At 36.0% G+C, this 62,747-nt stretch overlaps 2 protein-coding genes and 1 non-coding gene across 3 annotated transcripts; all 3 read right to left on the minus strand.

Moving 5' to 3' along the window:
- Positions 1-3,399: 3,399 nt before the first annotated feature.
- On the minus strand, positions 3,400-28,915 carry LOC132634893 (lysine-specific demethylase JMJ17). Its single transcript, XM_060351035.1, has 34 exons — positions 28,690-28,915; positions 27,186-28,570; positions 21,962-22,019; positions 21,050-21,172; positions 19,373-19,430; positions 19,105-19,241; positions 18,154-18,312; positions 17,977-18,063; positions 17,345-17,521; positions 16,281-16,433; positions 15,996-16,187; positions 15,834-15,905; positions 15,391-15,486; positions 13,533-13,616; positions 13,296-13,412; positions 13,008-13,215; positions 12,852-12,916; positions 12,333-12,391; positions 12,116-12,247; positions 11,856-12,012; positions 11,451-11,783; positions 10,086-10,265; positions 9,869-9,930; positions 9,150-9,228; positions 8,171-8,317; positions 7,933-8,066; positions 6,997-7,117; positions 6,840-6,913; positions 5,714-5,858; positions 5,304-5,453; positions 4,706-4,801; positions 4,532-4,627; positions 4,239-4,441; positions 3,400-3,694 (listed from the first exon to the last, which is right to left on the minus strand). The coding sequence occupies exons 2-34, from the start codon at positions 28,520-28,522 to the stop codon at positions 3,460-3,462; spliced, it is 5,526 nt and encodes a 1,841-aa protein (XP_060207018.1). The 5' UTR covers positions 28,523-28,570; positions 28,690-28,915; the 3' UTR covers positions 3,400-3,459.
- Positions 28,916-32,099: 3,184 nt separating this feature from the next.
- LOC132634894 (glutamate--cysteine ligase, chloroplastic) lies at positions 32,100-43,256 on the minus strand. Its single transcript, XM_060351036.1, has 16 exons — positions 42,991-43,256; positions 41,418-41,740; positions 40,422-40,572; positions 40,156-40,263; positions 39,040-39,132; positions 37,510-37,593; positions 37,220-37,288; positions 37,072-37,142; positions 36,920-36,988; positions 36,076-36,169; positions 35,915-36,004; positions 35,743-35,823; positions 35,292-35,384; positions 33,021-33,101; positions 32,864-32,933; positions 32,100-32,490 (listed from the first exon to the last, which is right to left on the minus strand). Exons 2-16 carry the CDS (start codon positions 41,729-41,731, stop codon positions 32,402-32,404), a joined length of 1,557 nt encoding a protein of 518 aa, XP_060207019.1. The 5' UTR covers positions 41,732-41,740; positions 42,991-43,256; the 3' UTR covers positions 32,100-32,401.
- Positions 38,578-38,704, minus strand: LOC132639026 (small nucleolar RNA snoR111). Its single transcript, XR_009582073.1, has one exon. It is a non-coding gene; the product is annotated as a small nucleolar RNA snoR111 (small nucleolar RNA).
- Positions 43,257-62,747: the final 19,491 nt, after the last annotated feature.

A 62,747-nucleotide genomic window follows, 5' to 3' on the forward strand; every position in this document is an offset into this window, starting at 1 on the left:
CACACAATATTACCATTCTCATTTAGCAATTTTCCAGCTTTAACTTACAACGATAACAACACGTTTAACAACATTACCTTTACAATTCTTGGAACTGTTTTAGCATCATTTTCATTCTTACAACAGCCCACAGACCATTTCAATTTCAACTTGAATCATTAAACTTCACTTTCACTATACGTTAGTAACAACATTCAACATTCAAAACGCACAAATTTACTCCTATCATCAAAACAGTCCCAAATACAACATAAAAGATGCCCGAAATTCTAACGAACACCTACAATACACCAAGCAGCCCACATACTCTTCTCATACATTATTTCATGCAATCTTTTCAGCAAATTTCAGTAAAATACGACCAGCAGTCACACGATAAATATATCACCAAATTCGTATGCAAATAGCTACATTGTCGACACTATAACCTTACAACAACCTATAAACAATTTTAGTTCCAACTCTAACCATTAATTACCTTAATTCCCATCATAAAATTCATGAAAACAACCATCAAAATACCAAATAAAATCAGTTCACTATCTTCCACAAAAACAGTCCACTACACGGCCATAATTCAACAAAACAACAACATGTTCGTATCAACACAACTTCACCTTTAACCTTCCAATTCTTTTCATTCTTTTTGCCATGCAATCTAGGATAGCCATAACCATGATTACTAAATAAAATCAGTCCATTATCCCACACCAAACAGTCCCCTACGGCTTCTACAAGGCCTCAACATCAACACACACACAATTTCATACATGCAATTCACATTTACACATGCACAACATATCCAAATCACCTCTAAAACAGCCCCTTAGGCTATAACCATATTTCAACACCAACATTCATAATTTCATACATGCAATGTACTTTTACATATTCACAACACCTCAAAATTCATCCTAAAACAGTCCACACGGTTCAACTTCATCATCAAACACATACAAAATGATCAACTCTTACCTTAACAAGTTGGCTTCTTAACTTTGCTAGAATTTTGTGAAATGAACTAATACTTGTTCTTGTTGCTCCAATGGATACTCCACGTTGCTATGCACCTTCTCAAGGGTTGAAACACCTTGGAAAATAATTTTTTTGAATCAAAAATGGAGAGCTCAAATCTGGCCGTGAGCTTATAAGAGCTTGTATGGCATGTTTATGGTTTCTCCTTCACTTGAAACTTAATGGTGAATGTGTAGAACACTTTGGGGGTTTAATGGTAAGAAAAATAGAAGGGCTGGCCGTGCAATGGTGGTGGAAATGCCATGGCTGGCCGTGGCTCTCTCTCTCCCTTCACTTGGTGAAGATGAGAGCCTCTCTCTCTAAGTTCACTTGGTGGGATTGGGAAATGAGTTGTGGCATGCAACTTTGGTCAACAAGGAGACCATTTTGCTGCCCAAGAAGGTCTCACACGTTACCCCAACTAAGCATGGGCAAAAATCTGATTTTGTCATGTGTTTGTGGGGCCCACACGGCCACTAGTGAAAAATTTGTGAACATTTAAGTCTTAATACACAGTTCAACTTGCATCGTCCATATCTCCTTACCCCGATATCATTTTGACGAGCGGTTTGTTGCGTTGCAAACTAGACTCGATGAACTTAATTTTAGGCTTTTGAAACACCTTAAAACTCATTATATACTAGGAGATATTCCTCCTACAATATAGGCTAAAATCGGGTCCGAGATTTTTCTGAGGTTGTTCCGATTCATTTCGTTTAACTTCTAATCCTCTTCCAACCTCATGTAACCTCTTATACATACGTATACACACTCATATACATCCATAAAAATTCATATACGCGTCTCGAAGGGTCCGGAGAATCACAATAACCTTAAACATAACTAGAGAACTCACAAAGCTTCGACGAAACTCCAATCGCAAAAGTATATTCATATCTTTTGTCCATCCTCTATATCATTACTAATACTCTCAAATACTTTTAAAAGGTCACTCGCATTACCTCATATACATACTCATAGCGTGATTTCAAATCCTTTAGGTAACCGTATCACCTTGGGATACTTAAGGAAACCATATATATAACGACATTCTTACTAACTCGATTAACTTTCCTTGAACCTTCTTAACTCATTCTTTCTTTAATACAAGTAGCACGGATTATTATGGAGTGTAACACTCTGCATGTGGTAATAGCCAAAAGAGCAACACATTGTTCTTCAAAAAAATAGGATAATATTCCCATGATGCAGAAATACATGATAGAACTTTAGTTGAGCCTAAATACCAAGAAACTACTACAATCTTGTAAAGATTTCAGCTTTTTGATGTTTCACTGAAGAAACAAGAGACCTAAGTTGACAATTTGTGTTACACAGCTACCACAAAATGTAAATATCCTCTTGAAGAAACTCAAAAAAACATGCATGCAAAGGAAATGTGATTTTTATTTTGTTTCAAGTTTTGGTCCCTTTTTAGTGAAATTTTTGCTACATTTCAACAATCCTTAATGCAACAATATATTAGAAGGAAAATACTCACGGCAAATCACACAGATTTTTTTGTACTTCCTTTTTTTCTGACATGAGTGCCACCCATGGAGTGTTGAAGATGAGATAGCTGGTTGTTATGTTGAAGCTAAGCTTGACCTCCTTGTTGCTACCATGTTTCAAACTTGTGCTATTTTCAATGGAGTTTGAATATTTGGTCTTCAAGAATTCAAAAGCCAGAAAGAAAAACTCACTGAGACAACTGAAATAAAGCAGTAGGCTAAATGGAGAAAAGGGTCTCTTTTTTTTGCAAATTAAGGCAGGATTTTGTTCAGAGTGTTTTTTTTATAGAATCAAGAAATGATAACACACAATTTGGGTTTTTTTTGTACTATTCTTTCAGAATAATAACTTTTGAATTACTAAGGATATTTATTACTCCAACATCCGTTTTAATGCATTATTAGAAGTGCAGATAAGAAAAGGGACAATGAAAACGAAAAGGAAAATGGCAAATTTTTGGTAATAAGATTCTTCAACAATTTCGGCATGAACTGATGAATATAGATAAAAGAAAATACTCATGTACTCATCAATTTATTGTAAATATAATGTTCCTGGCCTCGCAAGTTGGGAACATGGTGTTTGAATATTTTTTTTAAAAAAAAAGCAGTTTATGCACTTGAATTCAGTGTAAAATATTTCTGCATTTAAGTGTGTCAAACACTTGAAAGTAATTGAATACGGTGGTGATATTTATTTCTTGATAAATTATTTTCACTATATAAACTTAGTTAACTTGCAAATATATGTGCAGACACAAAATATTTTAAGAAATTGCGAAATGATACTACAGGGATTTACATTCATATTGAGCCAATAACTTTGTCACCCATTCATGATCAGAAAGGAAGTGATCAAAAAATGGCAAAAAGCTCAAAAAATGAGGATCGATTGAATAAATAATTAGAAGGCAAAAGCGTATTTACACATTGATCAACTATTTTGCATAAAAATAAAAGGGGACAAGCTCTGAAAATGTTGTCGTCTATGAGCTACTCGTCTATAAGGTTTCCTATTTTTCCAGAACAAATGTTCAATATTACTAGTACTTCTTGATACATCACCAGCAGCATCCACTATCTCCCATTTGGGTTTTCTTGATTTCCTTTTTGATTCTCTGTGTCGCGGAGAAGGCGTTTGAGGTACCTCGTGTTTGCCACCGACGACCCTGCAGTACAAATGAGCAGTCAAAAACATATATCGCGACAAATCTTAGCATTAGTATTCGTTGACCATATAAGAACTGCTCATCCGGATGACCAATACTTTTTATGTATGTCTATATTTATTCTATAGTTGGTGCAACAGGCGGAGCCAAGATTTTTTAGTATGGGATACAAAAATATAAAGAAGTAAACACACAAAGGAGCTAAGAAGATTAAACATCTATTATATATGCATACAAAACAATTTGGACCTTGTATGTATAGTGTAATTTTCTGGTGAAGGGGTTCAAATGTACCCCCTTGCGCACCCCTAGCTCCGCCCCTGGCTGGATGCACACGGGTAGTCCTAACCCCTATAGTTTAGAAATATGTGGAAAATTTTGAAGTATGTTGAGAATATTAACTTTTGATTCAACAAACTCAAAACCGTGAACTACGAAGTTTAAATTTTAGATCCGCCTTGGGGTGAACGAATTTCTTTAGCTTTCCAAGACCACCGGTGAAAGTAATTACTAGTTGGCAGCGGGAAAAAGAGAGAATGCTCACTTCTCTTCGCCGCTTGTCGACATCGATGCAAAATCCTCTCCTTCCATGCAGCAACATGCAGGGCAGATATAGATTTTTGGCAGTGAGGATAACTTGATGCAATCAAAATGATACCATTCATCACATTTATCACAAGCAATCATCGCTCTCTTATCATAAGGTCTCCGACAAATGCAATAAAGCATACTCCGATCCCTTAGTAACTGCATGTTCCAAAAAATGTGGCCTAATTAGATGTGACACGACTACACTTAACTTTCATCTCGACAAGAGAAGTTTTCTTGACATTTTACCTTAAGCTCCTTTTCACATGACACGGGCAAATTTTCACCCTCCGTGATGAGCTCAAAGACCTTATCCAATCCAAGTGCGCCGCCATCTGTTGAAACCTGTTACAAGGAAGATGTTTAAGGTTAATATCACATATCAAGAACATAACCATTGAGATGAACATGTACACTTTTTACCTTCTTTGCCATATCAGCCCACTGCAACCCAATGTTTTTCACTTCTGTCAGCCTCTGTCTAAAATAATCTTCAGAAGGAATGCCGACAGCTAGTCCCTGAAGTAACAATCAACATATTAAGCTATAATTCGTTAGATTGCAAGCCATTTCTAATCACAACCACAAACCAATGGTAAGCCAAAAAATTATCAAGAAATGATCTACTAAGGTCAGTATGCTTTTGTCATAGCCAAAAGGGCAAGAAATGTATTCTATTAAGGTCAGCATACTCATGAACTACATTCCTGATTCACAAAAAGCGCCATATGAGAACGAGAGTTTCAGTAGTGGTGACAAGCTGCCGAGAGTGGAGCCCGCTCATTTCAACAGTGAACCTGATAAGAAGACTCAAAGAGCCGAAGGCTTTTGAAGTTCACAATTACTTTCTTAAGTTCATGTAGAAACTTTATCATGCTGTTCTCCATTTTTAATTTGAAAAGAAAAAGGAGAAAAATTGAATATCATTATACAAGCATATGAAAAGTGCCCTGGAGCACCCCAAGAGAAATAAATAGATCAATCAATATACAAATAAAGGGCATGGGAAAGTGCAGCATACCTCTTTTAAATGCCGTTGAAGCACTTGAATTGAGGGTTTATGTGAACCGTCTAATAATCTCTGAGCCCTAATTTTCCAAGAAGTTCTTGCTAATGCCAACTCGAGTTTGCTGTTTGCCTCGCAATCATATGCACCAACAATATGTACAGCCTATGCAGTCAACAGAAAGCAAAAATAAGTTCCAAGTGGCGAGTTTACGGCTAATATTCTGGGATGTTCACAGAAAACTCAGAATTGATCGATTCCCAAATCAAGTTAAATGCCCACAAAAGAAAACCATATGCCCATAAAAATGAAAACACCAACAAAGACACACATCGGCAGGAGAAAAGATAAACATAGCAGTAACTCAAACAGATCACTACACTGATATTGTCATTGAAACTGAATGTTGAACAGACATTTGGTACCTTCAAAGCAGCACAGAATTTTTTAGCAATAACGCTAAGGTCTTTATCTGGATAAGTTAAAACAAACTTGACAATCTCTTCGATGCGAGCTTTGATATTGAGAGCTTTTTGAACAATTTGATGAAGTACAGTTCTTTCCTGAATCCTGCCAGGAGAATGCCAATGGTTAAGTGAAACACTTTACAGAAAGTGAGGCGCTGGTGTAGACACACATAATCTACAAGAGCAAAGTTATACACAGTAGCAGAACCATAAATTTCAAAGAAGCAAAAAGAACCCCACCACCCGGGAACAAATGAAGAAAAAGATGGAAGGTGATTCATGTTTTTGGGACGGGAGTGGGCAGAGAATGTTATTCACCTCATATGTAGGAGAGACACTGAAGACAGTTTTCACTCTAGATTCTATTTTTTAGATTTGGAAAAGATTTCACTCTATTGATTGAATTTGTAACCGATTAATTCAGATTTCCACAATTTTATTCTCGATCCCATAATGTACTACAGAGGTTCACATGTAGATAAGCACCTTAACAAGTCCTAATGATGCGTTTCAGATATTTTCTTTAGTGTTACTTTCACAAACGGAATACACTTGGAACACACTTTTTTGAGAAAGGTAAGAGTATTATAAAAAACGAGCACCAAAAAGGTGTTGTTCAAAAGTATTTACAGAGAGTCCGCTGCAGAAATTCCATTAATCCATTTAAAATTAATTGGATATTCTATTAAACACTTGAACACGTCAAGAAACTACTCGGTAGTCGGTACTCCTTTCATCTACCTTATACTTTGGTCGAAATAGTACAGGAGGAAACAAATTCAGAAACTCATATATACAAACTCCTACATGTATGGTAATTATTCTCGTTTTCCAGAATTTCTACATATAATTCTAAAACAGAGCTACACACAACTAGTACAAGGAGCCAAAAGCTGGCTAAAGTAACATCCACCCACTGCTAGAACTCCCCCCTACCCACATTGTCCAACCAAAATGAGAAGTAAAAGAAAAAGAGAAGAAGACAATTGGTATCCTAGCATCCTATTCAGATTTGTAAAAGCAGTTCTGAGTCTTCTGACAACAGAATTTCAACTAAAACAGGCTATTAGTCATTAGTCATTACCATAAACATAGATCTTCAGCATCTGATAAGAGCTCAACGAGCTTGTGCAACTTGAGACTCTTCCTTCCAATATTCTGCAATAAGTAAAACCAGAAATCAGATGTTACTGCAAATGTTAAGTGCAAGGTCACTCAGATAGCTACATGGTCAAGCATACCAGAGGATCACTTCCATTTCTTGATATCTTTCCACTGTTCATGAAATGACAATAAGGACAAATAAATTCTTTTGAATCATTGGCATCTCCTGGTGAACATCCAATGCACTGCAAGTGGAAGCTGTATAAAAGCATCACATTTTTTGTAAGTGATAACGAAAGCAATCTTCATATGAAGATAAAGATTAAATAGTTGTCCAAAGTAAAATGAGTCCAATTTTCCCTTAGTCGAAGGAAATTAATAGCCCGTTTGGCCATGCTTCTTGGAAGATAAAAGCACTTCTTTTTTAGATTCAAGGTGTATAGGCAAAAAGGAAAGGTGTTTTTGAGCAGTAGCAGAAGCAGATTTTCTGTTGTGGGGAAGAAGCAATATTTTTTTGCTTCTTCCGAGAAATAGAAACAGAAGAAGAAAATTATATTTTCTCCAGACAAACATATCCTTGCCCAAAACTTATATTCACCAAACTATTATTCGTCATCAACTTAACCCATTTGTCTCTCAAATAAACCTTATTCTCCTTTTCCTATTTCGTTCTACCTTTTCTTCTCCTTATTCCATAATACATACTTAAATCATTTCTCCATTTTAATAATACTAAATTGAAAAATGAACCTTGATACCGTCTTCTGTTGACACTCAAAAGCACTTTGTGGAGATTCTCTCCAAACACCAAAAATATCAGGAAAAACACTTCTCAAATGAATTGGCCAAACAGAAAGTGCTACTCTCCTACAGTACTCTGAAAAGCTATCTTGATAAACGTGTTTTCGAAAATAAGAAGCTTTGGAAGCTTGGCCAAAAAGGCTCAAAGTATTATATCACACTCTGGATAACTGGTAATAACAAATAGTCATTCAAACTCCCCTCTCCCAAAAATCTATCTGAGACCTTTTTAAGAGACACAAACTAACAAGTTAATTAGCCAGATAAAGTACCAGTCGTTGCAAGTAGAACATGTCAAAAGCTTCTGGTCCACACCATCAAGCGAGCAGCATATACATAAAGCGCTGGAATTGGTCCGGTTAGATGTCTCACAGATGCTGATTGATCTCTCAACTGCATTTTCAGTCTGCATAATTACATTAGATTGTATCACACATCTACCATATAATAGCTATAACCAGGTCAACAAGCTGAAAGGGAATAAAATAAAAGGAGAAAACAACTTCAAACCTGTAAAAGAGCAGTAAGCAGGTGAGCATCTCTAACTGAAGGGTGTAAGACCTCCTCACACTGGCGCTTCCACTCTTCTATCTTATGAACCTCAGAGAAAACCATGTCCAGTTCTGAGCAACTGAAGGCATCATTATTCCCTTTTTCCTGAAGGTGTTCGAATCACTAGACATTAAGTAACCATAAAAATCAATGTATATCACATGTAAATACCACGAGATGGTAATGAGAATGTGTTTAAAGCTTCAAAGTATAAAAACCACAGAGTTGACTCAACATTAATTACTTAGGCAGGTGGAGAGTAATTTTTGGATCATTTCAATGAATAAAAGTTCAGAATTGTGGACAAAAAGCCAGTTAATAACCAATTAGTCACATCCACGAGGAACTTTCTTAATCAATTCTAATTAACTTTCTTCCTCAATTTCTACACATCGTAGTAGGACGCAAATTTCCAAACAAGCTGTCCTGCCGAGTCAATCTCCATACGGTTAATTGACAGCACAAATCTGAATCAAAAGTGAGAAAACAATAGGTCCAGTTCAAATGGGTTGTGAGACAGAGGAGGAGAATTTAGACTGTCGTTATATCATGAGCCGCGTGAGGAAGGATTACTTAGGAAAAGGCAAAATATAGTGAAGACGAATCACATTGGTTACCCCCTCTTTTTAAAGAACAATGCCTTGTATGCTCTCATTCGGTGGAAAGATTCAAATACCCAAATTTAACAATCTATCGAAAAGTCACCAAGAGAACAGAGTCGAAAGATGAGACATTAAACTACATTTCCAACTTCCAGCATAATAAAAACTCATAAATTGGAAATCCAAAGTAACAAAAATACCCCAATAACAACATTGCCAAAAGAAATAAAAGCTATGACTTGTAGGAGGAAAAAGAAACGTAGTTCAAACATAAACTAAAAAATTAATGTTGACCTAGAAGAAGGAAGAAAACAGAGCACACGAAGATATGTTACCTTAAGCTGCAGCAACAGATCCCATGATCGATCCCTAAAGTCAGGGGGGAAAAATAAATGCACCTGATCCAGCCATGAGCTGCAAAAATTCCAATTGTAAGTAATAAAATCATAAACTAATAAATAAATAAAAACTTGGCGAAAAGCAAACAAGATGAAAAAGATAGATATGGCAGTGTATCTGCTAGAAGTTTTCTGATGTCTATATGACAAAATATTCCCTAACTAGATAGTTTCTTTAGCAGGCAGGGTAGAAAGGGATTGTACAGGGATGGAAATGTAGTAGGTTCATGCCAAATTGTACCAACAGACTGGTCCAAACTGGAGTCCTAACCCAACCTTTCAGTAGAAGCAAGAGACCAAAAAAAAACTCCATTCTCAAATAAAAGTAACAACTATAAAATTCAAAAAATAGTGAAATTTTGGGAAGAATGTAGAGAGTAGCATGGGACTACACAGCCTCTCAGATAGCAATAGGTTCTCAAAAGAGCTAACCTGACACTTGCATGCATTCACCAGAAGAATCCAAAAAAAGAAAACTGAAGAAGCACATGATGTTTTACCTATAGTATGAGATATTATTTCTAAATAACATGAACAAAATATAGGTCTCTCCAATGCCACACTTGATGGTAGCTGAAGAAGTTATTTTTCAACATCATGAAAATGTGATAAGCAGATATACACCACACATGAAATATGTATAAGTGGGCACTTACTTGTGTTTCTCAATAGCCTTTTGAAGCCGACTAATCATTGCAGGAGATGAGACACGAATGTTCTGCAGCACGAACGCACCATACACAAAATATAAAATTTTCTCACATAACGACGATAAGTAGAATATAAGTTCAAATAGTAGTAACATCAAAATTCCAAACATAAACGAGGAGGGAATAAATCCTCAGAAAGGCTACAGAATGGATGAAAAGGTACCTGATACTGTCTGAGAATTTCTTCAGCATCACTTATGTTGGATCTTCCAAGAGTAGAATGAATGGAGACTTCCAAAGCTCTATGAAGCCAATTTACCCAATCAATTAAGGAAATACATAAACTGCAAGTTGCATACATGATAGGAAGGTGGCTTGCAATCTCCAAATTCGTCTCGACTTCCTACAGCAATGTTAGCAAATAAACTTAAGCACATCCACCATCACTTTGACAGGGATAGATGAAGCGTAAGAAAAAGACTTAAACCAGGTGGCAGAATAAAAACAGCAAAGCCATTACAAAGGGAGGTAAGACAAACTATAGAAATTAAAAGGCTTACACGAGAAAAAGACCGATGTGCCAAATTAGGGGTTAAAGAAGAAAAGCCAAGCAAGGGTCCTAAGCTTCTACCAACACGGTAGTTGGCAAGCATATGAAGGAAGGAGAAATGGGCGAAGGGCCTAGAGTATCATAAGAGGTCATACTAGTGATACTCTCGAATGAGAGGTTGCTTCACTAAGTGACCTACTATCTTCAGTTCAGCAACATGGCATAATGTTTATGACTTACGTTCAGCCAACATAACAAAGGGATAGGGGAAGAACCAGGAATGGCGCTCCAAATATACCACACCACCTGTAGTTTCCAAACTTAGTTGGACTTACATGAACCGAAAAGATATACCAAGTAACTTTGCAAACCAGCAAAAAGAGAATTGTGCTCCAAATAAATAATCATCAATAACTAAATTAACAACTTATAAACTTTTCAAATCCATCGTGACGATAGACTAAAAGGTATTTAGAGCTATTGATCCTTGAATATGGGCGATACCAGAGGCAGAATATAGGACCAGGAAAATTAAGGCACTGGATACCAAAAGAAGCCAAATAAAACTAGTAACAACAACAACCCAGTAAAACCCCATCAGGTGGGGTTTGGGAAGGGTAGAGTGTACGCAGACCTTACCTCTACCTTGTGACAGGTAGAGAGGCTGTTTCCGATAGACCCCCGTCTCAAGGAGAGAAGAAAAAGAGATGAAAAAGCATCAGTAATAATAAGCAATAATAAGAGCCAAATAATAAGATGATAAGAGTGAAAGAAACAATCAGATAGTACTAGGGATCTAACAATAATCAGACAAAACAAAGATACTACTACTCCTAGTACGGGAGAATATAGGACCAGGGAAAAAAATTAAGGCACTGGATACCAAAAGAAGCCAAATAAAACTAGTAAAGTCACATATATTAACCCAATAATAAAGAGTGCATGCATAGCCATATCAAGAAGAGCCAAAACCACAAATCAATGTCCAGATCTATCTCTCTTTATGTAGAACAAAAATCTGATGAGCAAATTAATTACCTCAAGTGTTGGAATTGCAGTAGCAAAAGATAAAGCCCTAAAGCACCAACGAAGAGTAGAACAAGCATCTTGAAGTTTTGGAACCATATCAAACTTGAAACCAAGACCTTGACCTGCTTCTACAACTGAGTCTATGGCTTGAATTTGCTTTTCAATTTTACCAAGTATGCTCAATATTTCATCATCTATATTTTCGACATTCAACAGCCACTCTGTATCATGCAACACAGAGCAGGCATCCTGCTCCCACCCGGTGCAAGTATCAAGCAATGTTTGCATCATCAGTTGTTCTCTCAGAGATAGCTTCAGAAGCTTAGATTCTGATACCAATTCCTGCACAAATTACAAAAAAGGATGTAACAGCTGTTTTATATCTCACAAAGGCAGAGTTTGCAAGAGATTAACCTTCAAAGTCACAACTTCAAGAGGAGGACTTGAACCAAGTGCCATAGAATCACGTGATAAAAAGGGCTGTGACCTAGACAGCCAAGACTTAGCCATCGATACCGCATCCTTGACTTCATCAATAGAAGGAAGAATCACAAATATCTCCTCTGAAGCCCTAATTATTTCACAAAATATAAATACTAGACAGAAGTAGAACGAATACGCGAGCACACACAAGAGATATGAAGCAATAACTAAATTAGGGAAATAGGCAACACCTTACAACATCCTCAAATTCAGATATTTCTTCCTTGTTTTTAAGGACGCGTCTGGCTCTTTCCTCTAAAGATACAGCAATTGCTTTTACCTCGGAAACATCAGCAAACAACTTCTCTTTCTCAATCTGCAATCTGGAGATATATTCACATATCAAATAGGATGAATAATAGGTTTTCAAGACAACCATTATTAGTAAAGTGAAAATTGTAATACTACATGCTAGCCTCCATCAAAAGCTGCTCAATATAATCCATGGACATTTTGCAACGACGTGCCTGTACGAAAGAAGGATTTCAGAAAATTCAGATAGAGGAACGAACAAGAGATTTACGAGACCAAAATATAGCAATGAATGATGAATTACTTTAGTAGCGTAAGTGATTAGATGTCAAAGCGGTCGTGAACCATCAAAAAAAACAAAAGGGCAGCTCGGTGCACTAAGCTCTCGATATGCGCAGGTCTAGGGAAGGGCCAGACCACAAGGGTCTATTGTCCGCAGCCTTACCCTGCATTTCTGCAAGAGGCTGTTTCCACGGCTCGAACCTGTGACCTCCTAGTCACATGGCAGCAACGTTACCCGTTACGCCAAGGCTCCCCTTCCAGTTATGAACCATAAAAAGAATTAATTAGACTAGAAAGAAAAAGGGAAAAGAAGAATAGGACATGATAAGAATGCTGAAAATGTAACTCAATGATCCACAGAAAGTGTAGGAAAAGAATGACCACTCTAGTTACCTTCAGAGCTTTCACCCTACAACGAGCCTTTTTTAGCTCAATATCCACACAAGGCAGCTCCTCAACTATGTCAGAAGCATGAAAAATATTATAGATGTTTGCATTAGATTACAACAATACAACTAGTAAACAAAAGATCGACTGAGAATTCCAAACCTTTGACTCTAAGCAATGACGCATCCTTTTGAATGCAAGTTAACTCAAGAGCTACAGCTTCTTGATCCTCCCTTTCACTGATTCTCAATAGAATATCACCAGCACGCGCTATCCAAGACACGGCATCTTTATGATACTTTCTCAGAAGTTCAAGCTCTGGAATGTTAACCATAAAACCATCCCATTTGTTGAGAAGCAATTCAAGTTCCTGTACAACATAAAATGTGGCATTTATGCAATGTTCTACTTCCATCAACACTTTCCAAACTATGATAAGGTAGGAACTACCTTGACACTGAGAGAACCTTTCAACATCTCACAGCACTGAGATTGACAACATTCAACTTGACTAATTAAATCTAGGAGCATTTCATGCTCAGGAAGTTGCACTTGAAGGCTTAAATTCTGGAAACAACAAAAAGTAACAGAAAAATCACAAAACAAATAACCCCAAAAGAAAGACAGCATCACAGAAAGCAAAGATAAACAAGACAGCATCACAGAAAGCAAAGATAAACAGATCACCTCCTTCTCTAGCTCGTAGAGAATATCTGCCTCAACTCTAGCAGAAGTCTCAGACACACATTTCCTTACTCTTTTAGCCCAAGCCTGAAAAAGCTCAATATATGAGACTATAAAGCAGAACCCATTCTATTTCTGAAGATTGAGGCAGCAAATGACAATTTACCACAAGCGAATAATCACATCATACAGAGCAACCCTTTGAATTAACTTTCAATCCTACCAGCAAGAATGCAAGACACAAAGTTGATCGACATTCAAAACAGCAAAAGATGATTCAGATAGCAGTTGCCATACATCCAAAACATCTCAAGTGAGTGTGTGTCATTTCCAGTTACATGTGTAAATATAGAGCATTATTAGAGGTAATTTTAAATTGAATTTAAAATGTGTCCTAAAATAGAATTCAATTTTGCTAAAGTGAATCAATGTGAAACCATGCCAAAAGGATACTTCACTTTTATTTTCTTTTGGCAGGCGAAAAGCATAATGTACTTATCAATTTATAGACATTTTAAGGTAAATCTTTTGCATATTTAATCCACTGAATCAAGATATCACTCATCATTTTTTTAAGGCTGAATCAACTCATCAGATATTCTTACATAGTCCAGTAAGTATGTACAGGAGTCTATTCTCAGGAAAAAAATACTAAAGTATCGTAATAGCTACCAATGGAAAGGATGAGTTGGTCTGGTTTGCACAGGTGAAGGGGATTGGATACTCAGAGAGGCCTTAGATTGATTGTTTATTGTTTATAGAGGGAGCACACCTGTATGATCTTTCTATAACAGGCCAATCCTGGTCAAATTCATCATCTTTTGCTGATATCATCCTTGAAGGAGGAGAACATAAAAAGGGAAAAAAGAGAACCCTAAAAGCTGTATTGACTGACCCCAGGTGGGTTTTATTCTCATTGCTTTTACAATTTGGATAAGTAAACAAGTCTTTGCAGGAAAGAAAATATTTGCTGGTTCTTATGCCAACATGGTCAATATAAAAGATATTCTCAAACTTTATCGTGTTTTTTTTTTTTTAAATTTCTCCATATCACTAAAGCATTCATCTTTCTAATTGGGGCTTCAACTTCTTGTATCTCATTCACAGTAAAAGCCAGCATTATACTATGAGAGAAACTTTAGCAAGCTTGTATATGCACTGAAATGGTATGACTCCCAGTTCTTTGACAACAATATTTTTTCCCCCTCCCTAGGAGGAGCTCCCCCCCTCTTTGCTCCCTTGGTGACTCAAACCCACAACCTTAGGGTTGGAGGTGGAGGGTGCTTACCACCTGCGCAACCCCCTCTTGTCCTCACAATGATACTATTATCTTCAAGAATGACCATTAACAGTACCAGTATCTTCACTGACAGCCATTTATCATCTTTTTCACCTCATAAGATCTAATAACTTCTCCAGCAGTAATTTCCAATTTTTGCACAAAGAACACAAAAGGCCAGAAGTCAAAGAAAACGCGGCACCTGAAAGTGCCAGCAGTAATCTGAGGAACAGTAACAATTAATCAGTTGGAACACAAAGGAAAATCATAACTATGCTGATCCTCTTTTTATTTGTTTTGACATAAGAACCAAACTTCAGGGATTTTGTCTTCTATTTTATGCATCATTATTTCTGTATGCAAAAGATTTTGTTGACAAAAAAGGGTTGTGTCTTCTATATTTCATCTTTTCTCCCAATCTTCTTTAAGTCCTTTAATTTGACTAGATGCTTTTTTCTCTAGGACAAAATAAGGAGGCGTTACATGTGTCAATGTCACTAAAACATATAAATTGGCCACGCCTGCCTGGTACCTTTATCAACATTATAAAAGACGTAAATCTTACAAAATAAGGAGGTATACCTTAGCTGAAGACAGCTTGTGCAACAATTCCTCACTTCCTTTGATGTGGATGGGGCAATCAACAGTCTTAGAGCACAAGGTCTCCAAATCAGATACCTGAAAAGGCAATGAAGCAATAATTTACAAAGATAAGAGAACACAATTAGCAACACTTCCAAACCTCAAGGGAAAGAAGAAGAAACATTTCCAAACGATCCAAAAAATGTAAAAATATGAAATGACCAGATGCCAAAGGCAGATAAAAGGTTCAGAAATTAGACAACCTTTTATTGTGTTTTTTTTTTTTTGGGGGGGGGGGGGGGGGGGGGGGTTGTGGATAATATTATATTAGCCACAAATGTATAACAAAAGCCTGAATTAGCTCCTGTCATATTCTATTCGCTGATGCAGCAACAACAAACCATACTTAGAGAACTATCAACAAGGTGAATGAACTGGCTTACAAGAATATTTGAGCATGATGAGAGAACAGAATCAATCTCCAGAGTCAGCTGGCTCGCTTCTTTCTGGAAATCCTGTACACAGAGCATACATGGATTATCAGATCCAGTGCAAAATTGAAGTGCGTATAAAGGAGGGGAAATCAGAAACAAACTGCATTTCACCTTCAATTCGAGATGTTCAGGTTCATTACAGGGTATGGGGTTTAAACTGAGCAAATTATCAACAACTTCCATCTGCACCTTCACCACATCACTACTGTGATCAGACATCCACGATTTTACTTTAGAGAGAGAATCCCTGACATTGTGAGCCCAATCCTGAGCATCAGTCAACTTCTTCACCAAATCTCTTACCTAAACCCCATTTGACATAAAGATATTTAGTTGAAGACAGTAATAAATCTAAGGACTAACAAGTTGTAGAAAATGAAGTGGCTGAAATCTCACCGGATCCATTTCATGACCAGCCCACATAAACTGTTCGGCTTCCTTTATTGCACGACGATAAGCATCTGACGAGTAAGGATTCTGGAAAAGCTTACTGAACTTTATTCGCCATTCTTCAGCAAGTTGCATGTGCGTGATACAGCCACCTTTTATCTACATTTGGCCATTGATGGGAGCCAATAACAATTAGAAGATATCACTTTATAAATTTGCACAAGCCACTTATAAATTTGCACAAGCCACATATTATCTTTAGACTATAAAAAACATAGTATCATGAATATGTGAGAGACAGACTGCAGATGTCACGTCTCAAAGTATCAAGTGACTCAGGAACGTGAACAGCTTACTCAGGTATCAGCCTATCAAAGAGTAGAAACTTCCCAAACAGAGCAAAAAAGGTTCGAGAAGGATACGTCCCAAGACCATTATTATAATCCAGATCGTTAAGCTTCTTGACCACTAGTATCATTGTGACATTTAAGCTTCTTGACAACTCAGAGGATAGGGTGTGCGATAGCGAGAAAATTAGACAAGGGAAAAAGGCAAGTGGGAGAAAGAAACTTGAGAAAATTCTACCAGTATTTGACACAAAGTTGTAAACTCTCCAAAGATATATATTTGATGAACAGATGATGAAGGAAAATTAGCAGTATTAACATTTCAGAGACATAAGAGCAAAGCACTATTGATTAAACACTGGTATGGAGTCATTAAGCATGTTCTTCCATCCTCGTGATTATTGATATCAAGATATCTATTTGTAATCTACTTCCAATAATAATGCCAAGCAACAGAAAGCAAGAACCTCTGTTCCCCACCTCACCTCTTTTGAACTAAAAACTGATTAATACAGATCTGCTGAAAACTTGCGTATAGAAATCTCTGCAACTTGAGTGGTTAGACGGGAATCTACAGGTAATTAGAAAAGCTAGCAACGAAATGCAGAACGCTGTGTGGGGCTCAAGAGGGGGTCCAAAAAGCAACTTTTAACATTCACTAGGCCAGAAAAGAACACTTGACGAAAAAAAGGTCCCATATTGAATGAAAGTGATGATCAGAACCTTTTTGGACAAAGCAGGAGGATCATTGGAAGACGGAAGTTGCCTTCTAACATTTTTTGCAGCCTCTTCATGATTACTCTTATCAGTAATAAGCACCATATCATTCAATTCAGCGAGGGTATGACGAAAAAGGAGTCGACGCTTTTGTGGCTTACACTCGCACAGATGTTCCCAATGCTGCAAGTAAAACTCATAGTAAGTCAAGAAAGCATAATCAAGAACCAAAATTGATGACAGAGAACATAACAGACTACGACTAAAGAAGAGCATTCAGCAGTGTAATCACTACCCCCCCCCCCCCCCCCCCCCAAAACCAAAAAAAAAAAAAAGGACTACATAATCCATTTTAGGCTACTGAAATTGATAAATTAAAACATATGCTGCATAATGATGTGAAAACTGTTACCATATTAAAGCACAATGCTGAGAATGTCCTAGCCTCCTAGATGCTAGAATATACAATATTACAACCTACAATGAGAGATGATTTTATGCTTCTACGATCAGCTAAGTTTAGCTTGAACTTGACCAGAGTAACATTCTACAGACAGAACTCACAAAAGCATAAGAAATATAGGAAGCGGAGAGACAAGGAAAACAGTGTATTTTTTGCACATATAAACAATGCTTACCTCAAGACAAACAAAAGATGATGGAGCACAGCTGCACGCTACAGCAGAAAGATACAAATATTGCTGGCATATGATGCATATAGGATCCTTCAAAGTAGATCAGGTACAATTTGTGAAAAACACTTCAGAACACATTCATAGTCAAAAATTCAAGAAGCAATATCAAAGCTAAAGTACCTCTTCTGTGCCCACATATTCAGGCTTCATACGAGGTGGCATGAGAGAAGAATTGACAATGCCATTTTTCCAAAGCCGCTCTCTCCAAGACTTTTCTCTAGAATAAACCCTGACCAATTCTGTTTTTAAGTAAGGTGCTGCCTTGCTGTCAAATTCACTCTGCAAGGTGACGAAAATTGTTAAATTGGCATGACTAAAATTTAAAGATACATAGAAGCATGGAAAAGTTATCTATGAATACAAAGCAATGAAAAGATGAAAACAAAAGTTCATCAGTAAAAGCATCATAGCATAAGTTTCGGTAGGAAACTTAGAAAATATGGTAAGCAACAGAAGCAGTCTAACAGCTACGTCACAAAATTTAGTGCACCATCCATTGGTAAAGTGGAATTAAAGTATTAAAGGGCAATCCCACCCACTTGGAAATGAATCAACAAATGACACTTTTTTTATAACAGTGATGTCTGGGTCAGCTTGCTTGCACCACGAATATTCAACAGGGTACCAGCTATCTCCCAGGAGGTCATGGGTTCGAGCCGTGGAAACAGCCTCTTGCAGAAATGCAAGGTAAGGCTGCGTACAATAGACCCTTGTGGTCCGGCCCTTCCCCGGACCCCGCGCATAGCGGGAGCTTAGTGCACCGGGCTGCCCTTTTACCAGCTATCTCCCAGTGCCCACCAAGGCTTAGGTAGATTGGAAGAAATTAGAAATCACAATAGCACAAAAGAAAGAAATAAAATGCGTAACTAGTCCTAGATTAAAAAAAAAAACCACATGAAGCATGTAAAAGAGCAGCATTCTACATCTGTGGGCAAACGACGAATGAGTGTAGCATTGTCCACAGCATACCATGAATTTGGGTGGTCGGGTTTCAAAGTAAGGGGTCACCTATTATATTTCTCCTAATTGGAACAAGGACATTAAAATGGAAAAGGGGACAAGGATACACACCCTGGCTACTGCACAGAGCAGCTCTTCATGAGACAAAACAGCAGCTTTGCGATAAAGTTGGTAAAGCTCTGCTCCAAAACCGCCATGAGGTAACCAGTCGGCAGGGGCAAAATTGACAGCCTCAGCACAATTTAAGCCTGCGATTTCAAGATGCAGGTAAGACTACGGGAGAGAGCTGCATAATGCATGACTAAGCATTTGAAGAAGATTGAATAACTAGAATCTTATTGGCAAATCAGAGATAAACTAGCAAAAAGCCGGGGCTCACCGCAGTTGAAGCCTCCATGATACGATCTGGGAAAGGTAATAATAAAGTCCCCAGGCTCCTGCAACAAAGTAAACAAGCAAATACAAGCCGCGTAAATGAAAAGTGCAAAATGGGAGAAGTTTTAAATTCAGTACTCCTGGAATGGCTATCATGAAGGAGATCGTAAGTACTGTTATTGCTCATCGAGTTACTGCCTAAAGCCTAATCATAATGAAGATCTTTGATTATTTGATTGCGAGCTTCATCAGAATTTTTGTTTTATTTTATTGACAAGATCCTACTCTGCTTAGTATTAAGACGTTTAACATTTCTCCCACATTTTTTTTATAACAGAGAAAATCTTTAAGGGTCGGGCAAACGGTTTAGAACCTCAGTGGATAATGGTCTACCCCTTTACAATTCTCCAATTAAATACCAAGTTTTTGTCCACAGCAGGGTTTTCCATGACATACGCCTAACACACATCACACATTGCGGTCTAACCACCAAAGCCCTAAGGACACATTCTCCCACATATTAGGTACGATAGACCAGTAAAGGGAAAAACATTGTGTTACTTATAATTTATGGTCCCAAATGTATGACCATGGTCGAGAATTAGGCTCCTACACTATGGATCATCTAAATAGCAACCTTATCGTATGACGTAGCATTTAGGCAGCCCCAACGCTCACAACAACTATATCCTAATGGGTTTGAGGGATCACGTGCACCTTTGGCAATGAAGCTTGGAGGCCAATGACAAAATACAAAACAAAAAGAAGAGAAAAATGTGGAAGAAATTGACCAATAAATGAAGGAATAAATAAAAGAGAAACAAGTTTCAAAGAATGTACCAAAAGCTGTTTTTGGAAGTATACATTCTCAAAAAAAGTATACATTAAACGTAAGAAGCAGTGGTGAAGTAAAGACAAAATCCCAGCAGTTTATCACCTACTTATCCCTCACTTTTGCAATTTTTGGGTTTTATCGGACTAAACAGCTTCAGAATACCAGTAGATTCCTAAAAGTGCGCACCCTCTTGGACATGTATCCCTAGAACAAGATATTTTTAAGTTAAAACACTTCTTTCACAGTTCATTGGTGTGATACCCCTCAAAAATCCTGATTTTGTCCTGCATCTGTGGTGGGTGGCATAGGAGTGCTGACACACTTGTTTTTCTTATTTCGCTTTTTTGTAGTGTAGTGTTTGGGCCATGGACAGATAATTTAAGTACCAACTTTCAATGGAATACAACAACATACCCAGTGTAATCCCACAAGTGGGGTCTAGGAGGGTGGTGTATATGCAGCCTTACCCCTACCTTGTGAAGGTAGAGAGGCTGTTTCAATTGAATACGAAGAACCTATTTTCCTAGTTTCTCAACTAAACACTAAGCTACAATATCTATAGAAAGTAAACCCTCCTACGTCCTGCCCATATAAAAGTTGAATGTAAGTTTGGAAGCGAAAAGAGAGTTTAGCTCTGTAAACAGAAGAAAACTCTTATGAGAAATTCTCCATGTTTTCCACTTTCATGACAGTTTCTCCTTATTGTCATGTTCATCTATCTACAAAGAGAAAGACTCAAATGCAGTATCATGACATCGACCAGGAATTTTGGGAGGTATAAAATACAATGGAAAAAGACAGCAGGACAGAAGGAGCAAGATCTGAGTATTAGGTCCCGCAACAAACCTGTAATACATTATAAACAGGAACCCCATTTTCTTGCAACACACGCGGATTCAGCATGGTTACAAGCTGAAATAACAGATCTGGTTGCGCATCAAACAGATCAGGAAGGCTATCACGCATTACCTGCACAAAAATTGCTAGTTACAGGACAGCTACCAGCTGAGTAAGTCAAAGAAAAAGTCCAAATTTTGAAATTTACAAGGGAAGGCTAGACATAAAAACCAGTTATAAACACTGGTAAAAGTTAATAGACAACAGCAATCAAGTATTCTTTATCACTTCTTTGGCGGCTAAAATATGAATAAATTGCTATGATGAAACGTATCAAGGAACGTAATCTCTTTATGCCAAAATGTATAATGAAAGAATATGCAACAGTTTTCTTAACACTACCCTAGACACTAAACTTAATCATATTATTGTATTCAGTCATCAGTTACCCGTGGGTTTAGAGTCATCAGTTACCCGTGGGTTTAGCAGGACTCCAGCTATTCTCTACATCTATCAAGTCAACATGCTAGAATACTAGCCTTGAACTCATTCATCTATACATGGAATTACAAGGTAAATTATATTACATTTACTTCTTATATTAGATGATTTAAACCCATAAAATTGAAGAACCAAATAGTATGAAGAACAAATATATTTCCCATGATTTTACACTTGCCTCAGTTTTGTTCAACACTCTCCAAGAAAGCCATTTAGAAAAGGGACAAAGCAATCATTACACAAAAATCTCCTAAAAGCCAACATTCAAATATCAAGAACTTTAGTGAAGATGTATTTGCGCCAAATTTTCATTCACAGTAGAAGCGATATGTTCTAACTTTACTAGCCCACAATTTGCACTAATACACAGAATCAAAGATCATGACACTAATACAGGAGAGGAAGTATTCATTGAATGACCTTCTCAAAAGCTTGGGCCTCACTGCCAGGAACACTATACCAACATTTTGGCTCTCCCCTGAAAGGAAGCAAGAAGAACTCATTAACTGATAACAATGAATATCAGGGAACCGGTCATGCACAAGATTAAAAAAAACAACGATATCATGAGCTCAATCAGGAGATCGCAAAAAAGATCTCAGAGGGAAATGCAAATGAATTCATGAAGAAAAGATGCACAAAGTCACAGTCAAGAAGACATTTCCAACTAAATTATCAATATGCCTAAAGGAAAACCCCAAGAAGTGTTGTCTGATCCGCTGAAACGCCGTCAACAAGTACTGCAAATTATTATTGCACTATCCTTTTTTTCTGTTCGGTACTATTTTCTTTTTCTTTTTACTATTGTATTCTACTTTATGTTGTTCTCAACCTTTCAGCTCTCTAATCAGTTTAATTTAACTCCATCAGCATGAGCAACTTCATTAGCCTCAGTCACTTTTCAAAAGTTTGACCCACCTGAGATGTCGAGTGAAGTTGCATGATGATGGAATTTACTTTTCTAGGGCCCTGAAGGGAGAGAAATAGGAGCAACAAAAAAGGAAAAAAGAAGTAAGGCCGGCCACTATTTTCCCAAAAAAAAAAAAAAAAAATTCATCCATTTTGCGATGAAACCAATTCCAAAATGGTAGTAAGCAAGCGGGCGGGACACAGTGTTATCAAAAGTGAAAGGCGCAAAAAGCTCTAAGGTCCGTTGGTGCTTTAAGCGCAAAACAAATAAAACGTGAATTTTAACAAAGAAAGGCACATAACGTACAAGTAAAACACAACAGTTGAAATGGAGCAGTACTAAGGTAGTGGTATGTGCCACAAAGATACCAACCCAAGTGAAAGATAACTTTTATAGAACAACTAAAAGACTACTAATATTATATGAATGTTAAAGCATCTAAGGCCCGAGATATCTACAACGTGAATGTTTTTTTATGACAAGCGAACCCGTAGCCGCTACCCTTCAGGTGCGTACAAGGTAAACCCCGCTCCTGTGCAATAGCCCGCAAACCACACGGGAGAGATAACCCGCACTAGGCAAGCCCCGGGCAATGAGCTCAGCACAGAAGACAAATCCCCTGTTGTCGTAGGCAGGGGGTTTCGAACCTGCGACCTCCATTATAGAAGCTCCACGCTCAACCAACTGAGCCACCCTTGCGTGTATCTACAAAGTGAATATTGTAAACATGCAGATGTTTAAAAGAGTGTGTGGTCATTCCTCGTTAACTTTTTGGTACCTTCTTGGTACTATTCTTCTAATAAAGTACTTTACCTTATCAAAAGAAAAGGAGTGTAATCATACCACATTAGACAAGATTAATAATGAGAAATCTGATAGAAGGGAAATTTGGAATGGAATTGTAGAGAAAACAGAAAAGAAATTGGCAAAATGGAAGGCACAATACTTATCTTGGGGGGAAGACTTATTCTTATCAACTTTGTGCTAGATTCCCTTCCCACATATGTCATGTCCTTATTTCCTTTACCTTCCTATGTTCAAAAAAAAATGGACAGACTCACAAGGGATTTCCTATGGCATGGATGCAAGGAGGAGAAAGGTTACAATCTGGAGAAATGGCAGACAACAATGGAAGGTAAAGAAAGGGGTGGATTGGGCATCAGAAATTTGAAAGCACAGAATAATTGCCTGTTGATGAAGTGGCTATGGAGGTACAACAGTGAGGAGAATGCATTATGGAAAGAAGTGACCAAGTGCAAGTTTGGTGTACTAAAGTGAGCACTGGCACTTATGGTGTGGGAGCATGGAAGACAATCGGAGCTTTGTGGCCCAAGTTGGAAAGTAATGCGCGGATAACAGTAGGAGATGGTAAAAGAGCAAAATTCTGGAAAGATGCCTGGAAGGAGCAAGCTCCATTGATGGAAGTTTTTCCAGATTTATCCATTCTATGTAATAACCCAGAGAGCACAATAGATGAGATGTGGAGTGCAAAGGGTTGGAACCTATCCTTCGGAAGATTATTGAATGATTGGGAAGTGGAAAGGGTTGCCAACCCTTTAAGCAGAATTGGTGATTTCAGTAGCATCAACAATGATCCAGACATCCTGAGATGGAGGCATAACAGTGATGGAAAATTCCCAGTAAAAAGGGCTTACAAAAGGGAGGGGAATAGGCAGAATAGAGAACAATCAAAGCAATGGAGAAGCATATGGAAGTGCCCATCCCCAAATAAGGTGAAATGCTTCACATGGCTGGTGGCAAGAAGGGCTTGTTTGACACATGAAGTTTTAAAGAGAAAAGGTGCAATTATAGTTTCAAGATGTTTCTTGTGCAATGAAATTGATGAGACTAACAAGCACCTTTTTCTACACTGTAAATTCACTGCACAATTGCGGTCCTTATTTCTCAACTTAACAGAGATAAATTGGTCTATGCCTGAACACACTGCAGATCTGCTTAGCTGTTGGATGAAGAGGGAAGCAGTAAGAGTCAGAAGAAATGGTGGAGGATAATACCACACTACATTTGATGGACAGTATGGAGAGAGAGGAATGGGAGATGTTTTGAAGATAGATCCAATTCCATTCAGATAGATAAATGGAATTGTATAGTGTCTTTCTACATTTGGTGTAAAGAAATAGCATTAGAAGATGTAGATCAATTTATAGATTTATTAAAATCCTTTTAAGTAGTTTCTATTTCCTTGTTTATGTTTCTGCTATAACACTTTTTGAAGGTCTCCAAGCATGTCCTTAATGCTGAGGAATACACAATTACCAGTTTCAAAAAAAAAAAGGTGCACGTAGAACACAGTGATGAAAAATAGACACCAATGATATTTTTTTTGGCCATATTCTACATAAACCTAGAAATGCACTGGTCTGATATGACACTATTATAGTTGAAAGTGTGAACGAGGGACAAACTAGACCAAAAATCACAGATCGTTGAGTTGTCTGAAAAGACCTATGACCTCTTAAAATCCACATGGACTTAGCAAGGTATAGAACACAATGGAAGCAATGTATGTATACCAACTAGTTATGACTAAAGTCTAGTAGTTGTTGATCGTTTAGTAGGTAAAAGCTATATGTCACCATATGATGACCGTGAGAACAAATTCTTAGTATCAAAAAGCTAGTTTGTCCTTTTTTTTTGATTAAGCACCGGGTGTCCGAGGCTCTTTGAGCCCCGACTAATCCCGGAGGTGCACAGGCCCTCGGCAAGGAGTTTCCCGCAAGTGCACCACGGGTAATTCAGGGTTTTACCCAGTCCGATGGCCCTCAGAAATTGTTTGCACCCAGTGGGTTTCGAACTTGAGACCTTGAAAGGGAGCACCCCAAGGCTCAAGTCAATTGCCACCAGGCCAACCCCTGAGGGTTAAAAAAGCTAGTTTGTCCTAACAGACAAATTGTTGAATATTAAAATGACTAGGGCCCAAATGAAGCGTAATGGTTATTGAGAGCCGATCCCAACTATTTCGGGTTAGTCACTCTTGTAAAAGTGTGGGTGGGTGGGGGTGGGGGGTTTTTTTTGTTGGGTTTTGTTGTGGGTGGGGGGGGGGGGGGGGGGAGGAGAGTAATACGGAAGCTCCACCCCATTGGCTAGAAAGAGCGGTCCACATCGCCACACATATAGTCATATAAGTGTGAGAAATAAAGACTCGGAAAATATTATTAAGATACATTAACTACATTATTACACTGAGCCTTATTTATAGACACTACATTACAATCCTTTTCCATGTACAAGACTATAAACAATCTTATTCCTATTCCAACAATAAGCCACGTGAACTTCAATGTGCATGTTAGGCAATTGTTAAAGGGCATTCACCGACAAATAAACTACTTATGAGTAACAGTTAACAGAAGGGAAAGGTTACCCGAAAAGAAGAGCAAGGCTATATACCTTGTTTGCCCTTAACTCGTATTTTATTTTGGATTTCGAGGGTCTTGTAGGTGATGGGGGAGGAAGAGGGAATCAATTGGTTAATGGGAGATGAAAAAAGGATATGAAGCCAATGGACATCTAATAGATGCACAAGCATTTTCAAGAAGTAATTTAGAATCTCTATTTTCATTGGACAGATATGCAAGCTACCAGTAAAGGATTAGATTACGCTTTTCACTTCTTTCTCTTTTTTGAAAAGGTAGATTACGCTTTTCATAATTTACATAAAACCTAATCTGGGCAGAAAATGAGATAAGTTTCATGGATATAGGTACTATAAAACATTTTAGCAGAAGAGGAGAAGTCAAAGGAGGATAATACAAGTGATGAAGCTACCAGTGAGCTAGCAACCTAACTACCTAAGCAAGACCATGAATAGAGATTCATGCCCCCTGGGCATTAATTCAAGTGGGAAAGGTTGAGGGACTTGTAACTTAGGTCATAGGTTCAAGCCCTACGCGATGCGAACTAAGCCTGGTATTAAAATGGACAAGGGTAGAGGAGCGGACCCATTATACCAGAGTTTCGACAGTTCTGGTTGGTCCGAAGGGTTGGCCCCAGACAGATTTCTCAATCACTAAAATAAATAAAAGCAAGACCGTGAAACTACATCAACCAAACACAATAATAAGACTAGTGAAAGCACAGTTGTAGATTGCAAAACCCTAATAAACAATGTTAAGTGGATTTTATAAAGTTCATTTTGTAAGATTCGCACAGACTTACCAACATGCCAAATCTCTAACCTTATTAGGACAGGCATATCACATCACATTAGGCAATAATGCAGAGCAATTAATATCAAGATCAATAATAAAGCATCTGAAAGAAGTTCCATAGCAAGACAACTAACAGCTTACTTGTCTTTTATTGCATGCACATGTAAATTAAATGAAACTACTGGTTAGATAGAGGTCTCTGACATTTCTATAAGTGATTGTATGCAGTTTAATGAACCAAACTTATTCTTTTCTAAATCAATAGCAGACCTTCTAGGCAGATCTTATTCTTTTGTTTTTCAGGTATACAGTCAAAAGATTCTTTGAAATTTATTCGTTTTGCTACCATGTTAACTTTCAGTAGAAGTGGAACGAGAGTTCTTTTACTATCAAGTAAATTAGAAATAATTCTATTAATATTATACAAGCCGTTAGCCGTATACAAAAAAAGTAGAGAAATTACACAATATGTTCTCATTTAGTCAAACTTGGCATGTAGTCATTTATTTTGTAGGAATAAGAAAATGGACTTAAGTTAAAAAAGAATAATTAACACTCATACCAGTGATGATAATTCATGGAATAAAAGCAGTGGTCTTCAAAATGCCAGCAGAATGAAGAGAATAGCATTCCAATATACAGCCAAGGCACCATAACACCAGCAATACTATGATGTACAGCTCGAAGCATCGAACCTGGCAACTTGGGTAAGTTATTGAGGTTCCATGGGCTAGCACAATATTCATCCCATGTACCTGGTTCAACTGATGATGGTTTCTCATCGGTTACACGTGGAAATCCACTACCATAGATGGAAGTATCCAAATCACTGCCATACTTTACTTCCACCTCCCCGGCTGATCCCTCCACAATTTCCCAGAACTTCTTCTCTAATTGCACCTGTGAAATTGATGTGGAACCAAACCATTTTTTCTTGGCACGATCAGCAATCCGCCTAAATGAGTCCAATGATAACTCTCTGCCAGTTACGAAACCGAAGCTATCTTTTTCAGAATTCAAGCATTGCAAGCAATACCAGTTCCCGGGAGGAATTTGTTTCAGAGGCGGTGATAAACAGTACATATGCCACCCCTTGTTGCACCGATCACAGAGAAGCATTACCTCCCCGTGCAATCCACTTTTGCATTGTTCACATATTTGATCGTGGGGTTCTTCCTCCTTCACCTTACACGTTTCAGTTCGATCACACTCATTGTTCTTTCTCCTTTTCTTAGAACTCGAGAATTGGGAGTCTGACTCTCTTTTCCTCTCACTTTGGTTTCCTCTCCTGAAACTTCTATTTCCCAGCTTATTTAACTTATTATAATACTCTTCATAATCATACAAATGTTCCAGGTACAATTGGAACAATACATGCTTGGCGCACTCCGAAATCTTTCCAGCAGGCCGAACGAACCTAAAAACCTCACCCCACTTCTTCTCCTTCACTACTTTATCGTACCCTCCAAACCGCTTGACCGAATTATACAACTTACACAAATCTAGGTCCTCACCCTCAAACACAACACGTTTTTTCGCCGCTTTCTTCCCACAATGCTCCTCTAAGAACCTATTGTATTCCAATTCAAAGGTCTTCGGATCGCAAGACGCGCACCGAGCCTGTAACTGATGAATCGCTTGCGTTTTCGTAGGAAATGTGAAGGTATTCAAATCCAATGCAAAAGGGGGTTTCCAACTCTTAGGTGGGATAATTTTACAAATACCATATTTCTCAGCCTCTGGCCTGATCTTGTAAATAAACTCTAAAGGGTCCTTAAATTCATCCTCAGTTGGATAATAAACTGGCCCTGATGGTATATTCAATAACCCACTTGGGGATGCACTTATATTTTGCCCTAACACCCCTTTCTCAACAGCCCTAGGTCTACCTCTACCCATTAATGTAACTAATATTTCATCAAGAAAATCAAAACCCAATCACAAAATCTGCATGAAAAATACATATAAACATTCATATATGTATCAAATCATATAAACAATCACAATTCATGATTCTTGAAATGTAAAGAAACAGAAAACTATTAAAAATGAAATCTTTAACATACCTTTGATGGAATAAAGAAATAAAAACTGAGTCTTGATAGATTCTTGTTTTGTCAAATATGTATGTACTTCCAAAAACTAAGTATGACCCAACGTGTGCGTTGTTTTAGTGTTTAGATATCACTTGTTTGGTCTTTTTAGTTGGAAACCAAGAAAACGGTGTTCTCGTTAAGTCTTCTTTTAGTATTTTTTATTTTTTTATTTTTTTGTCTCATAAATAGGCAATAGTTTCTTTTTTGGGCAATAGTTTCTCATAAATAGGCAATCGTTTGCAGGTTTTGTGGGAACTGTGATTTATATAAAGAGGTATAGAATTGAGAAAATTTACGATGGTGGCAAGGAATCTACTGGATTTGAGGAATCTAAAGCGATTGATGTCACGCGTTTTGATTGAATCTTTGTGAGGATAGCAAAGGGTGATGTACATACTACATAGTTCTATACTTCTATTTGTGTTACATTTAAAAAAAAAAAAAAAAACTTAATAGATTGGTAATTTCTTAAACTTATTAAATTTCACTTATTTATTGGATCTATGGCCTGTTCCAATTAAAATTTTAAGCCTAATTATAAAGGATTCTTATTAGACATTTCATTTTAATTTCAAAAGAAAACCTCATTCCTCAGGCTTATTCCGATTGAGATTGATATGGATAATTAAAGTAAATAACATATTTTATGTGATTAACTTAACTACCTAGTAGATACTTGAGAACGCGAGCAAAAAGTTTCAAACTTAGGAACACTCTATCATGTGTTCAAGAGCTAAATTTTATTACCTCTGTTGTTCGAGTGGTCTAAATGAAATTACAGATTAAGAGTTGTCGATGTTAAGTCAAAAAAAATAAAAATTATGTTTGTTCGCTAAAAAAAGTTGTGACTTGATGTTTGATATTCATATTAGGACTTTTAAATTTCGGTACAACATACCCAAGTGTAATCTCATAAATGGGGAAAAAAACTCTCTACACAAATTCTTTGCCATTCTCAAAATTTGAACCCGACACATCTAATGATGAAGCATGAAGAAATTCTATGAGTATTAAATGTGTATATTTTTTGCTACACGTTAAATGTGTATGTCAATGTAATGTTTCTATATATATGGAAATCAAAAACATTTTCTCATGTAGTTGAACCAATACTTTAATATATTTTTTTATTTATAAGTGGCTCTCAGCCCAATATATGAGATGATATATGTTTTTTTGTTCCCTAAAATACACTAAACTATTTCAATGACAAAAAGATTTTTTTTTCTTTTCTATCTTATGGGTGAACTAATAAATTTAATATTCATTATAAACGATTCAACCCAAATTATCTGCAACTCGAGTTATTTTTCGTATGCACGAGATATATAATTTTTAACTTACTATTCATTTTAAAATCAAAATCACTGTGAAACTTGCTCTAATCCAACTGAAAATACCAACACAATTACTACTTGTTATAGAATGTTATGCTCTTTACTTAGTTTCAAAGGTAAAATCAGAATTTGAAGTTTATTACTCAGAAATTTTAACCATCTTACATTTTGAATTCTAACCTAATAAATTGTTCATATTAGGCATTACTTATGTTGAACCAAAGTTATTGGGTTCGGTCGAATTCGTAACATATGCTAGCTTCGGACCCGCTTAGTTTGATCTATGAACTTAAAATAATCAGCATAAGTTCTTTATATTTATAAATGGTTGGTTTAGTTCGATTAAATTTTAAGTTATCTCGTCAACACCAAATAAAACCAAAATATTGTCAATTTTTCATCTAACAACCCAGTCAAGTCAAGTCAATGTTGATTATTCAATTTTTTGGTTAAGAACAATACCTTGGCGTGCCAGCACGGTCTCAAGGGGCGCGTATAGTTGTTATGATTGCAGTGTAATTATTACGGAAAAAACTGTCTAGGGATTTTCGCTGATTGGCCCCTGGTTTTCTTGATCCCCAAGTTAAAAACAGTGGGCTGTAAAAAGTCAAGCTTCTCTAATGTGGCCCATATAGATATATGAACTTTCTGGACTTGCTAGTTACTTTGGGCCGAAGCATATGCACTGAGGCCCAAGTACAGTGGCAGATAAGAAATATATAAAACATGAATACCCGATTGTCGGGTCTCGATTTAAGCCTTATCCGCAAAGAGTAAAAAATTTACAAAGGTATCAATTTCGGAACAACGTCATGCATGCATGCACGTCTGAAGTTAAACTTTGTCAATGTGTGAAGTTTCATATGATCACATTCAACAACATATGGCTAAAGTTAAGTCTTTTTTGCCTGAACTTCAGCCATATGCTACTGAATTCAATCATTTTTGTATAAACTTCAGTCATATGTATTTCAAAAGACTTGCAAGAAAAAGCTAAAAATGAGTCCTCTAAGCTCCGAATTATGCTATATGTCTCTGCTGTCGTTGGAAGCCATTCAATGACATTATGCCCTTGCATATCACTTATGGGGTTGTTTATTTTGATCAACCACTCATTTTTTAGCCATACAATCAAATAGTGTAACTTGTTAAAAATTGCATGCGCTAACAACAAATCAATAAATTGTTAGAAGAGGCAATTTTCTGAATAATGGTACAATTGGAGTTAGCTTTCGCATACATCTAACTATTTCACTGGATACATGCTACCTTCCATCAGCTTCACAAGAGCTTACTCTATTAATTGCTATCTCGGGTTGACTTTCTTATACCTCGATTATCCTACCAAATACCTACTACATTCCACCATCTTCACAAGAACCCACTTATATTCATAGCGGTGTCAGGTTAATTTTCACATATCTCGATTATCTCACTAAATACCTGCTAACTTCCACCAACTTCACAAGAGCCTACCTATATACACGGAGGTGTCGGGTTAGCTTTCGTATACCTCAACTATTCCACCAGTTACCTGCTACTTTCCACCAATTTCAGGCGAGCCTACTTATATTCATGGGTGACATGACATCCGCTCATCTTGGTTCCTATTTTGTGATAAGGTTCGTAAAGAGGCTACTTTGCAGCTCTTCCGAACAAAAATTTACTGTGTGACTTGCAGGAAGATGAAACTCACTAAACTGAAAAAGCTAAGTCTTGTTTTTTTTATCAAATGACCCCTGGTATCCACCCCTTCAATCTTGACATGATAAATACCTACTAATTAATCTGCTCAAGCACAGTGAATAAAGCTGGTACTCTATTTTGTAACTAAACACTGCACTGTTGCAAATGTAGCTGCTACCTGTGGGCTGTGTAATAATAATGCAGCATCTACCTGTTAAAATTACAGTAAAATTTGCTGCTAAATGCAGATTATAGTCCCTCATATGGAACTTCATCTTTACAAGAATTTAACTCGGCACTGCTCGTCATGGTCTGTGCGCGTGAGAGAGAGAGGAGGCAGAAAAAGAGTCTAAAGCATAAACAAGTAAAGGTGCCAAGGTACATTTATTTTCTTTAACTTGACTATGTTACTGTTGTGGGGAAAATGTATGTCCCAGTGTATACAAATGCCATTTGAAAGCAGATTGATCAGATCTCCCAAAGGCAGAGCTGCATACGACGTTTCGGTCCATAGATACATGTTACATATTTTAATCTGGCTAGCTGGATTATTTGTCTCATGATAGACAAAATCGGCTGATATAACTCTCAAAAAGAAATTGAGAAATCATTTACTACACAGAAAAGGGCTGAATTGAAATGCACTCTCTCAAACAACTTCAGTAGAGAAGCTCCTCAAAGACAGGGTCAACGCTTTGTCCCCACTTCCCATGGTACAATTCCAAGAGCTTCTCAGCTGGTGTTACACCTAACAAAAATAATTGATGCATGTCAGGTACAAAGAACAGTTCAATTGAAATTCTAAACAGGTCTAGCAGTTTAAAGAATGTATTACTCCATCGATCCCACTTCATATGACGGTATTTGACTGGATCCAAAATCTAAGAAAGAGAGACTGACTTTTCTGTGGCTATAAAATCGTCATTTACAGTAAAATTGGAAGTTTCAAGTTAGACATGCGTAATTCTTTTTGGGAAAGACTAAAGACATGTGAAATGGGACAGAGGGAGTATCATTTTGGCATTGTGTTGTATCCAGAGAACAAGCAAAGAGATACTGACACAATTTCAAAAAGATAATCTCTCAACATAAATTTTAAGTAGCTAGGGGAAGTTACTTACCCGTTTTGACTACCTCGGTTACTTCATTCAAAAATCCCATTTCCTTAAAGCCTCTTCTCTCCAAGCCTTCCTGAAAATCAGAAAGCAACTAATAAGTTAGTAAACAAGTTGAAATATACATATACCAAGCCATGGAGCATTAGAAGCTTTAACCCACCTTTGCCAACTTGACAACATCTTGAGCAACGTGCTTAAGCAATCCATCTCGAAATGGTGTCTTCAGACCACTTTTTGGCACCTACTAGAAGGGGCGATATTAATCATCTCTAGTAATCCATATGATTTATGAAAACGACAAATCTGAACTGAAAATTAGAACTTGATCAAATGGAATTGCTTTTCAGATGTAAAGTCCATGGTCTCATCTCATTGCTTGTCCAAGATCCACAAGGACAAGAGCAAGCATATCTTAATATAGATAGGATTTCAGAGTTTAAAAAATAAAAATATAAAGGCCTATTCCAGTTCTCTCTTTTCTCAAGCATGAACATAAGGACCAATTCTAACATCTGACATTGAAATCATCAAGAAGATAACAAACTGAGATAACAGAAAGAAAAATGAATAATGAGTAATGACTACAACAGAGATATTGGATGTTTTCTCACACAATCATGTTAACAAGTTCCGAAGTTCAAATTTGACATCATGAGAAGGTAAAGGGCAACCCGGTGCACAAAGCATCCTGCATTAGCAGGGTCAGGGGAAGGGCCGCACGTCAAGGGGTGTGATGTAGATAGCCTACCCTAATGCAAGCATTAGTGGTTGTTTCCCTGGCTCGACTTCATGAGAAGATAGAAAACAAAAACAACGAATAAAAAAGGATTTATTACTTGATAATAAAACAATTTGATGGTACCATTCCGTTCCAAGAGTATGACAATACAAAGTCCAGACTAATGAGCCTTGGATACAACAACAACAACAACAACAACAGCCCAGTGAAATCCCACATCTTGGGGTCTGGGGAGGGTATAATGTACGCAGACCTTACTCCTACCAAGGTAGGATGGCTGTTTCCGAGAGACCCTCGGCTCAATAGAAGCATAAAAAGGGGGTCAGATAAGGTTAAAAGATTTAAAACGATATTGCAATGAAATAATGCAAGCGACACAGTAAAACAGGATAATCAAGGAATTCAAAGCGATATGAAAATGCAAATCACGAAAGCGGCACAGATAAAATAGAGTAATCAAAGTACAGAAAGTAGCAAATAATAACATAAATCAAAGCACAAGAAATTATAATGCGCTAATGCGCCTACTAATAAGGAAAGATAACGAGACTTATATACTAGCCTTCTACCCTAATGTGGGTCCTCCACACCTTCCTATCTAAGGTCATGTCCTCGGTAAGCTGTAACTGCGTCATGTCCTCGGTAAGCTGTAACTGCGTCATGTCCTGTCTAATCACCTCTCCCCAATATTTCTTTGGCCTACCCCTACCTCTTCTGAAACCATCCATGGCTAACCTCTCACACCTCCGCACTGGGGCATCTATGTCTCTCCTCTTCACATGCCCAAACCATCTCAGTCGCATTTCCCGCATCTTGTCTTCCACCGAGGCCACTCCCACCTTATCCCGAATAGCCTCATTTCTAATCCTGTCGCTCCTAGTGTGCCCACACATCCATCTCAACATTCTCATCTCGGCAACTTTCATCTTTTGAACGTGAGAGATCTTAACTGGCCAACACTCCGCCCCATACAACATAGCCGGTCTAACCACCACTCTGTAGAACTTGCCCTTCAGTTGTGGTGGCACCTTCTTGTCACATAGCACTCCTGAAGCTAGCCTCCATTTCATCCACCCTACCCCAATACGATGTGTGACATCATCGTCAATCTCCCCGCTGCCTTGCATGATAGACCCAAGGTACTTGAAACTACTTTTCTTTTGGATGGCCTGAGCACCAAGCCTAACTTCCACGCCAACCTCCTGGGGTGTCTCACTGAACTTACACTCTAAGTACTCTGTCTTGGTCCTACTCAGCTTAAATCCTTTAGACTCCAAGGTATGTCTCCAATCCTCCAGCTTAGCGTTAACTCCGCTACGAGTCTCATCGATCAGGACTATGTCGTCCGCGAAAAGCATACACCATGGCACCTCACCTTGAATTTGTCGCGTCAATCTATCCATCACCAAGGCAAATAAAAACGGACTAAGAGCTGATCCTTGATGCAACCCCATCACAACTGGAAAGTGCTCTGAGTCCCCTCCTACTGTCCTTACTCTAGTTTTGGCTTCCTCATACATGTCCTTGATCACCCTAATGTATGCTACAGGTACACCTTTAGCCTCCAAACATCTCCATAGGATTTCTCTTGGAACTAATGAGCCTTGGATGTATTAGCTAATTGCATATTAGGAGGAAATGCATGATTATTTATCTCACCATGATAATCTTCAATGAGAAAGCATACATTACCTTATTCCTCAACATCTCTCTTTCTTCTGCAGTCCAATCAGACGTCAGGTCCAAAACGCTTTGCAAAGACTCCTCATCGTAGAGTACACCCACCTGAAATTATCAAAAGAAAGATTAACTAAGCTATTTGGTTCAAAGTAGCCCATAATGCTGTAATAACAGTCCCAATACAAAGGACAAAGAGAAAGTAGTTCCTTTTTGTGGGAGGGGGAGGTTAGCACAACCATATTCCAATCTCCCTTTCCCTATTGCTTTTCTGACTGTTGGAGGTGGTTGGGCTTAAGCAGAACTTTGCTGCAACTACTATTATTTCTATCTCTAAGGTCACAAAGTAATACTAGCTTCTTCTTCTTCTCAATCTCTCTCTCTTTTTTTTTTTTCTTTCTTTTTTTTTTTTTTTAACAAAACAAAAAAACCAACATCATGAGCTCTAGAGAAACAGCTTTCATACCCAGAATGCAGGCAGTGCACACAACCTTCTCCAAGGCCCTCCATCAGCACCCCTCATTTCCAGATATCTTTTGAGTCTGACCTGATAAAGTCAACCCAAGTTCAAACTTCCATAAACTATACATAGACGAACCAACAGTAAAGGACATTTTTATTGGATGAAGCTCGCATACCTCAGGAAATATTGTTGTGAGGTGATTCTCCCAATCATTAAGAGTAGGATATTCGCCGGGAATTGGCGGAAGTTTTCCATTCATGAAGTCCTGCAACAATGTTGTTAAATAAGTACAAGAGAATGACATTTATAAATCTGTAATGTTGATAATTAACATACCCGGAAAGACAATCCAGCACAATCAACATACTTCTTCTTCCGATAGACAAAATACATAGGAACATCAAGTGCATAATCCACATACTGCTCAAACCTGTGCCCATTAAAACAGTAAGTGGTTGTTGTGACAATGAAGTTTAACAATGAAAGTTTTGGAGATGACAGAATGAATTCATTAACACTAAATACACATTTTCATTGATTTTTAACCCATTGCATAACTCTGTTGAACAACAGACCTCAAAGCAGGTTAGGACAACCCATTTCAAACTTCAATAAATTCTATCCATTTCCCGAACCTAACTCAAGTATATAATGTAGGACAAGTATATAACCAAAGGACCACGGGGAGGAAACATGCTTTCTTCTGACAAATAAAGAAGCCTTTCAAAGGTGACTGTCCCACAGCAGCAAGGGTAACAAAAAAGATGAACACACAATTCCAGCTAAAAATCAGTTGTGAACGCATAAATGGCTGTAATGAACCTCAACTCAGCATTCAAAAAGTGAAGTTGATTGCTAGTAAACAGGAATGTCTCCTCCATGTGGTCACAAGTACATATATTATGCACCAGCCCAACATATGTGGTTAAATAGGTTGAATTGCCTTTTTCTTTATAAGTAAAAAGGTTGAATGTTCTTTTTTTAGAAGAATTAGGTTAGACATATAAGCAGTTTAAGGTTTTCATCTTACAAGTACCACGAGAAAAAGAAAACGTTAATATGATTCCTAATGGCCCTACTATTTGGCCTACTTTAGCAAACATAATCTTGACTGAAGAAAGGAAGTAATATGTCATGACTCAAGAAACCATAAGAATTTTCCAAAATAAGAGAAGCTTACCCAAAAGAGTCATCAAAGACGAAGGGAAGCATCCCAGCGCGGTTATTATCTGTATCGGTCCAAATGTGGCTGGTGAAACAAACAAAGATCTGTTATGTACAACTCTTATTACAGTCCTCAGAGAAACAAGAACTGTAGTTTAATACACATACCTTCTCATGCTGAGAAAACCATTAGGTTTTCCTTCAGTGAAGGGCGAATTTGCAAAGAGAGCTGTAGCAATCTGTTTCATTATATAGTCAGATAACTACATAAACTTTCATGTAGAATGAGAAAGGACATAAAGGACAGGTTACATACAGGCTGCAAGGCAAGACCAGCACGAAACTTTCTGATCATGTCAGCTTCAGAACTGAAGTCCAGATTTACCTGTCAACAACATATTCGTAAATACTGGTTTTACTTACTAATGCATGTTACGATGCAGGGCATGACTTGGAGCCCAGACACACACACACACAAAAAAAAAGAGAGAGAGTCAAATATAGCTTTTGAATGCACAGGGGTATACAGTCCAATAGCCAAAGAGCAATGACATCCCATCAAAATGAAAGGAAATAAAGGAAGGAAAACAAAATCATTTCGCTTACCTGAACAGTGCATGTTCTAAACATCATATCCAGCCCAAGTGAGCCAACTTTGGGCATGTAATTTTTCATAATTTCATATCTCCCCTGAGTCAAAGTACTTTGTCAGTGAAAATACCAGCTGGTTGCAGATCTCAGAGGTCAAATTATACTTGAAAATAGCAAAAATTAGATAAATCTTTCAGAGCTAAAAACCAGATGACAGCACAAATAATGTTAAGGTGTGAGGAGAACATGATGTTGCATATAGCATAAAATATGAATAGCAGTAAATGGTGCAAACATTATTTTTAAACTACAGCTGCAAATCAAAACAACATACCACAATTCTAGCTTAGTTATAAATAAGTAAAGAACATCAAAATAAACTAGTGGGGGGAGACTATTTACAACAACATACCCAGTGTAATCCCACACGTGGGGTCTAGGGAGGGTAGGATGTATGCAGACCTTGCCCCTACCTTTGTGGGGTAGAGTGGGGGGAAACTATTTGCGATTCTAAATTGTGAAGACTCTGCTGGATAAAAAGGGTAGGTAAGATCTATTAACAATTTTCAATTATTGGAAAATAATTATTAGATCTGGTCCAAGGATCGGGTTTACAATTCACTTACTGTCAATTCAGAGATAAAAATGCTGACAGCCATATATTCTTCATTGCCCTATTGGTCAAATAGGAAAATCCACCATCTTCCTAACTACAATGTACTGTGCCAAGCAGAATGGTTAATTAAGCTTTTGAAAATCCTCTTCCTTCTGGATTGAAATCAAACACTGTTTCAACAGAACGAAACCACTACAAGAAGAACATGAAGTTTCATTCCCTTCGTCCTTTTATTACATACTTTGCTATTAATAAAAATTTGCTCTCTACCCTCACAAGGTAGGGGTAAGGTTGTGTGCACACCACCCTCCCCAGACCCCACTTATGGGATTACACTGGGTATGTTGTTCTTGTTGTTGTTGCTATTAACCATAATTTGCCTAATGGAGATGATGAATGATTAGCTCAAATCGAAAGTTTTACACCTTTATTTACATCTCCTCAATGTCTTTTAGAGAAGGGATAAAATGTGGACGAGCAACATCTGAACCGTCAATCTGAATGAGTAATCACTGGAACAATATCTCATCTGTCATCTCTTTGCCTCACAGAATCAATGATGATGAGACAAAGAAGACTTATTCCTCATTTTCATGATCATCAGGAGGCTTAGAAAGAAATTTCACTTCAAAAATAACTATGTGAAATAGGCATCTCTGAGAGGTTTGTTGGTGAAAAGATGACGTGTTGCAACGCGATGGGATCAGAGAGTTTGAGCACCGGGCTGCACTGTAATGAACCATGAAATTGCGATAGAAACAGACTTCTACAACACTTGACATGCTGAACCAATATGTGAAATGCTCATGTACAAAGCTTTTAACATCTTTTCACTGTTGAAATAGCAGTCTCAAAGAGATAAGATGCTAAGGTACCAGCATGCCAAACAAATTTTTTGGTTACAACATCGATCAGTATATCGTTTTTACCTTCGGCATTATTGGTATATCTTTCATCCCCCACTTTGGCTGGAATCCAATTCCTAAGAATCCAATTCCCATCTCCTCTGCGACAGCTTTAACCTGTGCCATTAAGTGAAAACTTTTACAACTCAGCAAAATTTTAAACTTTATCTGTGCAGCTTTTCCTGGGGTTGGGGGGAGGAAGGACCTACGTCCTTCAGCAAGCATACTATCAAGGAACATACTGTGAGAAAGCTCCAGAAATTGAAGATCAAGGACAGGAGTATGCAGGATCTTATTGATTATCAAAAAGACCTCAAAAGGTAAGACAATCCAAGAAACCAGATTGGTAGAAAGTTCCTTGGAAGCTTAAGAGAACTATGTTGTCGTATATATGTATTTTGGAGCAAATAATTCTGTTTGTATATATATATATATATTATTTGGAGATCTTTGTATAGATGCCTGGGTGCTTACTATAATACCCTGATGTATTACTAGAAAAAACAAATTAACTTTCATGATCTAAGAAACACAATGTCAAACTCACTTGAAGTTGACCTCCAAGCTCATTTGCAGTTTCAGTAATGTCCAACCAACAGAAAGGATATGTTTATCAACATGTTAAAGGACAATGCTCATACTCTTTGTTAAAGCGAGGAAAAGAAGAGATATGTGACCAAGAATCTCCACAAGCATACGTGGAACCCTGCTTTTGGTGATAAGATTGCTTGGGAAAGGTTGAGGTAGATAAAACAAAAGTCAAAGCTGAGATGAATAGCTTCTGTTATGTTGCCTCCAAATGGTCATTGAAAGACCAGTTTGGAAGTCCTAACTTACCTTGAACCCCAGCAATGTTATTTTGCAGCAAGATGTTCTAATACAATTCTAAGACTCTGTTGAGAAGTACCAGAACTAGAATCTCTAGTGTAATAAGTCACCAGCCAACTCCTGAAGCAAAAGTGGCCGACTGCTAGGATTTCTCTAACTCAAAAAAATAAAATTCCCTTTTATTCCAAGCCAAGTTAACCCATAATTAAATTTGCCTTACATGTCCTCCCTAGAGCAGTTTATAGTTCAAAAGAACCTAATTATCCAATACTTCATTTAAAAGAAAATTAATGGAGTTTCAAAAGTACAAACCTGGTAGAGATGCGAATTGACCTCTGCACAAGTTTGATGCAGTGTTTCAAGCGGTGCACCACTAAGCTCAAACTGGCCACCAGGTTCCAATGATATATTTTGCTTTCCCTGTGCGAAGGCATTGCAAATTTAACCACCAATTATGTTAATGTAAAGTCTGAACAGTTACTACAGACTTACACTTGAGAACAAAAGTAATCAGGAAATTATGTTTCTATCCATTCTAGAATATTTAAAGTTTGCATGGCACCAAGTTCACGTTCTACCTGTTTCAGGCCAATAATCTTGTCACCCTCCAGTACTTTTTCCCAATCAAACCGCTCAGCAATACCATTTAGTAAGTCGGCTATTTGTTCATACTTCATGGGTCGCAGAGTTCCAAACTCGAAACCAAACTTCTCATGTTCAGTGCCTATCCTGCTCATTGAGTTTTCACAGAATAAGAAAAGTTGAACTGATTAATATTAGTTTAAATCCAGACGCACAGTCAAGTAAAATGAGATATCCCAATAATTTGTGAAGCAGAATCCTAGCTACCACATTTATGCAAAAATACCCGATCCACGGAAAATGGCTCCCAAAATCCAGCATCATATATTTTAGTACCAAAATTTCAACAATTCAATTTTTTGCAAGAAAATTACAAATAGCAGCATCCTAGGAAATACATTACTGTTTCCAGTTATTGAGTTGCCCAAATGGTCTACTTGTTAGTTCAATCAAGAAGACCAGTATCAAGTCCTAATTCTGTCGTACGCACATTTTAAAAGGCATGACAGTAAGAACTTATTTTTGAAATGGAAAGTGAAAACTTACACACAATAATGACATACGAAAAGTATAAAATACATTTACTGTATCAGAATTCAGACACTATAACAGAAGCTGAAGAAAGAGCAACTGCATAACAAATGAGCTGTATAACAAAAATACACAAGTGATGAAGATTGATCCATAAATTACTCAAGATACTTGAAAGACAATCAAGGCATATGTGGTGAGACTTTAAGACAACCTCGTAGGAGACATTGAATGTAACCAGCTTTCATAGGCGGAGAGCAAAAAGCAACTTTTGATTCAAATTAGAGAAATCCTGAGCTTTATCCGCTTCAGTTCATTAAGGTATCATTATAGCCTTCTAAATAGTCAGAGTGACAAACAAATCTACTTATAAAGGACAAACGAGAAACTGATTATTCATCTTTTTGGTGAACCATATGCGACTGAAATTTAAGCAAATTAAGAAGAGCTTAACTTCGAACCTCCATTTTTCTTTGGATTTGCATCCAGAAGCAAGATATGCTACAAGGTCTTCTTTTGTTAATGGCTCTGCTGCAACAACGGCATCCTCTGTTGGAGGACTTGCAGCAACAATTTCCAGGTGTCCTCGTCTACGTTCCACTCCTATACGATCCAAATAATTCCCTTGCACTCGTCTTGAGGAATTCCAAGAAGAACATATCTCCTTCATCTTGAACATCTCCACATTGTTCGGGATGTTGCTATTCCCACCTATACATCTTATCCTTTCAGAGTAAATGCAATGTGAAGAACCTGCCTGAGACATCAAGGCCATGCTTTGTGCCTGAAAAACACAGGAGGAACTGATGTCAACAAATTTTAACAAGAATGTTATACCATTTGAGTGGACACGAAATTCAGATTATAGATTGACGTGTATTAATTAGTAACAGAAGAGGATATTAAAATAATAATAGAATAGTACTTTTGATGGGAAACATCAAATGAAATTTACTTGATTAGTTGAATAAATTTGAACTATTGAAATTTGTAGAAGTTGTATAATAAAGACATTAGTGAAATAGTGCCAAACCTTTCAGGACGTCTTAACATAAAATAGTGTTGTACAAATTAGAATGCCCGTCAAATTGAACACAACAATTTAGAGCCTCAGGTAGAAAAAACACAGCATTATTCTTATACCAATTCTATGACACACAGAAAGATAAACCTCTCGCTTCTTGGTGAAGCACGAGCATAGTTGTATACAATTGAATAGGGCCAACCCAACTACCCAGCAGGTTCAATCACCAATAGGGATGGATATTAACGTTAATATGTACTATAGAAGCAACATAAGATTTGAATCACAATAACAATAATTAAAAAAAACATCACAGCGATCTACAATTTTACATACTGTACACTCCCCCCTTCTCATTCCATATCTATACGGACACAATAAAGAAAATGGGGCTTGATATTGCTATGCTGAATTTATTACGCTTGGATCCCAGATCGTTAAATGCAACCTTACACAATGCCATTTCACTTGACACTTAAAATTACTGGGAGGAACTATAAAAACTGAAACTTGTATAGCAGTCTAGTCTATGATACAAGTATTGAGCACATTATAAAAGCATTTATCTTTTTCTTCTTTCTAGTTTGGTGCGTGTCATTCACATTTGAATCCAGTCAATCCACTCAGGTTACTTGAACTACATGTATAAAATTCGAATCTTTGATCAATACCATCAACACCCATGTGGCAATTAACAAGAATTACTACAAAACTAACAAGACCATGAAACAAAAACTAAGAAAAATCATGGGTTTTGCAGAAAAACTGAATCTTGATTAACAAAACCAAGTTAAAAAGAGAAAAATAAACAGTACATGCTACAATAACAGAGAAAAAAACATGGGTATTGCAGAAAATTTGAATCTTGATTAAACAAAACCAACTTAAAGTGACAAAAATAAACAGACCATGCAACAATAAAAGAGAAAAAACCATGGGTATTGCAGAAAAATTGAATCTTGATTAACAAAACTAACTAAAATCAGCATAAAGGTGGCAAAAACTGATACCTTGGCTCAGTAAGGAGAAAAAAATTGTAGGGTTTGTTTGTTCTAAAGAAGTGACTGGAAATTGAAAGAAACTTTTCAAGATATATATAGCAATCAATTGGGTGTCACCAAAATGATTTTGATGTTTTTTCTGGTGTACTGGGGCGGCTACTACAGCATTATCACTCCCATTTCTTTAATTTTTCTTTGTTTATTATTTATATTGTGTTGAGCTTTGGGGTGAGTACTGTATTTCAGGTTGAATGAAAAAGAATGGCTAATGTAGCACGGGGAACTAAAAGGTGCGGCGCTATCCATTGTTTTAACAGTGGTCCCTCTTGCTTTCTTATGACAAGACTAGCTATCATAAAGATTGGTACAAAATGATGTATTTGTTGACAATTTATGTGCCAAATCTTTTTGATAAACTAGATACCAGAGCCCCTATATTTATAATTTTATTCAACATATTTTTATAATTTTATTTTTATGTAATTATAAAAAGAATTGATATATTTTATAATTTTTTTTGAAAGTCACATATGTAAAGATAGAAATTTTGGGAGCACGGATTCAATAATTTGTGCCATGATGTTATTTTTTGTTTCAGTTAGTTTATATGACTTTATTTAAGAAAAAAGATAATAGACACTTTTTAAACTACGCGTTAATTAAATTTGAACCAGAATTTCAAAACTATTTGAATTTTTAACTACTTCTAAGTACGGAAACGTCATTTGAACTACCATTCCCCTAGGCTAAGACGTGAATTTTTTTATAGGCATAGATGCGGTATAAGATTTCTATCCTTTTTTTTTACTTAACCTGTCATAAGTATGTACTAATAAATTATTTTGGCTATTATGGTGCTCCGTATATAATTAGAAACTTAAGACATTAGAAAATGCGTTTTGAGAATGTAATACCCATCTTAGTTTCTTTTTAGGATATTAAACAGCATTGCAATAAACATCCAAGTAATTTATTTTATCAGTTGTAACAATATTCAATTAGTTTGATTATAGAATTACAGTTGGTGAGGTAAGATATCACCCATGGAACTACAAAATGTAATCAGTTGTAATAGTAACTTTTAAAAAATGAAGCTTGATAATAATATATTTAGAACTACTTTTGAAAAATTAATCATCATTATTGAGTTAATGGGTGATACTTTGAGAATTACATGGATATTGCTTGATCTTTTAATATAGGGTCCACATTTTTTTATTTTTTTTATATTGCTTGATTTTTAAAATATGGGGTTCACGTTTTTTTTAAAAAAAAACATGAGTTGGAGGTGGACGACGAAACCACCTCCAAACTCATGCTTATATATAGTATAAATGAATACTTAACCGCATCGAATATCAGGTAAATTTTTTGTTCTAAATTATCTTAATTTGATTAGGCATTCAAAATTTAAGAAATAAAAACGAAAGTTTTGAATCTTGTAGTCTTAAATTTAAGATGTGCCTAATGTACTTAAATGTTGTTTGAATCTTATAATTTTAAACTTGTAATATATGATATTTAAATTGTCAACTTACTATATATAGACATACACTCTTTTTTGGATATACCTGAAAGGAAAGCAAGACACTTAAATTGGGATGGAGTGAGTGCAATTCAATGATTTAATGAGATAAAACTTGTATATTACTTAATCATGTTTAATTTAAGAAAATTATGTACAACAATATGTCAAGCATCCACTACTAATAACAATAACATGCCCAATGCATTTCCACATGCGGGTATGGAGAAAGTAGAGACTATGCCGTACCGATAAAAAGACTATTTTCGACAGATTCTCGGCTCAAGTAACACATAATAAATCAATTTGAATAAAACATCTAGTAATTTGTATAAACTCCAAATGTTACAGATAAATTTTTACCAATCTTTTATACTCTACTAATTCACCTCCTCCTCACCGAAGGGAGGTGTTAAGAAGCATATTTATAAGGATTTAATTAGTTACTATAATTAAAGTTTAATGAATTTTTACATTATCAACGTAATTTAATATTTCGAATATTTTTATTTATTATTTAGTTTAAGGTTATTAATAAATATTTATGCATATAATTATATGCTGTCACATTTAAGTTACATAATGATATTAAAATATGTGTTTATATCATTAGTGCATGAAATATAAACTGTATAAATAATAGTTTCGTCCATCCACCAAATCTTATTTTGGATGGTTTTAGAGATTGCAGCGACACACAAATTGAGAATTACTGTCGTACGGATAACTACGAATGGTGCTTACCTTTACAAATGCAAGTGTTGACGCATTTGTAATCTAAAAATTATATATTTGTCATCGATTGTTGATGTTGAGATCATTGTAACAATAGTCGTCATTGATAGATGAAGTTTTTATCCTTATAATCCAAATTTGATACTTGTCATCAATTGACGAAGTTCATTAGTAGTTCATGAAAGTGCAAGAGGGGGGGGGGGGGGGGGGGGGTGAATTGTAAAAAATTTCGATCTGTTAGTCGACTACTTACTCAGTGAATGCTAAAGTAAGGTGCAAAAAATAAATGGCACAAATATTTTATACTGGTTCAGATTCGATGTGAATCCTAGTCCAGTCCCCTTGGGTTGCAAGAGTGTTCTCTACAGCTCTTTTATAAAAGTTTGGTACAATGGAGGTTTTGAATGAAGTTCCTACGTCTACACTCAAATCACTCAAATTCTTTTTGATACAAAGCCTCACAAGCTATACTGTAACTCTCCTTTCTTTTTTTGTTACACTATAAATCACTCAGACAAACAATGTTTATTAAAAGTAAAGCAGAGCACTTGAGGGAATGAGACTAAGCATAGTTCGACTGGTATGCGAAGCAGCCCTTTTATGGCAGTTTAGTCTCTTCATGCAGAGTAATCAACCCAAGGGATTTGATCCTTGGAAAAAAGAATTAGTGATCCTATTTCCAAGAATAAGGCTGGGGCTGTTGCTTCTTTCCTTGTACGATGAGGCCGCATTAACAGTTGACAAGATTGTTACACCCCATGGAATATTCCTTCTTTAATGGCACAGATATCATTTCCTTCGTTGAACTGATTTTGTACTGCTGGAGAGTACCTAGTCAGCTGCCACAATATCCGCAGTATCCATTTGTAGGGCAAGGAAGATTTCACCGAGTTTGTGTAAGCCCTTCTCGTTTGGGCTGCCTTGTAGGCTGGGATGGGCTGCCTTGTGGGCTCTCTTATTGCTTGCGTGATTCAATTGTTTTAGCTGCACAAATAAAATTGTCATCAGAAAAACTTGACACTAACAATCTCCCCCTTTTTTAGGATGACAATTTTAAATGAGATGTAGTCAACTTCCCTGTGGTGGATGCTCCCCCTGAATAGGTGCAGTCAATTTCCCTGTGGTGGATGCTTCCCCTGAATAGGTGGAGGCTCCCCCTGAATAGTTGACTGTCTATTTTCTCCCCCTTTGGCATCACTCAAAAAAACCACATAAAACAATGCTATAGAGAGAGACACAGATGATATATAGGCATAGAACATGATAACCAAGCAGCACAAAAAGAGTAAACCACAGTTCAAACACCAAAACAACGACCTCAAGGTCCAAAAAAAAAACATTGTTTAAACAGACCAAAGGATAGCCAGATTAAAAAGAACTACTCCTGGCGTCGGAATATTGGACGACGAAGGAAATAAGCCAAGGTATTCACAATAGCATCCTTCATTTCAGTCAACGGAGTAGTGAGACGCTCAGGCATAGCAGCAACACTAGCTTGAAGCTTGGCGGACAATTTGACAGCTTCCTTTATCACAGCATCCAGTTTGAGCCGCAACTTAGAGACATCAGTACCCGTTTCCTTTGTCGTATCGCGAATTTTCTCCACTTGAAACAAGGTGGATGCCATTAGGTCCTTGATGGACTCAATCTTCTCATCCATAGAGGAAAGTTTGGAGAGAAGGTCTGCATAACATTCAGCAGAGACGACAGAAGGGTCTGATTTTTTTGTTTTGGTGGAGGGACCAGGTTGAGATGCATCATAGACCTCTTTGAGCACCCAAGAGTCATTGCTCAAGACATACCCCATACTACCAAATGCCCTAGAGTTGTAACATTTCTTAACAAGAGTAATGGGATGGTCGACTAAGTCAATTTTGTGGACTTCAAGTATGCGAGAGATGAGCATACCATATGGGAGACTAGAGGGATTTGACGCACACTCAATCATATAGTTGATGACTATGAAGGACAAGTTTATTTTCTTTTTGGAGAGAAGGCAAAATGCAAAGATAGCATCACGCTAGGAAATAGTCGAGTAGGACCCAGCACGAGGAACAATGGTAGTCACAACCATATGAGCCAACACACGAGCCTCAAAAGAGATGTTAGACGGACCAATTTGAGCAGGGACAGAGGTGGAATTAGAAAGGGCTTTCTTAACCTCATCAAAGGAGACCTTAAGAGATTCAGGCCAGAAATTCTTTGGGATTTCGGAAAACCTAGAACAGGAGCAACCAAGAATAGAATCAAGGACAGAGCAATTTAATACAATGTGGGTACCAAGGACCATAGTTTCGAGTTCATTAGCTTTAGATGACCGGAGATTTGCATAAAACATACGAACAGGGGTTTCATACACATGAGGAGGGGTTGCGAAAAAAATTTCCCAACCTTGATAGACAAATAAATGTTTTATCTTACAACACAGAGAAAGCATATGGTCAAGATCAATAATCCTACCAGAGACAATGGTTTTGTCTTCAAGAGACGAGAAGAGTTCCTGATGGTGGTCATCCCAAATTGTTTTTCGAAGATCAATGGGTTTTTTAGTAATGGTTTTGAGTTTCTTTGAAGAGGTTGAACATGCAGCATCACCGAAAGCGCGCTTGCCAAGATTGCAAATTGGAATCGAGTCAGAGTCGTCCGAGAAAGAGGAATGGCTGGAGTTCGAGTCGTGAGGAGCAGTGGAGATGCTCTTACCAATGTCCTTTAGCCTGGAACTTTGGCGGGTGGAGAGAAGGTGGGTTTTCTGAGATTTTGCCATTGAAGAGATGAGAAGGAGGGTTTGGCGGGGAAAGATGAAGATGAAGAAGAGAAGAGAAAGAAGAAGAAGGTTTTATGGGAATATGTAAGAAAGTGGAAAGGATTTTATGGGGAAGGTAAAAAAGTAAAACATGGGAAGATGGGACGGTCATAATGGGAATGAAGTACAATTTATGGCAAGAATTGTGAGTAGTCGAAAATTTTGGCACGATTTACCAAAAGAAATTATACAGATTTGTCAATAATCCCCAAAGATTTTCTTAGCATGCAGAAACGTTCTTCAAGAAGAGGTTTAGTAAAAATATCAGCTAGTTAGTTTTCAGTGTTAACAAAAACTATTTCAAAATCTCCCTGAGCAACATGATTTATGATAAAATGATGCTTAATATCTATATGTTTGGCCATAGAATGATGCACAGGATTTTTGGACGGACAGATAGCACTCGAATTATCACAGAAAATCTTTATAGGTTTAAAAAACAAGTCATAATCACTTAGTTGATAAGACATCCAAATTAACTGTGTGCAACATTGACCAACAACAATGTATTCAGCCTCAGTGGTAGAGAGGGAGACTGATCCCTATTTTTTGCTATTCCAGGAAATAAGAGATTTTCCTAGAAGCTGGCAAGTACCACTGGTACTTTTTCAATCATCTTTATCACCTGCAAATTCTGCATCTGAAAAACCTTCAAGTGTAAAATCGTTGGTGTTAAGATACCATAAACCATAGTTAGTTGTTCCATGAAGGTACCTAATGATACGCTTAACAGCAGTAAGATGAGATTCCTTTGGATCAGCTTGGAATCTAGCACACCTGCACACACTAAACATAATATCCGGTCGACTAGCAGTTAGGTAAAGCAGCGATCCAATCATACCGCGATACTTAGTTTCATCAACAGGTTTTCTTGTCTCATCCTTATCAAAAGAACAAGTAGGACTCATTGGAGTTCCCATAGCTTTTGAGTCAGACATCCCAAATTTTTGAACGAGTTCTTTAGCATACTTTGCTTGACATATAAATATTCCACTGTCAGTTTGATGAATTTGTAGTCCCAAGAAGAATTTTAATTCTCCCATCATACTCATTTCGAACTCGCTTTGCATAAGATCAGAAAATTCCTTGCACATAGAAGGGTTAGAGCTTCCAAAAATAATATCATCAACATATATTTGTATAATGAGATTTCCTAAGGAGGATCGTTTTATGAAAAGAGTTGTATCGATCTTTCCTCGGAAAAAGTCGTGACTTACCAAGAAGGAGCTTAAGCGATCATACCATGCCCTAGGGGTTTGTTTAAGACCATATAAAGCCTTACTTAATTTAAAAACATGATAGGGAAATTTTGAATTTTCAAAACCTGGCGGTTGTTTGACGTACACTTCTTCTTCAATGAACCCATTTAGAAAAGCACTTTTGACATCCATTTGAAAAAGTTTGAATTTTTTAAAAGAAACATATGCGAGCAAAATTCTAATGGATTCCAACCTGGCAACAGGAGCAAAAGTTTCATCATAGTCAACTCATTCCTATTGTGAGTATCCTTGAGCAACAAGTCGGGTTTTGTTTCTAACTACTTCTCCGGCCTCATTTAGCTTGTTCCTGTATACCCATTTTGTGCCAATGATTGAAGCATTCTCAGGTTTGGGAACTAGATTCCACACCTTGTTCTTTTCAAATTGATCAAGTTCCTCTTCCATAGCCTTTACCCAGTATTCATCTTTTAAGGCATCACCAACTTTCTTTGGTTCATATTGAGAAATAAGAGCCAGATTTACATTATTTTTACTAGATGCTCTAGTTTTCCTCCCTTCATTGATGTGTCCAATAACAAATTTCTTTGGATAGTCAGGTTCGCTTCTCCATTCATTTGGAACTGTTCCAATAGTAACATCAGTCGACTGAGGTGCATCAGAAGTCGACTCACAGTGTGCCTTTTCTTCAGTGGGTCTTGTAACCACTGTAGTAAGTATTTGACTGTCTTCTTCATCTGCAATTTTTCTTTTCTCGGCCAGGTGATTAGTATCATCAAATACAACACGAATAGACTCTTCAATAGATAAAGTACGTTTGTTAAAAATTCTATATGATCTACTAGTAGGAGAATAACCAAGAAATATACCTTCATCACTTCGATGATAAAACTTACCAAGATTTTCCTTCCCATTATTGTGAACAAAGCACTTACATCCAAAAGGATGAAAGTAGCTAATATTTGGTTTCTTACCCGTCCATAGCTCATAAGGAGTTTTCTTGAGAATTGGTCTGATTAGACACATGTTCAAAATATGACAAGCTGTACTTACCGCTTCGGCCTAAAAGTGATGTGGTAAGCTTGTTTATATGATCATTGTTCTTGCCATATCTTGAAGGGTTCTGTTCTTCCGTTCAACTACACCATTTTTTTGCGGAGATCGAGGTGAGGAGAAATTGTGTGTGTACCCTTGATCATTGCAGAATTCTTCAAAAGCTTTATTTTCGAATTCTCCTCCATGATTACTTCTAATGGAAGTGATGTAATATCCTTTCTTACGCTGAATTTTCTCACAGAAAAACTTCAAATTCTTCAGAGTATCATCTTTATGAGCAAGAAATATTACCCAGGTGAAACGAGAGAAATCATCTATTATAATAAAGGCGTACATTTTTCCTCCAATGCTAGCAGTTCTAGTAGGACCAACTAGATCCATATGAAGTAGTTGCAAAGGCTTTGATGTAGACACAATATCTTTCGAACTAAAGGAATTTATAGTTTGTTTACCTTTTTGACACGAATCGCATAAATGATCTTTAGTGTAGTTGAGTTTTGGCAATCCTATTACAAGATCATTTCTTGCTAGTTTTTTTAATTAATCGTATACTAGCATGCCCAAGCTTCTTGTGCCACATCCACGGATCTTCTCCCATTGATGCCAGGCATATATGACCTTTAGGATTTTTGACAGAGTCCAAAGTGTACACATTTTTGTTTCTGCTTCCAGGATGAATCTTTATCCCAGAGGAGTCTTCTATGACACAACCTGATTTACTAAATCTTATCTCAAGATCTGAATCACATGGCTGACTTACACTTAACAGGTTATACTTAAGTCCCTTTACCAACCAAACATTTGAAATGTCACAAGAATTATCAAAAGTAATAGTACCAATACCAATTACCGTTCCAGTTGAGTTGTCTCCAAAGGTTACCAATCCTCCATCAAAGTCAGCGACTAATTTGAATAGACTTTTGTCGCCTGTCATATGTCTTGAACACGCACTATCTAGATACCATTTTCCCTTTTTCCTTTTCTTGTGGTGTTCCTGCAAGATAGAATATTTACTCTTGTTTAGGTACCCAAGAGTTCTTGGGTCCTTGATGGTTAGTTTCAAAATGCTTATTTTTCTTGGGTTTCCATACCCAACCAGGTGCAGTGGAAAACCGAAATCTACAGTTATGATAGTTATGGCCGAGTTTTCCACAACAAAAACATGTTTGAAAAGGTTTTCCTTCCACTTTATAGGGATCGGTTGATCTATGTATTCCAGACTTCCTTTCAGTCGACTTAGAGGTTCTAGTTGACTTATCAGTGTTTAAGAAACCAGTTTTCTTTCCTTCAAAATTATTAGTCATTCGTAAGACCTTTTTCCCAGTGGACTTATTTGTGTAAGTTGGCTGGTTTGACTTGACATAATTATGGTTGGAAGGTTTCAGTAAAATGTCTAATTTAGATTGTAAATTGTAAACTTCATTTTGAATTGAATTTTTTTCTTTTTCGCAAATTTCTAATCTTGATTCCCATTCTTTTTTCTCTCTCTTCAGTTTTCTATATTCATCAAAGACATTATTCAGGTCTATAAGAGTTTGATCTAATAATTCTTGAGTTTCTTCACATTTAGAGCAAGAATGAGAACTTACCTCACTGCTTCCTTCGAGAGCCATGAAACACACATTTTCAATTTCTTCAGATTCTTCATCTGAAATTTCATCTTCACTCAAACTGCTGAAAGCTCTTTGTTTTTGATAACTTCTAGTTGGTTTCTTTCTTGTCTCAGGACATTCAGATGCAATATGGCCATATTTTCCACATTCATAACACTTTCCATCATTCTTTTGTTGTCCAATGGAAGTCTTACCTTTTTTAAAGTTTGAGCTTCCTTTTCTGTTATTTCTTGATCTTCTCATGGCTTCTATCACATGCCTAGAAATCATAGCCACTTCTTCTTCTTTAAAGTCATCATCAGATTCTTCAACTTGAGCCTTGAAGGCGACCACTTTCTTCTTCTCGTCTTTCTAGTATCTTTGTATGTGATTCTTTCAAAAGCTATTAGATTTCCTCTTAATTCATCATAGGTGAACTTATCCAGATTTCCATCTTCAAGAACAATTGCTTTGGTTTCCCAAACCTTTGGCAGACTTCTAACAAGCTTTCTAACTTGTTGTACGTTGGTATAGGTTACTCCAAGGGATTTGAGTTCTCCAATGATCTTGCTGAATCTTGTGAACATTGATTCGATGTTCTCATCGTCTTTCATCATAAAGGCTTCATAATCGTGTCTTAGAGCATCAATTTTTGTTTCTCTTACTTTTGATGTTCCTTCATAAGTGACCTCAAGTTTATCCCACATTTCTTTGGCAGTGTCACAATTTGAAATTTTTGCATACTCTTCTCCACTTACTGCACAGTAGAGCAAAGCTATTGCCCTAGCATTTATTTGCTGTGTCTTGTTGTTCTTTAGTAATGTCATGTGACTCTAGATCAATTGTTGAAGTTTCTGCTTCTTCCTTGTTTTCAGTGTGGGCTCTGGGAATAGGTTTAGGTCCTTTCTTAATCACAACCCAGGCTTGATAATCAGTTCACTGCACAAAGATTTTAAACCTTTCCTTCCAGTGGCAATAGTGTTCACCATTAAAGTATGGTGGTCTTGTTGTGAAGTGTCCATCTTGCAATATTGCTCCAGGAATTTGATATCCAGCCATTTGATTTTTTCTCACATGCGGTTAAGCAACTGAAAGTGAGACCTTGCTCTGATACCAATTGAAAGTGCAAGAGGGGGGGGGGGGGGGGGGGTGAATTGTAAAAATTTTCGATCTGCTAGTCGACTACTTACTCAGTGAATGCTAAAGTAAGGTGCAAAAAATAAATGGCACAAATATTTTATACTGGTTCAGATTCGATGTGAATCCTAGTCCAGTCCCCTTGGGTTGCAAGAGTGTTCTCTACAGCTTTTTTATAAAAGTTTGGTACAATGGAGGTTTTGAATGAAGTTCCTACGTCTACACTCAAATCACTCTTATTCTTTTTGATACAAAGCTTCACAAGCTATACTGTAACTCTCCTTTCTTTTTTTTGTTACACTATAAATCACTCAGACAAACAATGTTTATTAAAAGTAAAGCAGAACACTTGAGGGAATGAGACTAAGCGTAGTTCGACTGGTATGCGAAGCAGCCCTTTTATGGCAGTTTAGTCTCTTCACGCAGAGTAATCAACCAAGGGATTTGATCCTTGGAAAAAGGAATTAGTGATCCTATTTCCAAGAATAAGGTTGGGGCTGTTGCTTCTTTCCTTGTACGATGAGGCCGCATTAACAGTTGACAAGATTGTTACACCCCATGGAATATTCCTTCTTTAATGCTGCAAATATCCTTTCCTTCTTTGAACTGATTTTGTACTGCTGGAGAGTACCTAGTCAGCTGCCACAATATCCGCAGTATCCATTTGTAGGGCAAGGAAGATTTCACCGAGTTTGTGTAAGCCCTTCTCGTTTGGGCTGCCTTGTAGGCTGGGATGGGCTGCCTTGTGGGCTCTCTTATTGCTTGCGTGATTCAATTGTTTTAGCTGCACAAATAAAATTGTCATCAGAAAAACTTGACACTAACAGTTCATACTTCCATTTACACAACAATGATTCTTTGCCCCCGTTTGGATAGGAAAAAAAATCACTTTTTTCCGGAAAACTTTTTCACTTTATTTGGAAATTATCGTTTGGCCATGGAAATTTCAAATACAACTTGAAATTTAAAAAACACCATTTTTTTTTCACTTTTTTGGCTTTCAATACATTCAAATAACCAAATATTCTTTGTAAAAACTATAACCAAACACAAATCCATCTTCAACTCCAACTCCAACTCCAAAATACCAAATAAAGTGAAAATATTTGATTTTCATGGCCAAACGCCTACTTAGTTTCTTTTCATCTTCAGAACTCCTAAATAATGATTTCAAACGTAATCTTGAGCACAAAAAAAAAAAAAAAAAAACCATACAATTTATTTTGCTTGATTATAGTTTTTCTTAAAAATTGATCTATTTCACACTTGTAACAAATTAGCGACTTACATGATGAGGTGTTTCGCCAATTGAGGCAATGCATTTCGCCTTTTTTCCACTTAAAATATACAGATACCTATGAGTACTTTCTTGGCACAAAGTTAGATTTTTGTAATCTCGTAAAATCATTGATCATGAATGTATAAAACTGTTGTTTAATACAATTATTGTAATGTTAACTCAAAAGTTAGAATATGAATATAAATAAACCCTTAAAAACAACAAATTGTACTATATTTCAAAGAAATGATTATTGAGTTGTATCCCGTTCAATTGGAATTGATTCCCAAAAAAAGGGGCACGAGGGGCCAATTAGTTTTTGTGTTCAAGTAGAGCACATATTTTGTTCTCAACCACGAAAAAATAAATAGATTCTTGAATTGTACCATGATATATTATGCTAGTTATTTTGTGAAGCACGACAATATTGTGGGAAAACTTTTTTTGTTTATTTAGTTAAGAGTATAAATATGTATTTTCACAGGGATTCTATTTATTTTGTTAATAAAATGCAGCTTTATCCGATGTAATAAAAAATTGATTTGGCTTATCAATTTCATTAACAGAGAATAACAAATGAAATACAAAATCACGAAACGGGAAAAATAAAAAATGTGACATAAGATACAATTCAAAATTGAAACCTGAATCTCTAATCTATAATAATGCAACGATACTTGGATATGATTTTAATGTTTTTTCTTAATTAGGTCCTGAAATATAAGTAAGACAGAGAATTGTGTATGGATTAATTATATTTGAGAATATATTTCTTAGCTAACATTTCGTTTATATAAAGTATAAACCATGATTTTACATTATTTTTGGTTTCTCAAAGATGCATAAGCAAAGCCCTTTTTCTTATTGATATTATTGGAAAATACACGACGTTATTAAGATTTAAAACAAAAAAAAAATCAAAATACTTTTTCTAATCCCAAAATGCATTAAATTTTCTGCTTGGAAAGGCTACCTAAAATTTAAATAAGAAGATGAGAACCTTTTGATTGACCGGTCCATATTCATTAGGACCACCTTCCTTTGTGTGGTCAATATTTCATTATATTTTCCAAAAAATAATGTGTCATAATACCAGTAAAGTTAGTGATTTGCAAATAAGAATGCAAAAAAGAAAAAATTCGAACTTTCAATAGTTCCAAGTAAACAAAACCAGTAGTCGCTGTTCGAGCTTCGGTCCTATTTGAATACTAGGGAATTTGTCCGCGCTTCTCGCGGTCATAAAAGACACAATGATTTTTAATTCGGAAAAGGTTCAAAAATACCCCTGAACTATTGAAAAAGGCTCATAAATACCCTCCTTCCACCTTTTGGTCTAAAAATACCCTTAAGGTTTGTTTTTGGCTCAAATATACCCCTCAAACTAACAAAGTTAAAGTTAACTCTTTTAAAAAGCCAAATGGCATTTTGTGATTGGACACATATATTATTTAATTTAAAATTTTAAAAATATGAACAAAACTGATTTTTTTTTTGCATTTTGTGAATTAATTAACGAAATATGTTTTTTTTTTTTGCATTTCGTGAATAAAAAAACGAAATAGGAAATTATAATTTTTTTTTGCATTTCGTGTATTGAAAAATGAAATAGGATAAAAAAATTAATTTTGTTCATATAAAAACAAAATTGGAAAATATATTTTGTCCAATTTTCCAATTTCGTTTTTATATGAACGAAAATAATTATTTTTTATCCTATTTCGTTTTTTAATACACGAAATGCAAAAAAAAAATTATAATTTCCTATTTCGTTTTTTTATTCACGAAATGCAAAAAAAAACATATTTCGTTGATTAATTCACGAAATGCAAAAAACAAAACAGTTTCGTTCATATTTTTAAATTTTTTAGTTTTTAATTTTTAAGTTTCCACACAATTTTTTTTTTTAAAAAATATGTAAATTACGGAATTTTATTATTGGCAATTTTTTTTTTAAATCTGGAATTTTAAATTACTGGAAATTTATTATTGGCAATTTTTTTTTTAAATTTGGATTTTTTTTTAAATTACGGAATTTTATTATTGACCAATTACAAATTGCCATTTGGCTTTTTAAAAGAGTTAATTTTAACTTGTTAGTCTGAGGGGTATATTTGAGCCAAAAACAAACCTTAAGGGTATTTTTAGACCTAAAAGGTGGATGGAAGGGTATTTTTAGACCAAAAGGTGGAAGGAGGGTATTTATGAGCCTTTTTCAATAGTTCAGGGGTATTTTTGGACCTTTTCCGTTTTTAATTTACCAATAATCTTTTTGTAATATTCGAATATCAAAAAGTCCAAGATTCATATATAAGATATTAAAAATATTTCATTAAACAATAGGATCATGACCCAAATGATAAGAAATTGGGATGAGATGAAAATATATTTCCATCTAAAAGTGAAACTTATAGTGATATCATATATAGATATATGTTTGAGTTATAAAATTTGTCAGGCATGTCACAAGGAACTCCAACCAATGATTATATATAGGAGTATTGCTCTTGATAAAATATTTGGCGCTGTCACACGTATCTCAATTAGGAACTCCAAGAATATTGAATTATTACATAAGCATTCTCAAGAAACGCTTACACATGAGCGTTTTAAATGATCTTGAACTGCTTTGTTATTCTTAGGAGTTGAATCGCTCTTTTCCGACGAAATACACTGACATATTCTGATCTTCTGCAATCTGAATACACGACCAAACAATATTTGCACCATAAGTTGAGATATTCAATCTTTACTTGTTCTTCTCAACAATTTTGAAATACTCTATATCCAAGAACCAGTCTATAAATCTACATAACTAATTTTGTCATCTAAAGAAATAGTGAAAAAACACAAAAAAGGAAAAAAAGTAACAGAATAAACAAAATACGTAGGGAGATCACAAGGGGGAAAAAGACAAATAGGTCAACATACATGACGCAATTGATGATGAATTCTTCCAAACTCTTGCAATTGTAAAATCCCTAAAATCATACAAATATTCATCAGCAACGTTAGATCACAAATAATCTAAGCATTAACAGATCCAACAAAGGAACTACACTCAAACAACAGAAATATTAAAATAGAAAAATAGAAAACGTAAAGAGATAGAGTTGTGGGACTCCTCAATAATCTCCCACTCGCGACTCACAAATTGGCTCTAACCTCTTCTTGACTTCTCAACCTCCTCCTAACAATAAGTCATATCGTTGTTAATTTTTTATTGATAGGAATACACAATTCCAATAACTAAAGACACAATTTTGTTTATAGAAACTAAAAGGAAAAGAAAGAAACAGAAAAAAATCTGAAGACAATCATAGGTTTGAGGAAGTAAAATATCCAGAGCAGTAAAATCCAACATTACAACCTAATATGAGAATTCAAGAATCCAGCATCTAACAAATAAATTACATATGATATATACACACGCAGAAAGAGGAGCAATGGTGCACCAAAACTTATGCATATTTTAATTTGAATACCCAAAAACAAACATCCAAGACCCTTTTATATAGATATATATCACCATTGTGGTGTTGTGAAGTGCCGTTTTTCTTATTTCTTTTATCATTAGTTATTAAATGTTAATATTAATACCAATGAACGTTTCTTATAGTGACCTTTGGATTTTCAAATTAAGACTTTTAGACTTTCTAGTAGTACAATGTAAAATTTGAGGAGGCTTTTGGACGTTGCTACTTCTCCATAGGAAACGGTTGTCTGTTTTTTGTGATTTTTGCATCCTTCAAATTGAATTGAATGAGTAGAATGAGGGGTGGTTCATTGCATTTACTAATAAATTTAATACAAAATAATCACAATAGTTATAGGGAAAATGATGACAAATAATGTTATTAAATGGTGAGTGAGTCTTTATTATGGATGGAGGGATGAAACCTTTAATATTTTATTTTATTTTGTAAAATAGAGAAATGAAGAGAAAAATGTCAAAAATTTGAGAAAAAAGATAAATAGCAATAGTGGTCATAGAGAGGTGCCACATCACCTTGTCTATGCCTAGCTTTATTATATATATAGATTTAAAGTAATTGTCATTAGATTATAATCATTAATTATCATTATGTGATTATCTCAGTTTTGTATAGGAAAATGACGTATATGTAAAATCACGAGGGAAAATAATTTTCCTTGTTACGTGTCTAGTTTTACTAATAAAATGTTTGTATTATCATATCTATGTTAATATGTCAATTCCATGCGATATATATGAGCTACTAAGACAAAATTGGGATTTGACTATCGATTTTAACAATTTAAAGGTGAATTTTAAGGTTTGAAAACTCAATTTACAAATAGGGAAAGATTAAATTATAACTGATTGATAAACTTACCACATTATACAGTACTTTCGGCAATAAGCTCTTTTCTTTTCCTTTGCCTCTACTAATGTTGTGCTATAATTCACTCAAATGGCATTTAATGCTCTCACAGTAGTTACTTTTTCTTTTCTATGAGATTAAAAAGAAAAAAAAGTAGTTCTTAGATTATTGGTAAACGATTTAATATAATTGGTCCTTTGTTTTATTTATTTTCTTATAACTTCAGGCCAAATTATGTGATCCTTGACTAATTTTACAAAGTATCTATTAGTTACTCCTACTATCATAAAAAATTGAATAACTATATTAATCAAAATTTGGACAAATAAAAGAAATCATCTAATCTTTTTACTTAATGTATTATCCTTGGTTTTATTGCAGGAAACAACACCGTTTGTGTGAACAAAGTAGATAATGATGTTTGTATTACCTCAGTGCATATGTAATATGTCTTTTTCCAAATAGGAAGTGTAGGAGTTGAATTGGAACAAGTGTTTGATGACGCAAAGTGCAGACAACTTTGGATTCAAATGCGGTCGACCATTTTTTTACTAAAAAGACACCAACTATTATTTTTTCTAAGAGAAAAGTGTGACCAAATGCAAAGTCCGATAATTAATTTATAGTAGCAATCATTATAGATTCTTCCTGCAAAAAGCACAATTATTTCAAATAACAATAAAACTACTGGGACCCAATAAATATGGACGAGCTGTTTGGACATGGTTTGAAACCATGAGATGAAACTATGATTTGAAACTATATTTGAATATGCAGTTTTGATTTCTTAAGTTATATTTTTTCTTAAACATAAAAAACCCCACAAGTTGTGAAAAACTATCAAAATAATTTCAATTCTTATACAATTTTACCAAATGAGCAAGTCATACTTCATAACAAAATTAATACGCTACTAGAAGACCTTTTTAAAAAATACAACATCAATTGATCAAACATTAGTTCAATAAAAACGAAAATTAAACATGAATAGTAATGTAACTACTCTTTAATATAATCCTCCACATGGTAGACATAAATAAAGGTTGGTAAATGGTTGATGGAAGTAATTGTTAAAAATATCTATCAACTTATGAGTCTTTTTTTCAAAATATAAATTTATGGGTCAAGTTTTATATTTAAAAATTTTGAAACCATGGTTTGAAACCCCAAATCATGCCTTATTGGATGATTTGGGATTTCAAACCATGGTTTGAAACCATGAGATGAAATGCATGTCCAAACACTGAATTCATCACATGATTTCAAATCGCATGTCCAAACGCCTACTAAGAGCACTACTCCTGCCGGTTCATATTATACATTTTTTGTGCGGATTGCCCTTCAAATTGGTGGTCTTTAATTTTTGCCCCTCAAATTGGTGGTCTTTAATTTTTACCCTTCGCCGAATATTCTAGGTTATGGGTTCGAACCCCAGCTCAGTAACCCAAATCATGCCTTATTGGATGATTTGGGATTTCAAACCATGGTTTGAAACCATGAGATGAAATGCATGTCCAAGCACTGATTTCATCACATGATTCTAAATCGCATGTCCAAACGCCTACTAAGAGCACTACTCCTGCCGGCTCATATTATCCTTTTTTTTGTGCGGATTGCCCTTCAAATTGGTGGTCTTTAATTTTTGCCCTTCGTCTAATATTCTAGGTTTTAGGTTAGAACCCCAGCTCAGTAAAAAAAAAAAAAAAAGTGAGAGAGAAAAATTTCACAAGGCAAAGGGTTGGATTCGCAGGCAGAATTTGCCTGCAAAACTCTACCTTAAGGCATAGTTTACCATCTGCAAAACTCTGCCAGGCAAATTATGCCTTTAAAGCAGAGTTTGTAGGCAAACTATGCCTAACAATTTTTTTTTTTAATTTTCACCTGAGCAGGGGTTCGAACCCGGAACTCTGAGATTTTAGGCGAAGGGCAAAAGTTAAATACTTTCATTTTGATGGGCAAAAATTAAAGATCACCCCAAAATAAGGGCATTACTACGAATTGCCTCATATTATATGGTGTTTTTAGCTTTCACATCTAATCCAACATAAATAATTTTTTACGTGATCAAGGAAGTATTAATTTTTTTTTCTAACTTTACCCTTATTTAGATAAGTGAATTTTACATAATCAAGAAACCACATTCAATTGATACTATTTAATTAAAAATAAATAAATCATGAAAACTCCTTACTTTGTGGGTAAGTAATTTCTTAAGAGGTACATTTTATCCAAGCTAATATATATATATATATATATATATATATATATATATATATTTTTTTTTACTATATTAGAAGCATGAGTTTGGAGGTGGTTTCGTCGTCCACCTCCAACTCATGTTAAAAAAAAAAAAAAAAAACTTGGAACTCATATTAAAAAATTAAGCAATATCCATGTAATTCCCAAAGTATCCCTCATTAAGTTAATAATGGTGAGTTCATTCAGTTGGATTTCTATACCACGCGCTGTATTTGCAGCATTTTTGAATGACTGTCCAAAAAAAGTGGCCCCCATTAAACTTTAATTTGGTAGTCTTTTACTCATCTCTCCCTCAAATCTCCATAACTTTTGTTGTACTCCTGTAGTACTAATATTCAATAGACAGAGAAAGTACAGGTAAGGATTATTTTTTCAAAAGTAGTTCTGAATATATTATTATCAACAACAACAACATACCCAGTTGGATCCCACAACGTGAGGTCTGGGGAGGGTAAAGTGTACGCAGACCTTACCCCCACCTTGGAAAGTAGTTCTGACTATATTATTATCAAGCTTCATTTTTTAAAAGTTACTATTACAATTGATTACATTTTGTAGTTCCATGGGTGATATTTTACCTCACCAACTGTAATTCTACAATCAAATTAATTGAATATTATTACAACTGATAAAATAAATTACTCGGATGTTTATTGCAACACTGTTTAATATCCTAAAAAGAAACTAAGATGGGTATTACATTCTCAAAACGCATTTTCCAATGTCTTGAGTTTCTAATTATATACGGAGCACCATAATAGGCAAAATAATTTATTAGTACATACTTATGATAGGTTAAGTAAAAAAAAAAAGGATAGAAATCTTATACCGCATCTATGTCCATGTTATACGACACAATATACATAACCACCATATGTATAAAAAGTTTCACGTTTTAGCCTAGGGGAATGGTAGTTCAAATGGCGTTTCCGTATTTAGAAGTAGTTAAAAATTCAATAAGTTTTGAAATTTTGGTTCAAATTTGATTAACGCATAGTTTAAAAAGTGTCTATTAGCCTTTTTCTTAAATAAAGTCATATAAACTGAAACAAATAAATAACATCATGGCACAAATTATTGAATCCGTGCTCCCAAAATTTCTATCTTTACATACGTGACTTTCAAAAAATGTTGTAGAATATATCATTTTTTTTTTATAATTGCATCAAAATAAAATTATAAATATATGTTGGGCCCGTGCTGGCACGGGCTCGGGCATCCAGTGAATCGGAGAGAGTAGAATTTGATTCATAGTTGAGCATGCAACCAACATAAGTTTGCTTTTAAGAAAGATCCCTCAGCGTTGGACTATTAAAAATGTGGTAGAATCTCCAGTGAAAAATATATATAGTTGTCTAACCATTTTTGAAAAAAATAAAATAAAAAATCAACCGCCCATGCAATGCCGTTTGACAAAGCTTGATTTTCATTAAGAAGCTTTGAAATATATAGAAGTAAGCACGTGAAAAAATCAAGAAATTTAATATATAATATGTATATATTAAGAAAATAGTTAATTACTTACTTTGTCTGGAAGTGTTCATTGGGTTTAAATGTTCTATTTTGTTTTGATTTGAATAAGAAAATAAATTTATTATATAGCAGAAATAGAAGGTATACATAAAGGCAAAGACTCCCTAGCTGATGATGCAATTGAGGAAGAGACTGCTTGAGCTTGAGCCCGTTTGGATGGGCTTATGGCTTTTGACTTATAAGTCAAAGTCATAAGTTCGGAATTATAGCTTATGATTTTTGACTTATTTTTGTTGTTTTAATTTAAAAATAAGTGCTTAAACCCATATTTTATTTTCCCAAACACTAAA

This window comes from Lycium barbarum, chromosome 4 (genome assembly GCF_019175385.1).
Source record: "Lycium barbarum isolate Lr01 chromosome 4, ASM1917538v2, whole genome shotgun sequence".
NCBI lineage: Eukaryota > Viridiplantae > Streptophyta > Magnoliopsida > Solanales > Solanaceae > Lycium > Lycium barbarum.

Excerpts from the sequence above, each read along its gene's own strand:
- LOC132634894 (XM_060351036.1), bottom strand. The coding sequence starts at position 41,731 with ATGGCCTTGATGTCTCAGGCAGGTTCTTCACATTGCATTTACTCTGAA. Across the intron at positions 37,143-37,219 it reads CTGGTCTTGCCTTGCAGCCT|ATTGCTACAGCTCTCTTTGC; the intron begins GTATGTAACCTG and ends ATAATGAAACAG. Across the intron at positions 35,824-35,914 it reads TCACAACAATATTTCCTGAG|GTCAGACTCAAAAGATATCT; the intron begins GTATGCGAGCTT and ends TGACTTTATCAG.
- LOC132634893 (XM_060351035.1), bottom strand. The coding sequence starts at position 28,522 with ATGGGTAGAGGTAGACCTAGGGCTGTTGAGAAAGGGGTGTTAGGGCAA. Across the intron at positions 15,487-15,833 it reads CATCATGCTCAAATATTCTT|GTATCTGATTTGGAGACCTT; the intron begins GTAAGCCAGTTC and ends TTGCCTTTTCAG. Across the intron at positions 13,216-13,295 it reads AAGGTTCTCTCAGTGTCAAG|GAACTTGAATTGCTTCTCAA; the intron begins GTAGTTCCTACC and ends TATGTTGTACAG.